This window comes from Ischnura elegans, chromosome 3, assembly GCF_921293095.1.
Source record: "Ischnura elegans chromosome 3, ioIscEleg1.1, whole genome shotgun sequence".
Classification (NCBI taxonomy): Eukaryota; Metazoa; Arthropoda; class Insecta; order Odonata; family Coenagrionidae; genus Ischnura; species Ischnura elegans.
Genome location: NC_060248.1, coordinates 97,408,401 through 97,480,489, shown reverse-complemented (window position 1 = coordinate 97,480,489; position 72,089 = coordinate 97,408,401). Strand labels below are relative to the sequence as shown.

At 43.5% G+C, this 72,089-nt stretch overlaps 2 protein-coding genes across 5 annotated transcripts in view; both read left to right on the top strand.

The window, feature by feature from the left end:
• The first annotated feature begins 18,660 nt into the window (after nucleotides 1-18,660).
• Nucleotides 18,661-58,760, top strand: LOC124156222 (oocyte zinc finger protein XlCOF8.4-like). 4 transcript variants are annotated; one of them, XM_046530621.1, is made up of 2 exons: nucleotides 18,661-19,786; nucleotides 52,904-58,760. In XM_046530621.1, the coding sequence occupies exon 2, from the start codon at nucleotides 52,930-52,932 to the stop codon at nucleotides 55,786-55,788; it is 2,859 nt and encodes a 952-aa protein (XP_046386577.1). In that variant the 5' UTR covers nucleotides 18,661-19,786; nucleotides 52,904-52,929; the 3' UTR covers nucleotides 55,789-58,760. The 4 variants fall into 4 exon arrangements, with proteins under 4 accessions (XP_046386577.1, XP_046386578.1, XP_046386575.1 ...); XM_046530622.1 differs by lacking the exon at nucleotides 18,661-19,786 and adding an exon at nucleotides 28,521-28,681; XM_046530619.1 differs by lacking the exon at nucleotides 18,661-19,786 and adding an exon at nucleotides 37,925-38,716.
• An 11,654-nt stretch (nucleotides 58,761-70,414) lies between these two features.
• LOC124156220 (small nuclear ribonucleoprotein-associated protein B) overlaps nucleotides 70,415-72,089 on the top strand; it is a 9,358-nt gene continuing 7,683 nt past the window's right edge. The window contains exons 1-3 of the mRNA XM_046530618.1: nucleotides 70,415-70,502; nucleotides 70,672-70,765; nucleotides 71,315-71,587. Of these exons, the coding sequence (XP_046386574.1) occupies nucleotides 70,500-70,502; nucleotides 70,672-70,765; nucleotides 71,315-71,587 (370 nt within the window). The 5' untranslated portion in view covers nucleotides 70,415-70,499. The remainder of the gene's footprint in view (nucleotides 70,503-70,671; nucleotides 70,766-71,314; nucleotides 71,588-72,089) is intronic.

Genomic DNA, 72,089 nt, shown 5'->3' with positions numbered 1-72,089 from the left:
ATAAAATTTAAATATGTAATATATAACTTAAATATGTGGTTCTAAAATTTTATTTGGCCTTGAAATTAGAATACCTACATTCATTTGGGAACCAAATTTCTATTTTTTTACATAGGCGATACTATGGCGATAAATTAAAACTGGCAGATGCGATTATTTCTGATTTGGAGGATGCCAAGATTACATCAGTTAATCGGAGAATAAGCTCATTGAAGCCGAATGATTCGCCGGTTTACTATAGCAGAATGTTTCTCCCTGCAAGAGTCGTGGGGAGAATTAGATCGAACGTAGTAAACATGAAAAAATTACCAAGATTACTCCTGCAATCTCTTAGCATGTATTTTTATCTCCGTAAATTGGTGGAATATTTTATACCATTGCTTTACGATATTTTTCTTCCCCTAATAAATAAATCACGCAACACAATAACGCAACGCAACGCAATAATTACCCAACGTGTATTCCTACGACGGAACTGATTTGAAACCTCGTCATTGACTGCGCTGACTTAACCTTCAAAAATACCCATTCCTATCCCCTCAAAGGAAATGACTCACAGTCGGTTTTTGATTCTTTGGTTAATTGCTAATTTAATTAAACCATCTGAGTGTAAAATGGCACTAGTTGGCTTCATTTCATTGTAGTGTTTCTTTAATTAATCATCACTGTAATTAGTGGCGTAACTAGGAATATGCTTTTGGGGGGATGGATAACCCCCCCCCCCCCAGGTAACGGGAGATCCAACAAAATTTTTGAAAAAATGACATGCCTGGAAATACATTTTACATAATTTTGGCACTAAAAATTTAACTTTAAGCAGATGCAGATATAATATGTCAAAACTAGTCTATAGTTTTAAATATTTTTTTATTTCTCTGAGGCTTTGCCCCTAATCCCCCCCATAGTTACGCCTCTGACTGTAATTACACTCTTATACAGACTTCACCATTTTTTTATTTCAATTGTGATAGTTTCATGTCCTGACCGAAACTGCGACTGTGAAAGACGAAGGTCTCTGGAAGAAAATATCTGATGCGGTTTTGTTGTAAAAATCATGTTTGAACTTTTTTTATCGCATGCCGACGAGACTATCCCTTTGTGAAAGAAGTTAAATTTTTACTTTTACGCTACATTTTTTCCTCTTATCTTTTTTAACATTGTATAAACCTCATTTCATCAAGGAGAACCACTTTTTTATTCTAACCTTTCATGGATAAACGTAGTTTTATTCCTAAACCGTGAAGAAATTTTACATTTCTATTTCAAGTGTCTGGAATATAGCGCTTTACGGTCCGGAAACATGGACATGAAAAGAGGAGGAGAGAAACTTGGAGGCGTTCGAGATATGGCTTCAGCGATAGTTCGAGATGAAGGTGAAGTTGACAGAGAGAAGGAGTAAGGACGAAGTGCTGGACATGGTGGGTGGGGAGAGGCACCTTTTAGGTGAGGTATGGAGGAGACAGAAGGCATGGATGGAGCGAGTGCTTATGGGGAATACGAAGTTGAAAACAGTGTTGGAGGGAAGAATGTTGGGCAGGAAGAGAAGAGGGAAGGAGAGGAAGGAAAAGAATAGGATTATTAGATAGAATGAATGGGAGTAGGTGTTGTTGCGAATTTAAGAGGGAAGTCCATGAAGAGACTGGATAGGAGACTGCCAGATTTCTTCTTACTTTCACGACAAAAACCAACCTAATTGGTAGAATGCATTAATAACACGTATTAATACTTCTTCACTGCCAGATTACTTCCTAAGTTCTCCATGAAAACCTACCTAATCGGTAAGATGCTATAATAACGCGTAAGTGTCTATACTCTTGTGTTGCTTAGGACATTGCATGCTTTTTGGGAGCAATCATTACCTGCATAAGTATGTAATCGTATTTTTTGGCATTACTTTTTAACAACCAGGAAGTTCGCATAGAGCGTGCAGAATAGGGTAGTTTCCTTCATCAAAGAAAACGAAAGGCATTGATTGCGATTCGTTACCCAACATTAGTGTATTCATAATATACACATTATTTGGTTTTTAGAAATACCAGTTTCGACGAATGGCAATGGTCAATTTTATACTCATTTGAAAAGGGCCAGATTGGCGCCCATGCGATGTCACTCCACGTGACGTCACAGGGACCTAGTTTCTATATGAGTAGATAGGAGTTTTACATTGTCTGAGATTACCAATGCATGCATGAGGCACAGAGCTCAGGGAAACGTGTCTTAATAATCACCTATTAAAACTGGCTAAGGTCGGAAAGTTTCCTTCGTTTGATAGGGGAATAATAATCCTTATTTAAGCCAAGCGCTACCAGCCAGCAGGGTACTCAGCTACCCGCTAGCAGCCTGCGTCGTATCAGCGCTAAGCCTCGCGTCAAGGTCACCTCACGGGGCGGCAGCGGAAACCAGAAATACGTCACACGGAGATATTTCCCGGCATTCATACTTACGCGTCGCGTTTTCGTGCGCTTGATAATTTTCACTTTTCATTTAATCGCGAAAAATAGATATCGTCATTTAAAAATCTAAAAGCGTGAAATACGTACTCCAGGAGTAACAATCTTTCGATTTAGGCAATAAAAAAATAATAGGAAACCACCCTATTACAAGCTACATGCTGGTGAATAGTCACCACCCGGCGAATACCCTAAAGGTGGCTCGCAGGGAATTACACTTATTTGTAGATTTCAAAACTTCGTGGATCGTTTTTATTTGGAATGGAATAGAAAATATATGTTTATTTATGCTCTTGGCATCACTATTGGAGAAACAAACAATTTACAATATTGGCTTATCCAAAAGCTCATTAAGTACATACATGAAAAATCAAAAGGAAGTAATAGCAGTATAGCAGTATGTTACCGAAAAAATAACGAGATAGCATAGAAACATGGATTTAAATTTAACAATATACGTAAAATGTAGACTTTATTTTATTAACCAAATTTTCATTTCACTCTGCATTCAGTGGAGGCACGTATAATTTATATTTGAATGCATGAATGGAAACCTTCTGTTTTGAACCCTCGGGGAGAGAATTCTAAAATTTAGATGCCGTAACAAGAAATGATTTCTGACAGGCAGTTGTACGTGGGATTGGATATCGCAAAGAATATTACTTTGTGCGAAATGTCATCTGAGTGGTTTCTGACCCATTCTTAAACATTTTCCGGTCATGATTAGGAATTCTCTCCCTGAAAATCTTAATAGAAGGAGAGCTCCAAGTAGAATCGCAACGTCTTTCGTTTTCGGAAGCTGTGATCTAAATGCTCCGTGAATCGACGTTAGATTCGGTCGTCGAAGTCCCCAGCCGCGTCCCTCAGTGAGTAAAGTGAGCGCGCGTCACACGGAACAGGGCTTGCGCATTGAGATCAATCGGAGCGGTCACCACGACGAGAGAATGAAATTATCGATCCGTATGTGCGCACGCCCACTTGGAGCCGAGTTTCCTTGCCATTGTCAGGTATCACGTGCAACACGATAGCAACCCCAGCGACCCACTAAACAACCCTCGGCAGAAGCTGCAGCATAAAAAAATCATACTCTTTCTCGCGGTACTCCACTTTTGAAATATTGTCCTTTTTCTTCAAGAGGGAGTGATAGCGAATCATTTTTTTCTAGTTTCTGAACAGCATGAATCTAAGGTTTTAATTTAGAGGCAGTAATCACTCTGTAGTGGGGATTGGCCACAATGGTTTCTATTTGACTTTATTCCCTTCGCTAACTCTGTGGATCGCATATTAAAAATAGATTCTGACTGAAACCTCGCGTTATCTCAAATCATCAAGTCGCGGTGAAATTCACGATAAAAAACTGAAGTTTGTTTGGTCTAGTTTTCGGTTAATTTCCTGCCGATATGTGTCATATAATGTGTCACATAATAGGGCTTGTGTAAATTTCCGATTAGTAGGTAAAGTTTGCAATACGTTAATCCTGCCGATGAAGAAAAAATTCTACTAAACCGGGAGTCGAACCTCTGACCAAGGCACGATTGCTATGGGAAATTGGGAACCTAAATAGCATAGTTGTCTGCGCAGTGGCCAGAAAAACCAAAGGTCTAACTTTTTTCTTATGTGTAGTAGCTATAGGTTCTAGAACAGGGCCTTAATGACCGTCAAGTATCCCTCGGAAATGATTGGAGAAAACTGAAATTTTTGAGTGAAATTACAACTTATGATTGGCATATTAATTCCCAGTCCACGTCTAATGCGAACCCATTATTTTATTCTCTCTTGTCTAGAGAGAAAGGTAAATATCGGTAAAATTTATAGATTCCATAATTCTAGAATAGATTGATGGCAGGGGCACGGGGGACTTCGGGCCCCCCTGCCTGCGGAAATGAGGAAAATTGTTAGCATTGAAGCTGCCCATCGCCAGTCGCTGAGAACTTTCGTAGAATTTCCTATCCATGTTTTATAACCAACAGCGGATCCAGGATAAGGGGAGTGAGCTAGTGGACTCTCCTCTCTTGTATATCTGTACCTATGTATATGAGACAACTGAACAAAATTACCATTTTATCTAGAACAAATTGGATACCCCTCTCTGGATCTGCATCTGACTAGAACTATCGTAATTCCTTACTTTTTTAGTGTCAAATTCATTATTATTATACATCAAATGTCTTTTACTCACCCTGTCCTTGCGTTGATCTTTCCGCTACTCTACGGATATAATCTATGCAGACTATATAGGGATATTCAAATATTAATATCCGTCAATTCGTCATTAAATAAAAATATCATACTGATAATAGAATGGGATCATATATATCTGTACATTCGAGCCGATTGTGGGAGAAGGAAGTGCATTCTCATCGAGGAAGGCGGGGCAATTTCGTCAGCCCAGCTCACGAATTTAGGATCGTCGAGTTTTTTTGGAGGGAGGGGATGGGTGGGTAGGTATGTGTGAGACTCAGCACGCGCGCAGCAGCTATCTCTCTCTCTCTTCCTCTCACTCGCTGTCTCCCCCCGTCCCCTCCCCCTCTCTATTTAAAGGTTGTTTACGATTGTTGAAATAAATTTGAAGTAAAAAAAAAACCGAAGTAAAAAAAAGCGCGTTAGCCGAAAATGAAGCTGTCGCGTGATAGAGGTAAAAGCAAGGTCGTGAGGTCCTTGGCCCCTAGGAGAGAGGAAGAGAGGGAGGGTGAGAACAGGGGGTACGAAAACTGCAGCTCTCGAAAAGGAGAGGGGGAAAGGGAGGGGAAATTTTCGGGGGTCCTAATGGAGGGGGAGTTTGGCATGAGGGGAGGGTATTCGAGGGAGTAGTATTATAGTGAAGTGGGAGTGAGAGAGGCATGGGTACGGGGAATTATAAGGGCGATGGGCACGAATATTGCAATAGAGGATCTTCAAGTCGGCCACTAAATGCGTTGTCACCCACCGCGCATTTAAATGTATTTACATAGGTCGCCACTCGTATCGCTGTCTGGTATAATGATCCTAGTTTCACGGGGAAATAAATGTATAATTATGGGGTGTCAATGCTATCCCTCGCAATTACAAACACAATACTGCAAAATATTGGAAAAAAAAGTGTACCGCTTAGAACTCATCACCGCGCCGCGGACATTTTTGAAAACCGATTAAAATACGATCGAAGTGGCAACAGAAATCAGCCTTCTGTGAGATGGGATTGGGCCTCCCATATGCAGTTCCCATGGTGATATTGGACCTCCCTTTGCTCTATTGCGACCCATCTTTTCTCCATCCTTTCCGCCAGCACCCCTTTCCACTTCCTCTCCGACCACCCACTACAACGGAGGGGACGAGGAGGTATGTATGTCTGCGTCTCCTTCCTCGCCCAGTTCCCGAAAAAAAAATATGCATCGCCCATCGCCTCTTCCGACGGTCGCGTCCTCATCACCACTGGCGCCCTCTTCTGAGACGCAGAGTCAGCCCTACTCCTACACCATATCGCAGTTCCTTCCCAGCCTACCCACGAAATGTTTACCCATTGGACAAAGCGAGAGAGGAACCCGCGCGGTTCTCTCTATCTAATGTGGAGCCAAACGTTTGTTTATACTTTCCCACGGTGCGAGGAGAAAGAGAGGGCTTCTTAGCTAGATCAAAAACGGCCAACGGTCATCATGCCTCCGCCTATCTACCCCAACCCACTCCGTTTGAGAACTTAAGCGAACGCCTTTTGTTTTTTTTTATTCGGCTTGGTCGTCTTCTCCATGGCCCCCTTCCCTTTCCAGCCGTCTTCGCAACCTTGAAGATTGGCAAGGGCGGGCTTGTGCGATTGTCCCCGAGTGCCTAAAAGGGGTTGGCTCTCGTTACCAACTGCAACCACGGTAAGGAGGAGGGAGGGGCAGGTAGATGGTGCGATTCTTACGAGACGCCTTTTTAAAGGAATAAAAGTAAAACGAATGTATCCTTGAACCCTCTTCAGAAATTCAAGGGTACGGGTTCAGGGAGGTTCGTTTTGGGAAATTGTTCCTGTCTGGATAGCCTGTCTCTCCCCCACCTGGCTCGTCATATTGTTTCCTTTTCTTAAGGCCGTTTTACACGGGGCACGTACTTGCACAATCTGACGTGTGTACGAAGTCGCAGTCAAAATTGCATCGTGTAAAGCGGTGAATTACTAGAACACATGCGAGAATGCGTGGACGTGAGATGACAAAATAGCCCCTGTTCTAATTTCGTTCATGCATTCGAGCAATTCCACGCCATTTTAGAAATCAATGCAGTTCTAATCTGCGTGATTCCGTGCCCCGTGTAAAACGGCCTTTAGAGAGCTGCTTACTGGTTGGAAGGGTTCATGCCGATCATGTTATCATGCAGCCTGTGCCTAGAATGGTTTTTGTATCCAAGGAGAGTGCCTAATGCAATGTGTTCCAATGGTATTGATTTTTTTTCTCCTTTCCATAATTTCGTCGTGGTCGTCTCCTATAAGGCGAAAATATTGAAATATCTAGACAAAAAATCGGAAAATCGTTACTGCCAGATCGTCTCGGTTTTTGAGCCGGCTAAAGCACTCGACCGGAAATCGGAAGATCCGGGTTCGAATCCTGTCCAAGACGAATGATTTTTTTCTCTGAGGAATTTTCGTGCATTGCAGGCGACACCGTAAAGTTATCACCGTGGCTACACCCGGTATGCTTAAAAAATTAGTCTTAAATGTCATTGACCCCCATAATACAAAGCTCGATTACCATTGAATCGCTCGCGATTACTGTCGCCGATCCACAATGGCTGAATCCTGCGTATCGCGTGCGAGAATTCGTTGCAAAGTTGAGACGCACTTCGTTACGTGGAATCGGATCGATGTGTGGGTGGAATCAGGATTGCCATCGGTGGCAGTGTGAGTTGAGAGACGTAGAGATATAAGCGAAAGAGGGGAGGGAGGCAAGCTGGAAGGTGATAAACTGTATTTCCTCCCGCTGCAAGGTCAGCTCAAAGAAAGAAGGGGCGAGAATTTCGTGGAGGTGGAGAGATTATAATGGCTTGTTGTTTTGTCTGGGTACAATGCGACAGCAGCAGGGAAGAAAATTATTTCAGCTCCGGGGGTGTACCGGAGATTCGCTTTGAAAGTATTTCTGGTTCCATCGCGAGAAAGTATAGAGAGAAGAGAATTTGGAAAAAAGGCATCGTTTAAAAGAGACAGCCGAGCGCGAACCGGCTTCTGTTATGTCTGGGCCCGTCTCCACGGCTCAGCAACCACGATCCGGCACAAATCGATGTACTATACCAATCTGGTATTTCTGGTACGCACAGAAACGGAGACGTGGCTCGGGAATGTAATCGTAAACATCCCAAACAGTCCTCCTCGTAAGCAAAATAGTCTCCACAACACGGAGATAGAGGGCACAAATAAACAAAGAGGAGCGAGAGAAAATAGACGGAAATAGACGTGATGGGATTATAAGAGGAAAGAGGAGGGAGGATAAAGGAAGGCAGACGAAGAGAGAGAGAGAGAAGACGCGAAGAGAGTGAAAGGGCTCGTCGGGTTCGAAGGCGGTGGAGAGAAAAAAAGACGCAAGTCGCACTGCGCTACCCGCCAGCGGCCCTCTCCGCTACCTAGCGACGCGGCCTCCGAGTGAAAAACCACTGTCCTTCGCCTCCACGTGCCGCTTCTCTTTCGAGAGTCGGTGCCCTCGAGTACCTCCCCTACTTTCCCCATCCCACGCACCCACTTCCCCTCACTTTCCACTATGTAGGCCCACCATCCACGCGCGGCACTTCCCCTCCGCACACACTCATTCCCCCTCCCCCTCTCCCTTCCCCGTGTATATATGTATTCACTCCCTCTCTCTATCTCTCGCACCCCCTCTTTCCGCTGCCGAAATTGTAGGTCGGTGCCTGCCGTTCATGTGGCGGCAGAGAGGGAGGGGAAACGGAATATAACATCTATACGCCGCGTTCTCCACGGGAGGGGAAGATTGATCTTGGTGGAGGGGAAAAATAAAACTTTTATCCGTCAGGAGATCGTGGAGAGGAGGTAGGGAGGGAAAATGAATATAACAGCCAAGCTGTTAGACTCTTCCCCTCTCTTTTATATATACATACATATGCCCATATACATGTATATAAAACCTCATCCCCTCTTCCTCCTTTTCGGAGAGACTCCTCCGGACCCGACCTTGCCGAAAACCTCGGACCGTGAGCTGATAGAGGGGGGGGAGCGAGGCAAAAGACTTCCTCTCCTCTTTTCTTGTCCTCGTCTCCCCACCCAAAAACCGAAAGCCTTTCTTGTCTTTCCGTTCCCAGCCAGCCCGCCTACCCCAACCTATCACCCAAAACCCCCTCCCACAAACGCACAAGCTCGCAAAGTGGGAGTCCCTCCTCCTCCCCCCCGCCCAATGGTCTATGAGGCGGCGGTGGCCATGGCGATAGCAACAGCACCGGGCGACCTTTCCTGACTGGGAGATACGTGACACTAACCTATCATAATGACAATGCGAATAGTGATGGACGTGGCTGTGTGGCCGAGGGGAAGGAGGAGGGCTTTTGTGTATTTGTTACGAAGGCCTAAACACCAACGAGACGGCTGAGGGAGGGGGAAGAATAGCTGATATTTATTTGTGCGCTGAGTGGGGTCGGGGAGACGGTTAGATGGGTAGTTTAGGTTCTGCGTTCGCATAATTTATTGTTTTACAAGGTGCTATCGTAAAATAAAATGAGAGAGATAGGCCGTAGAACCGATGCATTTAGAATGCCGCTTTTTTCCGCGATCGATAAGGGATTGTGACCGCAGTGTTATGACATAGAAATAGGTTAGTTGATTGGTAGTGTAGCTTACTGACTTAAATATTGCTTAATGAAAATTTATGAATTTTCCCAGTGATTCAAACAACATGCATGGCATGTTCTTATAAGTGGAAGTAAATTTTAATGCTCTGATGCATGTTGCACCCCCTGCTAAACTCCTCTGTAGGTGGCCATCACGGTAATATGCAGGTAAACTACATGCAGTTTCCACGATGACAGTGTTCGCGTAAGAGTTTTATGGATCTATGTACCGTTTATAATGAAAGTTAACTCATATTTTTCTGGTCATTCCTAATAATGGAGTCACAAGCAGTTTTATTTCGTGGATATGATGGATAATGCAAAACTTAACTCACCACCAACTATGGCACCTAAGTCGGATTTGATTCTACTTATGCTCATTTACCAACTGATAGCGAGTTCTGTAGACGCGAAATATTTGTAGTGAGGAGTCTGCGATATTGAAGAGATCACTCAAACCATTCCCTAGGTTTCCCTATATTATACTGATAAATATTATTAGCTTGTAGTTCATTCCAGCAATTCCCCGAAAAAATATTCATAACGCTTAATTACTTACATGAATAACCTCAGCTAGCGGGCTAATTTAATTGTCTTTCATCTTCCTACCATCCTAAAATGGTCGTTGTGAAAGCAAGGCTTTGTTTGCTAGTTTACCTTCCTCTCCTCCTAGACTCACCATGTTGTCTTTGGGCTAGGCTAGCGAGTGGTGCTCGGTTTGTGGAAAGGGAAGGGACCTTGCGGGCTGGTTGGAGCGCTATCCGCTTTTCGCAACTCTAGCGCCGCCCACTTTTTCGCCTTTGCGGAAACGTTTGTGCTCGTCACGTCACGTTCTATTTCAAGATGGTGGAGGCTTTCCCTTCGTTTCGGCTATTGAGGACGCTGTATGCGGTGAACGTTTTTACACAAATGACGAAGACGGAGTTTTAGACGTGCTTTCCTGAATTGCATAGGAAAAAGTTCTGTTGCATCTACTCATTACCCTGCAATCCACATACCGAGGTGTTCGGCGGGGGGTGAATCAACGCCAACATGCTCAAGGGGATTAAAGTATACTTCTTCGATCATGCACTACGAAACATGTACGCTAATCATAACATTTTAGCGATGGGATTAACTTATGTCCTACTAATGAAAGCAATCTGACTATGAAGCTAGAACATGCTAAACATACTGTTAGAAATATTAGGAAAATTTAGAAACATGCATGCGTAAACAAAGTAAAGAAGAAAAGCAAATGTGCCTACTGAGTCTTCATGTACATAATATCCTTCGAGCAGTGGGGTAGCCAGGAATTTCGTTCGGGGGCAGGTAGCCGGGTCTGAAATCAGGGGGGGGGGAATTATTTTTTTTAAAACAGGGTACTAAGTAGAGGTTTTAAAACTAATTTTAACACTTTTCATAATCGAAAAACTTCATTGGTCAAAGTAATCTTTTGTAAATTCATTATTTTTTCAATATTTTGTTTTCCTGCCAAATAATTTTGTTTTAATATTTCGGGGGTGAGGGGTCCGGACCTCCCCCTGGCTACGCCACTGCCTGCGAGCCACCTTTAGAGAGTTTGGCAGGGGGTGACCAATCACTAGCATGTGGCATGAAAGAAAATCCTCACACGCACACCACACGGTAATAAAATTATTACGCCCTATTACAACAAAATACGTGTAAATTCATTCAAAGGCAAAACTAACCCAAAGATAGTTATACCAATAGCAAATCCATGCAAGATTAGAAAAATGGGAAAAGAATAGCATGCAATGAGCCGTCCTTGCAAGTGACGATAATAATTTTATTAATGGAGAGGGTGTCATCCTCGTGTTATCCCTGATAGTACGAGGAAAGAATGACATTTTAACTCTCCATGTTTTGCAACCTTTGTACTTTATTGTCCTATACTTTTATTGTGATTACGTCTACCATAGCACGACACTAAACGAAGGATATTTTTCACGTCGTCTGAGAAAAACATTTAAACGAATTATTTGGTAAATTTAGCCTATATTTTTCCCTACGTTCCTGTAAAGGCTTCCATCCTAACTAGCCTAACGTATTGGAAAGGCGGCACTTTTTATCGTAACCACTCATCACGAATCTGGCCGCCCTGCGCTGAACTCCATCTCATATTTCATTCATCAGCCCCACTTCATAAGCCTCCCACAAGCAAACATCATACACAAAGTGAGGCCTTATGATGCTCATGTCATGCTGAATATGTTTGTGCCATTCTATAATTCGCGCAAAAAATTATTTCAATTTACTGTTTAATATTGTTTAATTGTATAATTTTTCCCGTGCGAGCGCGCAAATAAGATATTGTGCAAGAAAAAGTGTTCTTTGAATTACGAAGTTTTCTCAATCCCTCCTCCGTGACAGGACCGTTCCGTTGCTATAGGAACCGTGGGTCCCCTTTTTTTCCGTCACGGTGAAGTGACTGGCACATTGCGGTAGGCTGCGCCGTTCTGATTGTTGGCACTCGAATGGCGAAATCAGGCGTTTTCGAGGAAATTTTCGTCTTGTCTAAAGACCTAACGGCTGCGAGGTTATCTGCTTTCTCGACAACGAAAATGCGCGAATGAGATAACGAGACGTGTGTGGCGAGGAGTCATTGCGAAATTAGGAAACTGCATGATTTTCGTATTGTCATTTATAAGTAGTTTTTTTGCCCTTATTTATTCACGGTAAGCCATTTCACTTAAGTTTCACGAGTATCTACGTAACCGAGTTCATCTACATCTACCTACTATGCCGCATGTCGCGTCAATTGGCGTTTGGCGGGGGCTGTTAGGACACCAGCCGTTTACACATAAAAAGGAAATGCTCCAATGAAATTGAGCCTAGCATTTATTACAGTCCTTCATCGAAAATACATAGAGGAAAATGATTTCCCATAGCTAATTATCTGTTCGGCAAAATATATCTCTTAATTTATCGTTTCTGTCAGACCTGGAAATGTGGTGGGGTTCTATATAATATTATGTTCTCCGTGTCGCTCTTAGACTTGCAGTTCATCATGTCTGAATTTATTCTCGCCCTGAAGGCATTTCTGCCTCCTTTGGCCTCGCTAACCATCCGTAGGAATATCTATGACCTTTTTTTTAATTTGATCTGCCTTTAACGATTTCCATCTCGCGGCTTCTTCATTTGAAATTTGACGTTTCCGTAGACGATCGTATTTTTGAAACATTCGACAATCGCTGACGAATTGTCTGTTTCCATTGGGGTTTGACGCTTGTCAGGGTTGTCTCTTGGAGGAAGCACCTTCTGGAATACGACAGGATAAAGCTAGTGAGTAGGCGGAGAGCTATCGCCGAGTTGGGCGGTCACTTTTTCCCTCAGGTAATTTTCGCGGAGCGCAGCGATTGGCTGTGCAAGTGCATGCTGCACTGCCTTGGGAACCTCTCGTAAGAAAGCAATGGAGGAATCGTCTTCTCTCTATATGTCCACTACCATACCTTTTTAAGAACCAATCTTAGCAGTGGGTGAATGTTACAGTTCTACACCGTGATTGGTAGTTCTGATTTGGGAGTATCTGTAAAGACTGAAACATAAATTAATTAACTCACTTTTTCCCCATTGAAGTATTAATCGCGTTATTTGAGGTGATATGTGGTGTTGTTTGCTCGAGTTTTTCGTAAGTAAAGACAATAATCTCCTTATAAATAAAATTATGGCATAAAGTGAGGTTGTTCCAAGAGATTATCAGTTGAAAGTTGACATGAGGTAGATTTTACTGTAACGTACTACTTCTGTTAAAGGACTTTTATCTTGCTTAATTACTGTGGTGTTAGAGAATGAATATCTGGTGAATGAACTGAAGCACTTCGACAGAGGGCAATATATATATATATTATATATTGCCCTCTGTCGAAGTTGGAAGTGGTAACCAGCGATATTTACACTCGTGAGTTTCAAGCTGCTATGTTATCGTTGTTGGATAACACTTGAAATCCGTCGTTAGATTTCTATTACTACATCACTAAACCGTTGAGTCCGGCAACAGAAACTTTCTCTCCGAAAATTCTGAGTCCGATTTCATACCTTGCGAGTGTTGCCGCACCCATTTATTCCCGTACTGTTTTTTGGAGCCGAATGCATTTCGTATGCACGTATTGAAGTCACCACTTTTAACCCTTACGTCACCACTGCCTCGCAATTGCCTCGCATTTTCTCGTCCTCCTTTACTGGATTTCGTTGAATACATAGCTGAAAATTGAAATAAGATACTTATTTTATTTTACCGACAGTTGGAAACGATGATAATTAAAATGCTCCTCCTCTTAATTAAATTAATATTCAGGTTTTTACACTATGCGTCACTGCTTACTACACATCATCAATATCATTTTTTTTTAACTCTGTGATAATTTCTATGAAGCATTGGATTGTAAGAACGATTGCCTTTATATATGGACTATGGTAGAGTAAAATATATGCTAATTATAATCGTGGAACCAATTACAAAAATGTCTATGAGTATCTGTTAATTTCTAATGAATATTTCTGTGCGTGTTTGATGGATTAAAACTGCCTTCTTCGTAGTAATTCGTTTAGCAACTTTAGCTACAATCATTAATGTACAATATTTATTTTCCAAGAATTCTCATGCCTCAAGTTGCCATGGTAAGTCATCATCAATGAAATAAGTACTCGGCAAAATTACGACTGATATTACGAAGGTTTATCAGAAGCTAAGGAGGGTTCAGTCTTGGATTCTCTCCCGTGAGAATGAGGGAAAGTCGGACAAAAAACCCCAGGGAATTCCTCCCTTTCCTTTGACACCCGTTATAGTTATTTCTGTCCCTAGAGACGAGCCACCGAACAATTTTAGATCGAGAAATAAATAACAGAGACAAAAGCGTCTTTCCTATACTCACGGGGCGGAATATATGCGCGCGTTTCTAAACAGGTCAGTTCCTTTTCACAGAGGAAGGGAGGAAAGTGATATCAATCGGTTGTAAACCCAAAGTGAGCTGACATTTGTGCTCTTGGAATGGGTTGCTAATGCCATGAGAGGTGGAATGAATAGAGATGGTGGATAGATGTAGGGAGGTCTCTTGTTGATTGATGGGTCTTTTGGACGGACTTAAATTACCTCGGTTATCCCCGTTAATTGTGGTAATTCGTGACTCTGAGGACCGGTGGATTCGTTAGAAAGGTAAGAATAGACAGTGAAATAGGATCATGGAGTAGATAACAACTTTATTTTTACAAAATCTACTGAATTTACGAGAGTATAAAATCATGATCGTCGCGAGCTTTCTTGAGTGATTGTAATCATTTACTTCATGGCTCTAGGATGTTTATATCTCACTCTTCAAATAAGTGTGCGCATTATACGTGGTAACTGCCCATACGAAGCAAAGATGAATTAAGTATTACTTTTGCTGGTAAAATTTTTGTCAACCAATTCGTTGCCGATTTCCATTAACGTAAGAGTTCCATTTCCAGGAAAAAATCGGTGCCGGATTTAGCAAACTTCTATCAAAAGTCGGATCTCTGCTTGTGCATATATTTGCTTGTAATATGCTTAAAATGTCCACCAGCAAAGCACACAAGGAGAGGTCAGGGAGTCTCCGTAAAATCTCCTCCAAGGCTAGGTACGACCTGAACCTGATGCAAGAAAAATCTCCTTAACAGTAGGGAACCGAATCCGGCTACTCCACGTAAGAAGCAAACCCTTTAACCTCCACACCAACTGGTTCCCTGAGTGAGATGAACTCAGTCCTAACATTGGTGATGCTCGAACCCCGACCATTCGGACGGGAAGCCGGAAAACCTTGTTTGCACCACACTCGATCCTAGAGGAATTTCTCCGGAGTCCATTGCATACGTGAAAGGGAAAGTGGATCCGTTGCGGGAGCATAGCCCCTGCTTAGCTCTGGGGGCTAGTCACAGCGATCACGCGGATATACCCTCCCCTCCTCTCTTTCCCCTCCACCCCCGTCCATCCCCCGTGTCTCAGGCCGCGAGAGACTCACCCCTCTGGCATCCCCGAAAACTTCGCTTGTGTCCGCTTCGCTCGGGAGGGGGTGTCGTTCCTGTGCTTTAGCATACAGGGACGGTGGAGGGTAGAGTAGGGGTGGAGCTGGTACATAGGTGGGTGCGCGTTACATATGTGATCGGGTAAGGTTTTTTTTTTCTCGCGGCGTTAGAGGAGAGGGTGTTCGGGCAGCGCGTTGGGGTAGGAGCTTGGTTTCGTTTGATGCGCGCTGGGGTGTTTCTCTCAGGGTAAGGAAAGAAAACGGGAAGGAGTCGATAGAAACAAATTTCCAGCTCTCGCAGTGACTACTTCGCCTCATTTTTTCGCTCCAACGCTATTTCTGCGTTTGGTTTTCACCCCGTAAAAACTTGATGGAATTCAAACCCTTTTCTCATCCGTGTAGAATACAGGAAAAATAACTCAATCAAGCAATTTCTTTTTTCAAAAAAACTTATTCAAAATTTTGCATCAAATGTCGAATGAAATTATTTTTAAGTAGGCGACTGCAATTATCTATAACCGCAATGAGTTATAGATAATTGCAATAATATATCTTTTCGTGAATCGTAGTGTTAAAAATGAATTTTCTCTCTGTTTCAGCGCCTTCTCCTTATGCTGATGTCCATTGATGCAGGACAAGTTTGCTCCGAGGACCTCAATTTTATAAATTTAATACATGCTGGCGTTGTCCACTGATTCTGCCTTGAAGAGTGAAATGAATTTTGCAGACAAGATGCCAGCTGCGGTAAGTTGTGCTACTACGGGTACAGGCAAATCTGAAGACTAATTTTCGTACCTCCCCCTGGACGTATGCAAGGGGTTATCAGGGAACGAGGTATGCAACTGAGGTAAGATGAGTACAATAGTTTTGTACTGAAGATAGACTTAGATAAAGTAGTTCAGTTATCATTAAAAAGAAGAACTTTGTTCTTTCACCAAGTTTCAATGTGCTTTGTGTTCTTCTTTTTAATGTAAATTATGAATCGCTTTCACCAAGTTACGCCTCAAACAATCAATTCAATCAAGTAGTTCAGTTTCATTGTGGTCATTCATTATCTAAAAAATGATGATTGTTGCTCCTAATTTTGCGATTATGTATCCCCCCCTTTATGCTATTCTACCTGTTGTCGCAAAAATATGGTTTAATTTCAAAATTTTATTGTATTAATCATCGAAAGAAGTCCGACGAATCAAGTGGCTAAGCAATCATAAGAGTTTTAGCGTGGGTTGGGTCGTGGTTATTCTCGTTCGCGGTTCGTCCGTCAGTTGTCGCCGCTAATGTTATACGCCTCTCGCGCAGCTTTTGTGCTCGGGGTAGACCCGGGAGCGTGTTGTCCCAGGTTGAGGATTCCAGGCCTCCTCCGATTGGGGCAGGTAGGCGCCGCCGCTGGTGATGAAGGAGGGGAGGGAGTAGGCCTCTCCACCTCCCTCTCACCACTGTGGGCGCCGAACCATTTGTGTTTGATAACCCATCCCCTCCATCCATCCACTTCCCCTCCCCCCCCCCACTCCTCTTTTGTGCCTCCACTTCCTCATCCCACTCCACCACCAACTCGAAGAAGGATACCGCTTTTCCCCGATCTATCCTAATACGCTTTCTCCCCACCATTCTTCCCCGCCTCGTCCTTCCACAGCGGAGGAAGTGTGGGGGGAGGGGACGAGGGGGGTTTAGCGAGAAATGAGGCGAGGGGAAATCTGGGGAGGGCATTGGGTGCGAATATTTCGTGGCTTATAGAAATCCGTTTCGGCCGCGTCGTTCACTTGTTACGGTACGATTTTTAGAGACCGAATGCCGAGGTCGTCTTTGTCATGAGGGTATGTTAGTATGCATGAGGTCATCTGGAATAAAATTCAACAATATTCCCGGTATTATACGATTCTATTTCCGAGGGTGATCCCTCCAAAAGGCAAATAGCCTATGGAGTCACCTAAACCGTGGTTTTTTATCTATGATATTTAAGTGTTTAAATAGTGTACGGAGCAATAAAAATATATTATTCTAAAATGGGAAATAAATGTAAATTCCCCTCTGCACTCGAAAATTATAGCGAAGAGAGTAAGGAAAATTTAATCCTGTATCATGCGTTCGAAGGCCATCTTGTAATATCCAAAACCATATTGAATGCATTACGCTGTTTTATTTCGATGCAGCTCCCTTTCATTTCCAATGAATAAAGGGGTTATTGGGTACACCGTGCAATCAAGTCGTGTTCTCAAGAGGCAACGATCCCAAACTTCTGGTTGGCTGAAGTGAAAAACCAATGAGGCTACTTCGAAATGGGTAAAGGTGCACTGCAGTATTATATTAATTTATAATAATTTGTTCTGATGAGCCTCATTTCTTACAGTTTCCTGTACCGCAACTCGCCCATCTCACGTGCTTTTATAGACTAAAATCTGAAGGAATCGTGAAACGCGATATGTAATCTCACATGAATGTGCAATACCTGACCAAAATTCCTAACATTCGAGTACATTTAATCCGAGAGAGGGAGAGAGAACGAGGCGGAAATTCTAACGCGTGGCAAAGGACTTCACCGAGAGATCGCAATGAGATCATCGTTACGGTCAAGCGTTCGACATCTGTAATCAGATCTAAGGAAGGAGGAAACGAGTTTGCGAGCTTATTCTTTGATAATAGTGTGGTAAACTCACGATCTTACATATCCTCTAAATGCTTGAGGGAGGTGGTGTCATCATTACGGGTACGTAGATAACGAATAATAATAATTTACCCCCTTGGGCGGTGAATCGAATGCACTAATAATGTTCACCTCCTTCCCCCCTTCGAAGATGAGTGCGTGTGGGAGTTGGAGTGGGGAAGGAATCGCGAGAAAAAATAATATTAATAGCTTTTTTATCATATCCCCACCCCGCCCACCTCGATTCAAGGACGCCGAAGAAAAAAAAACAACACTAACACAGACAAGTGAAGACTTTTGGGGTAGGCAGGAAGGAACCGGGGACGGTGGTGTGAGGGAAACATAAGTGGAGAGGGGAGGTAGGGGAAGTGATGGAAGGGGTGGGGGAGATAGAAGTGGAGTGGGGGAAGGAGGAGAGGAAATGGGGTGTGGGGAATTCCAAGAACATTGGGGTGAGAGTAGAAGCAAGGGTTTTACGTGATCCGGGTGTGAGAGGGAGGGGGGGGGGGTCAACGAGAAGAGGATGAGGATTTTGGGGTGGGGGGGAAGAGAAGCTTCCTGAGACGTAGGGATATGTGTGTGGGGCGAGGGGGTGGTGGTGTTGTAGGATTGTGGAGAGGGGCGTTGTGCGTTTGATGGTGGTGGGAGGGGAACGCCGTGTGTGTGTGTGTGTGTGGGGATGGGGTAGGTAGGGGAAGTTCTGGGAGGCGCGAGGGGCGGGGGGAGGGAGGAATGAGGGGGGGAAAGGAGAGGGCAGAAGGCGGGCCATAGCCCAAACCTGCTCGGAACGTACACATAGCTGTCACGCAGTGTCGGGTTGAGGCGGCACAGGGTTTTTCGTACCAGAAGAATAGGGGTAGATCCCAACAGCATTTACCAAGGGATAATACCGGACAATTTTTTTCCACGCGTCGATGCGGTAAAATAGTTTTTTTATCGCATTTTCCGCGAAGTTTCATCGTAATCTGGTCGTGGAGGTCTTTTTTTAAATCACCGTTTTTATCTAGTTCGTTTTTTTTATTTCGCTGCGTTTACTGGTGCCTTTTGTGTTGTTGTTGCTGCTGATATCGTTTGTGCCTGGGATATTGTGAGAGAAAAGTTGATCCCGCGCCGTCCGATTCCAAAATTTCGCTCGCCGGCTAGAGGAGTGGGTGAATGGACCGGAGAATCGCCAGCCACCGCCGCGTCGCCCTCGCAGATTCCGCATCGCGAATTTCTGCCCTCGCCAATACCGAAGGAAGACCGCGTCGGACTTTGCGCCTTCGGTGCTTTTACTATTGAAACGGTGGGAAGCGGATTTCTGCAGGACTCGAATGAGTTTTCACATCGAGTGCCACCGCAACCTGTGCAATCTTGAACGGATTAAAATTTAAGCGTGAAATTCAACGTGTGAAAAGGGAAACTGTGAGGTATTGGTGAAAGATCTTGTAAAAAATCTCCATTGTTGTCCCCGAATCCCTCGGAGCCGACTCACCTCAGTGTCTCTCTCTGGAGAGAAAAAAGTTTTATTTTCGCAAATCTGCCCATCCTGATGACCGGAGGAAGGATTTTCGGGCGGACCTTCTTGAGTTGACAGGAACCTTGTCTCATGAAAGGGGGCGTGAAGTGTGTTGGTGCCTCAGAGTTCGTTGCGATGTTCCGTTTCGCGACTCGGTGAAATATTTCGCGCAGGCGGCCCGCCGGCCCCCCTTCTACTGTCTTACCGTCTTCCCCCCCATACGGACTGAAAGTACCTCCTCCTCCCCTCTACTGTATGCCCCTGTATTGTCTCTCGACGTCGCCATGGTGTTGAGGGCTCGGCTCCACGAAGAGGAGAAACGGTGGAGACCAGAGGAGTCGACGTGAGGAGTTACGCAAATTCACGAGAGAGGAAACAAATTTTCGCACGGCTTGGTTTCGCACCCCGTGTGAGCAGTTCCAGCATCGTTATCTCCACGGTGAGTAGTGTATATTGCAAGGAATATTCTGGCGGAGCTAGCGAGCTCCAAAAGTGATCTATTTCTTTTGTTGAGAGGTGTCCGGAAAAATGTTTGTTTTTGTGTATCCTCGCGGATATTGCGTGAAAAATATTGTGCCACCATTAGGAATTTACCAACTTTTTATATATTATATTGTTGCCAAAGTTGCCCTGAAATAGTGCTATGCCTATTTATTTTTTTATGAAAATAATTTAATTTATTTCTTGAGCAAGTCTCGGTGTCCTTGCTGAACGAAATATTCCCGTTTTCTCCAGTGATCTCTCAAATTTTGTGAATCTGTAAAAGAAACCTTTCGCCATCACCTCCGTCATCGCTTCCGAAAGAGGCAAATCGTTTCCGAGTTCTTTCCGAGTGCGAGGTCATTCTGCTGTGCTCCGGTCACATCATTAGGCCTCTCCACGACATAAACGTATTCAACCTTGCCAACATTGTCCGGCTGACCTCCCCTCCGTGGAAAAATCATGGACACATATAACACACGCGCCTACCCCAATCTTTTACCCGTTTTCCCTCACCCTTTTCACCCGAACCCTAACCCCTTTCTCCCCCTCCGTTCACCCCCCCCACCTCCTTCCTGCTCCTCGCGCCCTGACCGACGCACCCTCTCCCGGGGGTACGCAAGGCAGGGATCATCGCCAGGGCCCTCCTCTGCGTCCGCGCACTCGACGGATCTTCCCCGCTCTGCCGGACTCCACACTAAAGGGTTGAACCAGGGGGGTGACTGGACTGACTGACCGACCGCAACCCGCACTACTTGGTCAGTCAAGCCGCCACCCCCCTTGGTCGAAACCTAGAGCTTTGTGGTACCATGTATCAAGGCCTCCTTCTCGGTGGAGTGACCCCCTGCCAAACACCCTAGATGTGGCTCGCCGGGTATTATGTAGAAGTAGGTGTGACCTAGGCGAGGAAGGCGGGTGCAGCGAGATGTGTTAAGATATACCAAATGGATTGGAGCCGAAAATTAATGTTAAGGAGGTAGATGATGGAGAAACAGTGCAGACAGCAATGTATACGACGATGAAAAGGGAACTTTGTAATAAAGCATCCCCAATGTGTGTGGAAAGAAACTAAAACTACTTCTTCCTCCCTAGCAGCTGATGCTAGCTTAAGCAAGTGACCCTGCACGGCGAGCTTCATTCCTTTCCTCTATCCCATGCACGGAGTGAGATAGACAGATGTGTGACCGCCGCGGTCTTCGCAGGCGTCGTCGTCATCAACAGCTCAACACCCCTCCCGCATGCCTTACTAGTGCAAAAATGAAGCTACACGCTTCCCGCTCGCTGTGCCATTGTCAGCAACAAAAATCCTGCGCGCATTGCATAAAGCGAAGGGGGAAAAGGCGCGACGCAGTGGCTTAGGTCAGTTGAAAGCGCCGCTGCCGCCGCCGACGGCAACACCATAGCGCCATCCGCCGCTTTCCTTGCCTCGGGTGTGGGGAATCATCCTTCGTGATATCTCTGCCCTCCCTCTCATTCCATGCGAGTGACAGCGAAGCACGGCTCGTGACCTCCGCCTCTTCTCATCCCCTCCTCGTGTCTATCTCATTTTCCTAGCCTTGTGTCCGCACTACACTACTCCTTTTCCCCGTCTCGGCTCGTGCGATTCGCGGCCTGGCTGTTGTGATGCATTCATTCGTTTGTCCAAGGTCTTATAAAAAAAAAGAACGAGTCATTTTTCGGGCTCGAAGGTTGTTGGTCGCATTAGGCTTGTGTGTGTCTATTTCGTGTTCACGAGGCGTGGAGGAAAAGTTAGCGTCAGTTTTACCACAGCGCCGCGCCGCTATTATGCTATTGTGTGAAACTGAGAACGTTCCCTTCTTTTGTTGAATGTGGTTGGTTATTATTCCGACAGGCCATATAATTATTTGCTCGTATCAGTGAATATTATGAGTGAAAAATTCAGAGATTTCTTCTTGTCCGTACTGTACGATTTATAAATTTTTGGGTTTTCGACTACCCCGCTGTTATTAGTAAGGGCGTGGAGAGTTGACTGTGAAGTACTGTTCCGAATCAGTTGAAAACAAACGGAGCTCTCCGGACCATTATCTAAATAATGTTCCCATTTTGACAGGTGTGTGTTAACACTTCAGCGTCCCGAATATTGTGTCAATTTCCATCCAGATCCGTCACGGTTCGACCTCCCAAGTCGTTGCTCCGACCGCAATTCGAAGTGCGAGAACGACGACCCTAAAAATGCTCGTTTTCTCCATCCGTTCCGGATTGAGGGAGTTCAAGTAGTCTTAACTCGGGGAAAACTTTTCCTTGTTTTGAACCAGCCCAGAAGTGAAATGGTTCCTAGGAGAAAAGAAAGAAAATTCAGCTCGAATTCTTTGCGCAAAGCTTTCTTTCACTCGAGTACGTTGCGAAAGTAAAGGGGTTGATTGTGTGTGTCGCTGTGCGCTCGGAGAAAGGGCGTTTCCGTCTTGCAGCGCTCGAAAACGCATTTTCGTTCGTCGTCTCGTCTGCGATGATCAGCTTTAAAATTGATTCGTGGTTATAATTCGCGATTTTAATGGATTGTTTTTTTTTCTGGTATCCTCAAAGTGTTCATTATTTCGACCTTCCCGGAATCATGTCCGTCTCAGCGTTCAACCCCCGACGCTCGCCCATTGGGTACGCAAATTCGGTTTCGGCGAATCGGGGGTCCGTCCGCCATTTTTCGCGGAGAGGAAGGGTTCCGACGCCTGAGGACGAGTCCCGAAGGGGCGAAGAGTGTGGCCCTGTCGGAGAGCGCGAGTTATGTCCCTGCTTGGTCATGCCTCCCTCCCCGTCATGCATTTACGTACATTTTTCATCGAGTCGCGATTCCATTTACCGCTCATTGTTCATCCTGTGCACCCTTGAACGCTATTTTTTTCGATTTTTTTCTTATCTCTCTCGTAACGTGAGTCGGTGCTGTAGTTCGAAAGATTTCTCTCCACTCGAGTTAAGGGTGCAGTGAATTTGGTTTTAACACGCAAATTATTTTCACTTTTATACTAAATTTTCTCATTTTTAAGTACATTTTTGAATGGAATATTTTATTTTTCGTAGTTTGGGCGAAGTATCGAGGCTGACGTGAGAGTAAAATTTTATGGCCACAGTTAATTTATCGCACGGATTAAAACATTCTTGTGTGCATTTTCCGAATAATGGTTACTTTGTAAATTGGAATTATGTTCGTTTTTTGTATGTCGGCTAAAACCTTGATCGGGAATCGCGAACGTAGAATCGGCAGGAGAAAAATGGCGGTCGGTTTCGTGGCAAACGCTTCTCCTTTCCATCTGGATATTCCCTTTTTCCTTTTGCAATCGACTGTCTCCATCAGATCCTATTACGACCTCTCCGTCTCCAACTAAAAAAAGTTTTACCTATCAACTTTCGCTCACTCACGGGCAGTTAGTTAGTTAGACACCACAATTTGACCGATCGAAGATCAAAAGGAAGAATTAAAAAAAAAAACTTTATTATTATGACACTTCACGTGTTTAGAGAAATAAAAAAAACGAATTTAGCGAAAAACGAAATATATGGTATTTGAGTGAAAATTGGCAATTTCTCCATCGGATTGAGGAGTTATTTTTTCATGTAAAAGTGTCATACGATTAAAAAAAACATGACGATGTTGGCCCACTCAGCGCCGTTCATAAAGTGTGCCGACTCGGTGAAAAATGTGTATCTTGAGAAGACGTATTGGCCTGCTTGTCCTTGTCGCTCTTCGCCTGAGAGGAGGACACCTTGGAGTCGGAATTATGCGCTCTTCATTTGCATGCGTCTTTGCGGAAAGTGTGCCTCGACATTCGATTATTCCTGCCCTCTGGCGACGGCGGTCCTCGGGTCTGCTGTTTGGGTGCGCACTTGAGGCAGCTCAGTTCGCTTTGGCGTGCGTGGATATGCGTGCGCGCGGACGATATCGACGCGAAACGTTTTGAGGGTCGCTCTCTTCCCTTGCCCTACAATCCTTGGGTTGGGGGTGGCCAGAAACCAGCGCCGGACGCCCCTTAGTGCGTCTGTGTGAGTGAGATTTCCCCCCTCCGAAATTGCGAAGGTGATCTTTCGTCTCCTTGCCATTTACAGTCCGTTAAAAGTATAAAAAAATATTTATTCCTCCATTTTTCCCTCAAATTCCTGCCCTCCTGCTTAGCTTTTTAATTTATTCTTTTCTTTAGATATATATACGTGAATTGTTAAAGTTTTGTTGAAGATGTGGTCTCCGAATGGTCAAACTGCGTTGTCTATGGAGGAATAGTTCTCTCATGGGAGTGGAGTATTTGAATTCCTTCACATAGGTAGATATGATTTTTAGTCATGCACTATGCTGTAGCTATTATTCGCCAGATAAAATATACTTTTTAATCCCCGATTCGTGTTTGCCTGTATGGACGTTGAGATATACATTATGCCCCGGCGTTACGCACTGCTCATACCACTCGCATACTACGCGGAGTGAACTTTTCTCCTCTCCAGTACAGAAGATGCGCGGTACAGGGTGTGATTCTCATTGCGCGTGAAGTTCCGATCGAAAAAAATGGAGCATGTCGAGCTAGTGAAGGTAATGATGCGAAATGTGAATCCAGCCTTTTTTCTTAGTTGGAGGCGAAAATAATTTCGGCATCCAAGCTTTTTTTATTTACCATATGGACGTCATTATCGGAGATAATAATGTGATGAAGTTCACGAAGAATAAAAAAAATGGCTCAGAGATAGTTAGATTTAGTGCGGTATGTTGTGGTCGGCAAAAATTTCTGCAGCGTCCGTATCTTGAATGTATATCTGCGCTCAGTCCCCGCATGCGCGTAGAATCCGACCTTTGTTACCTCAACATCCCACCATGGCAACGGCGCGACAACAGTCTTTATGTTGCGCGAGCGCCCGTCTTCCGCCGCTTGCGAAACTGATATTGTCGAAATTTTATCAACGATGCGCGTTTCGGGAAGGAAAAAAACAAACATGGAGAGTTTCTTTTCGAAAAAAAAACATTTTATCGCGCTATTTCGTTAGGACTGCCGAGTTTTCGCAGTCGTGCGTGAAGTTTCGTTTGCTTTCATTCATTTCAATCACGCTTTTCAGATGTAAGTTTGATCGATTGGTCAGTAATCCTTTATTTTCCCGAAAATTACAATACTTAAAAAATTATCATTTACCTCGGTACCCCCTTCGTTTTCCCACGAAAAAGTCTGAAATACCATATTGATGTGTTAAGTTAAGTGCGAGTTTAATCATTATAATAAATCAACTTTCATTAGATATCTTTTCTTTATGGCTTACGTCTTCTTATACGATGTTTCGCGTGGAAAAAGTATTCTGCATGGGAGGCCGTTAAGTATTTGCCGGCTCAGTCTCCGAGAAGAGGGTCAATTGCGTCAAACCGTTCCCTCGCGATCGCAAAACCAGCGTGAAGGTTTGAGTCGGCGAACATATTATTTTTTATTTAGCGGCACGAGGCGAGAAAAACGGATGATTCGCGTTTTCGAGAGGAGATTCCGTCGCTGATTTTTCGCCATGGCGGCGGCCGTGAAGGTGATGAGGAGGCGGGAGCCAAGCCCCGGCGGAGGGTAGACCATGGAAAAGTATTTCTTCCTTGTCCCAGGACCCGAAATTTTCGCCATTCGCCTCCTCTCCTTCTCTCGTTCTCCTACCACGTCCCTATTGCCTCTTCGCTTCAACCTCATACCATGCCTCTCCGGCGCAGCCGCCGACGCCGACCGCCTCGCGGCGCCACCGTCGCTATCTCCCTCCCTACCTTTCTCTCTCTCCCTCCTCTTCCCCCGCGTATATATCCCCACTCCACCATCTCCGCCCCCACACACGCACTTTATATGTATTATATATATGATATATATGTACATGTATTCCTCACTCCACTTCTGGCAAACAGAGAACGTCTTCCCCCTCCCACCACACATTTTCCCCAAAGCTCCGTGATGTAATTGCCATCCCCACCGCGGGGCCGGTTGCACGAGGTCGGGCGATTGTCGGGCGGAGGGGAAGGGGAGGGAACCGAAGCTTTTCAGGAGCGGAGAGGAAAACGGGGAGAGGGGGGGAAACGAGCGAGAGAGAGAGATACGGATAGAGAGAGGCTCACTGGCTCCACGTGGAGGCGAAGGACTGTGGTTTTTCACTACGCCTCCCTCCTCGCCCCTCGCTCCCCTCACCGTAAAGTGCGAGCGAGAAACCATTGTCCCGGGCCTCCGAGCGGGGCGGAAGCCCATACCGAGGTCGTGGACTCTGGGGGATGGAGGGGCGGGCGGAAGGGAAGGGGGACGAGGGGGGATGAGACTACGGGGTCATTGAACCTCAGCTCGTTGGGGTGCCGCATCGGCTTTGAATGGTAGCAGGCGTCTGTGTTGGTGCGCGTGTAAGCCATAAGGGGGAGAGGGAAACAGATGAAGGGAAGAGGACAGGGAACGGCTAGGAGTATCATAATATAGCATAGCATGGATCTATGTTTCTTCTCTTCTAAGCGTGGCTTTCTTTTAGCATCGCGTGAGGCGATTTCGAGGAGCGGCCTGTCGAAAAAAATCTGTTTTTCCTCTTGCGTTTTGGAGGAAAAATGGCGGCGATATTTCTTTTGCAGTCGTCCTTCGAAGGTTTATGAACCTGGTTCGCATTCTCGAGTAACTCGCCCGTGCGTCATGCGTGCATGTCTAGACTCTTCGAATGACTTCTTGACGATCGTGATGTTAATCGTTCGGTTACAATTACACGCGCACATTTTAAAGCTATAACCATAAAAAGATCATGGCAGCGAAAAAATATCATTCCATTGATACTCGATACCGACACTTAATTACATCTGTTAATTTGGTGGTTATATTATTTTTCTGATGATAGGGGCCGACTGCCCTTTGGAAATCGTCGCGATGGGCATGTGGCAGTCTGTGTCATGGCGTCCTGTGACGCATACCTCGATGTCTCCTTCAGATATCCTTTGCTGTCCCCTGTTGTTTCTCGCCAAACCTTCCGAGAATATCATCGGGTTCATTGACTGATAAAGGCGCCAAGTTTCGTCTTTGTATTTAGAGTGGGCGATCAGCGGGTTCAACTTCTCAGCTGTGTGGAAAAGTTTGATAACATTCGGCTATTGACGGGGGCAGCTTATTACATTTCGGTGTAATTTATGCCGTTTAGAATTGTCTGAGTTAAATTAACATTTTTGACCGGAGTGCGCTTGATAATGAAGTTATCGTGTGTAAATTATGTCCTTTAAGTAACTCATATCGGCCATTTTTCGTATAGGCGTGAAGTTGAGTAGGGTGGCGCCATTACACTGAGTTGATATTATTTTTTGTGAGTGCGTGTTTATGACAACCTTTCTATTGTTTTTGGCTAGATAAAGAAGGTAGCGTCCATTAGAGCGTGGTTGACTATGGATAAAAATAATAGGAAATGGCGAAAAAATAATAGTTAACGATTACAATAATAAAAATCAAATTATATTCAGTGACATTTGAAACAGACGTTTAATGTTAATTACCTGTTTCCTCAACGTTTCCCTGCGTAAAAAGTGTTCAAAATGCGATATTTATCATGTATTCCAAGCAAATCTTAACCTTAAATGGGTGGTTCTTTTCTAAACGTCGTGGGATTTCCGTTCCAGAAATATTATATTTCATTTCTTAAAAATTACGTTCCTACTTGCCTGGATATGTCGCTCTCTAATGAGTTTATTCCTTCGCCACGCAAGGCATCATATGCGTCGGCTTATTGATTTCCACCGTGGTACGTACAGCTGTATCATGATCTGAAGGGGTTTTACGTGCGTTTTTACATCATTTCGTTTATAGATCACTTCACAGCCTCTAATTTGTAGATACACGCCTATTATTTATCCCCTTTACCTCATGGATGAAATTCATCCTGTTAATTTATACCATTTCAATAGGTTTTCATGCATTCATCTGCAGAGTACGACATTTTGCACGTTTCGGACATTTTGAGAGAGTTGGGGACGATTTGGTTGGACGAAGTGACTAGGAATAACTGAAAACGTAGGTGGTGACGATGTGTGTGCTCTCGAGAGAAGAGCAATGGCAGACGTGGAAGGGAAAATCACCACTATTTGCAATGGTGGATCGGAGTGCATTTGGATCGACCTTTTGAAACACTTTGAAACACTTAAGATTTTTCCCAGTAATGGTACCACTTTTGCCACCAATGTTAATTCCACGCCCGAAAATCTAAGTAATCCCTTGATAAGTAGAGACACATAGGAAGATATCCAGAGATTTTGGTCTCAACTACTTCGACTATTATGTTCCTGTTGCGATTCGCTATTGCCACCATTTTCGTGTCGACTAATGCGAATTTAAGTCGGTACCTGTTGGGAATATGCGAATAATAATTGCGGGCTTGCACCCAAATGTATGTGCGTACTGAATGCATTCCGCCATCGCCTTAGACATGAGATGAGGGGGAGTTGAGGATGACGTTGAGGGGAGTTGAAACGAAGGGGGTACAGAGAGTGTATATGTGCTGGGTATGTACTCCGCACCACCCCCTCCGCTGGCGCCCCCCTTCTCGCCGTGGGCGGAGCGACAAATGCACTGCGAGCCACTCGCGTCGCTCCAGCCCTGCCCCTCCTCGCCGACTCTTCGCGACCGCGCCGGCCCCGTTCCTTGCCCCTCCCGGCTTCGAGCCCCCGCTGGCCCCCTCCCCCATCTCCCTCAGCAGCCAGCTTTCCCCTCCCCTCGCGCCTTCACTCCTTTTTTTCTCGATGTTTTCCGCGGAAAATGGACGTCGTCGGCGGACCGATCTTCGCTCTTCCACGCTCGTACTTCGTTGACGACGGATTGTTGTTTATGTTGTTATATGGATCGTTCTTAACCTCGTGTTCCCGTTCGGAGTGGTAATACCAATCCTCGGGCATAGTTGCGTGAGTAGTGGTTTTTTTCTTAAATTCATTTTTTCTATACCTACTCTTTGCTCCAGTCGTTATCTTTTTAGTGAAAAAATCGTTTCTTACTGTAAATTTAGTTTTTTTCTAGTGTGATAAGTGGTTGCAGATATGTGTATATATTTTTATTTTTATCCTTCTCTTTTGGGGGAATTTCCTCGAAGCATATCGTATTTGTGTACGTAGTCACGGCTCAGAGTGGCGCGAGCGTAGTGGCAGCTTCGCAACGCTACGCTATGCGGTAGCAGACTAAAAGAATGTTCTTTCTTACGGTATTTTTATTTACTTATATTTTTTTAAGCAATTCGTTTCGCTAATATTCATTTACTGACTATATCAAATGATTGAGCGTTTCTCTACACGAAATTTGTCTTTATTCCGTTCGTATTTGAGTTATTTTTCATTTAGTGTTGCAATGGTTTTTAATGTGCGAATGTTGGGTGCCTGTAGTGTTCTGTTTTATAATAGGTGTGTGATCACCTTTCTGATATTATTTCAAGTTTTAAATGAGATTAATGGTGTTTGATTGTACATTAAGTCTACTCCTTTTCACGATGAAACATGAGGGACTCACGAAGTGATTATTTAAGCATCTCTTGACGCTTTGCAAATGCGTTTGTTGTGACCTCATTTTAATTCGTCCTACTTGACCCACCGCTTCTATATCAGTTGAATCGGCCAACAAATGCTATGCAGCGTGAATAAACTTGCCTCATCGTTCGAATGAAATTCACTGTGACGCCACATCCCTCATCATAAAGTGAAATTTAGGTAAAGGTAATGAAGCTTTCTCTTCGAGGGGCACCATTTCAGCCGCTAGCCGAGCCATCCTAATTCCCAGCTTGCCTTTCATTAAATTCTTGATGGCTCAACATCCGACATGTTGTGCCGTCGTCGTGTTGCATTGGACGTTAGCCGTCGTACATACCGTAGCCGTCCACTAACTGCCTGGACCTGCCATTGTGACTTCGCTTATGATTAATTCATTTTATTACGTAAATAGAGTTTATAATTGAAGCTAAATGATGAAGGACGCTAATAAAAATTGCCGAAATTATATTAACATCTTAATTTTGTTTTCATTTCTACTGTAATTTTCCATTTTTTCCCAATTACCTATATATAACTAGCGTGAATCGATATATTTTGGCATTTTCCAAATTGTGTGATTTTTCACGACATTTTCGTTTGATTCGGGTATTTTATGATGTGCTCATTTCGTTTTATGCTTTCAGTTTATTTTTTAATACTTCTCATCATCAATCTTACGTTTATAGGTCTTCTCTTTCCTTCGCCTTTTTGAGTTCTCATCTCTCACATTTCCGTCAGTATCTATTTGATTCTGTAGTGTGCTATGATATCTCGGAACAACTATATCGATCCATTTAAAATATTTACCTTAAGTGTATACAAACATTATTTGTGTCTTCGGCACTTCATTGTGTATGATATGTAATTGATCCGCCAGAATAAGGATTTTGTCAGGGGTTTTCTCGCTTTACTCTCACCTAAGGTAACACTATCCAATATTTTGTTCGTACAACAGTGTTTATCTATTCTAACGAGGGACCTGTACTTTTTAAATCAGACCTCGCACAATTTTCCCTTCATTAGCACACGACGTGTTTTATTGTATACTAACAACGCTTTGAAGTGAATTTTGTGCACAAAGAAACTCTCCGTGCGGCAGTCAATGAATCGACACATTGTAATGTGTTGTATTTTTAAAATGCGAAGAATTAACTCCATATCGTGCCTCGGGCCACAAGCGATAGGTTCTTGTGTTTATTGCGTATCGTCAATACTTGATACAGCTAGAAGGAAGTATCAACCATCGTAGTGTTTCGGAATAAACTATAAACTTCAGCATCTCAGGGTCGTAGTGTCAGCGTGTTACATATTCGCCCTGATAATTACATATATATTCGCGGAGTGTTTCGCGAAGTAAACTTTCCATTCGAATGGTGAGCAACGAGTTTACTCGTTCGGTGTTCACGCGTCTCTCTCTCGCTCTAATCACGCTTACTTAGTAGGAGGGTGGGATTCGTATAGGTCTCGATAATTATCGCTCATTCGATTATCGCGAACCGCACCGTTTCCGTAGACCCCTTCCCCCCTTTTTTCCCCTCTATTTGATGACGCGACGACTGCCGAACTCGGCCACATCCTCATTCGTTGACCATCTAACTCTCTCTCTCGCACGCGCAGCTGCGGATGTCGTTATTCTTTTATTTCGCCGTCCTCTCGTCCCCACCATTGCAACCCTTTTATGTGCGTCAGAGCGAGTAGGAACTTTTCGGGTGTCGCTGACGGGTCGTTTTAACTGGGGGGGTCGTCACCGCGCCTTTCCCTTGTCGGGCTGTTTATTCGCCACGCTTTGTTTTTCGGTCGTGTTTCCAAATCGCTCCACCTATTGGGTGGTGGCGTAAGGTGGTGGCGCGGTCGGTGGTCATCCTTCGGGTGCGGGAGGGGTAGGGGCAGGTGCGGCAGGGTTCTCATTCAGGCCACGGGGTCAGCCAGGAAAGCCGTTCGTTCGCGAGAACGGTGCGCGGAGTTTTCGTGTTACCGTATTTGTGTTAATTAGGCCTTCGATTGCGGTATACTTGGTTTCAGGGTTTTCACTGATGACACCCAGGGTTGGTTTATATTAATCATGGTTAATTTAAGGGGGATCTGGTTTGTGTTGCGTTTCCACCCCGTGGACTCAGGTTCAAATCCCGGCGGTGGCGGATAATTTTCTGAAACTGCCCTATCCTTACTTAAATACTAATCAAGGGGCATTTCAAGTGCAGCACTCTGTCCGTCGGATGGGACGTTAAGCCATGGTTCCCTTGGCACCTTTCCTAAAGAGCAGGGTTATCCCGACGCTGGATTTCTTTCCATCCTTTCTTCCACACCCTTATTGGATAAGTTGTCAGTCGTCTCCTCCAAATACCGTTGTGGTACGCTTAGACCATAAGATGATATAGCCTAAGCTTTTACTTGGAGGTTGCTGGCGCTAGTGGTTCTAAATTCAATATTTGACCTAGACGGGTTTTGTTATGAGAAAAAATTAAGTACAAAAAGGATTTGCGGGGATATGGATTTTAACTGAAAGGCATGATCCAACGAGTAAATGAATGGTATATCTAAATATTTTTTGCATTGAAATTGTTCGCTTTGTTAAGACGATCAAGCTGCTCAAAATTGGGTGTTAAGCTTTTTTTTACTGATATGAGTTGGGTTATTGAAAAAAAAAGTGTCGGAAAAGTGGTTAAGCAGGTTCAGTTTGACTTCTCTGTGGATGCGTCAACCTCGAAAGTGGACAGTTATCCACCGATTGGGTTGGGCGTGACCCATAGAGAGCATTGGAAACGTGAGGCACGTGTAGCTTTGTTCTCAAGGCGAGTGACCAGCTGAAAGCGGAAAAGTCACGGGTATCAAAAGATAACGATGATTTCATTATTAGAGTTTACCCTGTCCAGATTTCATCGATGCTGACTGGAGGATATCAGAAGAGCTATAAGCCGGTTCGAAGCTTGACGCTCTCCTGTTTCTCTCGGAGTTAATAGCCGTTTGCCTATCATTAATAATTCCAAGGTTGGCCTTTGGCACCCTCTTACTTTGATCGAAGGGAGATATATGTGCGGAGACCTTGTGGTGGACCCTATATGTTCATGTCGAGACACTTTAATAACCTCATCGATTGATGGCTTCAACCACTCCATGTATTTCGCTATAGTGTGACTCCAACCATTTCTTGTTCGAGGAGAATACACTCGACCAGCATTTTCTTCGCGACGAAGTTTTCATTTTAAACTTTTTGCCATAACTCGAAATTTCAATGCTATATGAAGTGGAAACTAGTCAACCTGTGTCGTGAATGTGGACTGTTTACTAAAGTATCTTCTCATATGTAAAACGTTTGCATTTGATACACGTAAAAATGTTGAAAAAGGTCTACTATCTGCGCCCTAAATATAAATATATCAAAGTGATTATTTGTGTTTTATGAAAGTATTTCCAGGCGGAAAAATACAAAATACAACCGGTTGAGTGGGAGTATTGCGTCCTCTTAAAACGCGAGTAATTGACTTTTTTCCCTTTTGCATCACATGTCTTGAAAGCATGATCTGATCCAACGTGTAAGTCACCTATGAAACCAATACATGCCAAATTCATCCTGAGCGGTAGAGATATTATGGGATTTGAAATCATCAGAAAAAAAAGAAGTAACCTTCTGGGTTAGACCGCCACGAACGATCCCATTCTTTGTCCCACTACCCTACCTCAACGTCATTTAGGTGAAAGCGAAATCTCGATTGCCCAATGGGGTTGGCATTTTCACTCTATGCTGGACGGCTTTTAGAAGGGCGGGTAGATTTTACCAATATCCTCGGTTATTGATGAGCATAAACAGCTTTCTTGAATAAATTATTTTTTGTCCATTAACTACACTTCGAAATATGACATGCGCGTGTGTAGCCCTTGCACTTACACGTGTGGTGTCTTCTGAACGCAGGAACGTGTTAAACCTCAATCGAGTTACTCCTGAGTGTCTACTTTGCTCTACTGTTCTTGTTAATATTGTGCCTATGAAATGCATTAGGCGCCGTTCGCTTAGAAATTGTCCTTATCTAAATGGAAACTAAACCAGCTAACGAGATATCCTTTGCCTGATTCATTATTTACTCTTTCCACTTGTCTTTCAAGTGCTGTGCCCCATACTACATATACGTAGTAATTTATCAGTGAACACCAGTAGATAGAACATAAATGGATTCTACCATACAGTAAGCTGGCTTTTTATTTTAACTTAGACTGTAAAGTAACGATCGGTAACTTTTTGATGATGACATTACCCCATGGCCTCGGGAATGGGATGTGTGAGTAAATGATCTTGAGATATCCTCTCACGTACGAGCGATGCTGCGCGAGAAATTAAGTGTCCGACAAGGTAAAAAAGTCCCTTCGTTTGAATCAGCCTCCCACTGATCTTCGACACGTGAACATAATGCCGTTGCTTGTGATATGAAAGATGCCGAAGTTTTTCCCTAACCTCCTTGCGGCCTTGCGAGTGAGAGCAATAAAAATCGAATTTTCTCAATGCTGCCCGGATGGGCCGTGGAATGGGGGAGGCTGTGTACCCACACGCACGTGCCGCTGCGATTTTGTTTTTTTCTTAAACATCTTTCACCCCTACTTTTCATTGGACGCCTTCGGCTGGTTCGCAAGTCCTCACTCCGGTTATTTTATTTTATTTTAAATACATATGTATACGTTTTCAGGTTTTTTAGCTCGGGGCGACCGCGCGCAGCGTTTTTCGTTCTCGATGATGATCGTCGTGGGACGTTTTTGAGTCGATGCGTGTATATATCTCGAGCGTGGTGTGAGGGAAATTTGGGAAGGACCGGGTGAGGAGGTGGAAGGAGGCGGGCGGGGGAGAGGGGTGGAGAACTGACCTTTCGCAAGTCGGCGGGGGGGGAGTTGGGTCCGGGCGATGTCGGGTGGGGGAGGGGGTTCTCAGGAATAGTAGACGGGGAAGGGGGTGGGGAAAGAGGGAGAGGAGGAAACTAATTTTTTATTTCCCTCGTTTTTTTTTTAATTTAATGGGCACGGGAGAGGGGAAATTGTGAGTTGGGGTTGGGGACTTGTTAGTGGCTTATACCCAAGCGGTGAAGATTGGGAGAAGAAGTCGACGACCTTGTTTAGTGCGTAACTATGTAAACACACACATGCATTCTTTTTTTAAATTTTTTTTCTTGATTGGGTAAGATTTCCGACCGAACGAGCGATGACGTTTAATGGAACATTCACGAGTCGACCACCAGCATAATCACCTGGGTGAAACTTATTCCGAGAGCCTTCGCATATTGAGAGTACGATGTCCACTTGACATTTTTGTATCTCAGTATGTGCGTCTTGTTAGCTGTTTCCAGTCATGATATTCCGGGCAGCTTCAGCATACGGCGTTTTTTAATTAAATCGTGCATCCAGCTGTTTGAGAGAGGTCTTTATTAAGTATTTTTCTTCCACTGGAGTATTAGCCGCATTTCATTTATCTGGAGATAATTAATATTCGGCGGCTAAACCACGCGGGATTACGTGTGTGCATGGAAATTCTTATTGTTCTCCTCGACAGATTTTCAGGTTCATTTATACTTCAGATTCATAGTTTTTCAAAGCAAAATATTTTTTTGAAATTGTCCTACAAAGAGCTGTTATACTAATGACCAGGACGTAACTTCATAGTATCCTTTCGGTTGGGAAAGATGGGTTGACCGTTGAACTGGAATTCACCCCTCATATCTTAGTTTGTTTAGGAGTTATGTATGTAAACTACAGTTAATGAATATTTTTGATATGTTGACGTACGTTTATGGATTCTTATTGATAGAAAAGTTATTAAAAATATTACGATTGCACAAGGCGAATCTCTTCCGGTGAAACTCTAAATATACGTACATGGGTAATATTTTTTCAGGCCTTGCTGTGTGGAATCTCTCCATAGGAGAAATATAAATAGAATTATTTGACGGCCTCCATAATTCTTTAATCGTAGACGGTCACGTATCTTGTATATTTATTTCGTTGTGAAGTAATTGGGTAGCCAGAGAGCCTAGTGGGTGGAGCGCTTAGCTTCGGAATGAAATTTACGATTCCGTCGTGTTCCGGGGAAAGTTTTCGTATGCGCACAAATAATCATTCCCAGGTGGGCCTTGGTAAAGAAAGAGCTGACTCCTTATCCTGAATGTGTGAAAGATTCTGTCGCCTGTGACATAGTCAGAGGTGAGCTCTATTCTCTGCTATCCCTTCCAACCTTCTGGTTGAAACTCAGTGAATCCATGAATCCCATTCAATTCGTAATTTATTTAAGGGTTACCACCATTCACTTTTTATCACAGCAGTAACCGTTGTCCTAGATTCTAGGAAAACAATCCTATGTTTTTTTTTCTAAAATTAAATTCGGGGGATGCTGATTGGGCGCGACTGATTCTTTTTTCGTTTGGGCATGCGGCCATATTATCCGAACGTTTAGCTTGTTTGATATGGAGCATCTCCCTCGGTGGTGTAGCGGGGGAGGGATGGAGAGAGAGGCCTGCGGACGAAAATATTATGTAGGGCGAGGCTTAGAAGGGGTGTGGGGTAGGCGGGGCTAGGCGGAAGTGACGTGATTCTTTCTGGGCCTCCCGGACGGATCTGGGGCCAGCAATAGTGGGGGAGCTTCCTCCCAATCCGTCCCCCTTCCCCCCGCCAAGCGGCGAAAAAAATGCGTGGGACACATTCTTACGCGTTCTTATCTTTTGGCATCCGCGCCGCGTCGTGTTGATGCTTCACCGTGGAGACCCCACCGTATCCGTTACCATTCATTCATCGCCACTCAATCGCCAATCGTTTCGGCGCCTGTTATTCTCATTAAATTTAAATTATGCTTGTTGTGTCTCCATCAAACCCTTCCTCTTCGTATTTGGTTGTCTTCATTGAAAATCTTCCATTTTTTTAAATTTAAATACCTAATTTTTTTAAGTGACTTATTTTTCATGCGAGTATTTTTGTCGTTTCATTTTTTATCTCTTTGGGAAAGTTCAATTATAACGTAAGCACTCCTTGGCGACGGTGGTTATGAGTTGGCTTATTGTTGGAGTTCGAAAAATGCTAATTTTTTTCTTACTTGAGGGGATCAAAGCGTCAAAAATGGCCAATAGCGTTTTTGCGTAATACGGGAACGCTCCCTTTAAATCATTACCGACTGTAGGCATGGAAACCGTAGTATTTGCTTCTATGTGCTGCGTCATTCAATAGTCTTAATCGTTATCGGTATTTAAACCCCTTAGTTAACTTTAAGATGGTAAAAGTTTAATTTGAAATTTGGCTTTGGAAATCCAATTTTCCCATTTTCTTTAACTGTTGGCGAGCATAAGGCTGCCGGCTGGAATGTTCGGAGTATATCGAATGAAAGTTTATTGTAAATATACTAATCTTCCAATAGTGAAAATGTCCTCTAATCTGCGAATAAGAAATAGCTTATGAAAGAGATCACTGGAAATAGGAATTCCCTCATCGAAATTGCGTCGGTTTTAAAATCGCTTCTGGAAAATAGGTCTGATAATTCATTCTCATTGGCAGCGCACTTGATTGCATTTGCATCGCTCAGAAAATGAAAAGCACTTGGGATTTAACATTAATAAAAATGTATGCTTTAAGATGTGAGAATGGAATCCTGCGATATTTTGATATTAGTTTTTGGGAATGCTGCCTACGAAAGTTACTCATTATGGTCTATCCCGGTTTTCGTCCGCTCATAAAATCGAATCATTCTTTTTCATCCAGGTTTTTTTAACTGTGGAAATTTCTTCCTTTTATAATAAACTTACGGTATCTATTTTGGTGGGAAATTTAAACTCTTTTGTTGTGTAAAATGCATAATTAAATATTTATGACATAAGAATTGCAATTTCAATGTCAGCTCTTACGACTAAAAGACTGGTATTTGAAGTGTGGTTACCCTGAGCAGGGATCGAATCTGCATCCTTCAGCGAGAGGGGAAAGGAGAGAGAGAAGCGATCGACCAGTTTCTTCACTCGTACCCTGTCCGTGGAGCAGATGCTGTTTTGCTTTCGAGTTCCATCCCTTTAGAGGGAAGACACGTTTGCATAGTTTTCATCGTTAAGTCAAGGAGGTTTGGCTTGAAATAGCCAATAGTGCATATGCGTGCGTGCTTAAGAATCGCTAGGGTATGCGTGAGATTTATTATACGTGTTGAGCGGAATAATCTAGGAAGGCGGGGCTTGCTGAGGTTTTCCTCTTCCTTCGCCTCCTTTCGGTCGCGTTCGTGCAAATTCGCGGGGTGCAGTCCGAAGTGTCGCGCGTTCGCTGCGCCTCTCGCGAGGTGAGGGGGAAACTGCAGTCGCTCGGGAGTGGGGAAAAGGGTCCGAGGGTGTGCGGACGAGGGTGCGGGAAAATAGGGGCGATGAGGAAGCGGAGGGATGGAAGGTTGTGCAACGCACTTCGGAAGCGCGCCAAACGTTGAAATTCGAACTCTTGGGTTCCCGGCGGCTTGAGTTGTCGCCTGCACGTAGTTCCGCGATCCTCCGCTCTCCCCCGTTGGCGTCGCCGCAGTCACTCTCACTTTCTCTGTTTCCCTACGCGCATGTAAACAAACGTCCTCCCCTCCCCTCCTCCACCTTCTCCCCCCCTCCTCTCTCTGTACGTTTCGGTCAGGTCTTGCGTGCGAGTGGGGCTAGTCAGTTGGGACCCCTGCGTTGCACCCCTTACTTCGCGTTGCACCGAGGTCTCGTTCGTTCCCTTGGAAGTGAAGGCTCGGAGGATGCGTTCGTTCGGTGCCGGAGTGCGCTCGCCTCGTAGGAGTTCCCCCCAGCACCCGCGCCGCGCCCTGCCGAGATAGAGGACACCCCCGCTCCCATTCCTAGGGAAAGTGGGCTGGCGGCAGCCATGTTTGTTGTCATACGTCACGGTCGTTAAGGAGGAGTGGACGTGAGTGAAAAAATAAACATAAACATCGGAAGACGTGGAAGTGGAGTTTTTTTTGACTGTGTTGAGAACATTTTGAGGCGAACAAAAAACTTGTGCTGATCTAAGGGTATCGTCCCTTATTTCGTCTCCAGGGTGGACTTTGCGAATATTTTCTCGGATTCTCTCAAAATCTAATTTTATCGCCGACATAGTTTTTTTCGGCGATTGTTGTGTGTTTTGCCCGTGGAATATCAAACTCTGTAGTGGCGAAGCCCTGCAAATACTCGCATTGGTGTTTCCGCCCTTCAAACTCTGTTTCTCATCTCCTTGGGCACCCTACCACCTATTCGTAACTCGCGGTTTCTCACCCATTCCTGATGGACCTCGACCTCCTCCCTCGCTTCTCGCCGCCCCTCGGCCAGAGGGAGCGGCAACAACCCCGCTCCGCCTCCCCGTCCCGGAGGCGGCAGCAGACGGAGGGGTCGCGGGGGAGCGTATCCCGGAGTCGACGGAAAGGGACATCGTCCAGCACCTCCAACAATAGCAGCTCTGCACTAGAAGGTTGGTCGAGGTCTTCCTCTACAAAGCCATCGATTTCTTTTATATCTGCTCATGATACGGTTGACTTAATGGGAAAAAAAACTAAATTTTTACAGAGGTATTATCATCTTGACGTCATCTGAACTCATATGGGTATTGTCCCCTCTTGATTTGACTTTCTCTCCAATATGCCACCTTCAAGACGTCTCTTGTGTCTCAAAAACATTTGTTCCCCTCTCCTGTTTTGAGATTACCCCAGATTCGTGATGTAAACAAACCGAGCGAAGCGCTTCCGCGTAACAAGTCTCCACGCTTCGTCCGGCAGTGATTTAAACGTCCTAGCATTCATCTTCTGTCTTCTCACTTGGCGTACCTAAACGTCATTCGTACTCGTTTTAACACTTCAGAATTCAGCGTATGTTCATCTTATGGTGGTGGTGGGAGACTATCCCCAATCCTGAATCGGACTAATATTTTAAGTCATCGTGAATGGCCTTCTTTATTCCACCTGTCAAGGTTATTTTAACTTGCATGATTTCAATTCATCTTGGGTAGGAGTGGTTTTAAGTTAGAAAAATGTTGCACATTTTCTATCATATTATTCACCCTTTATTGCGAAAGGAGCTAAAGCCGTGTGTTAAAATCAGAAAAATGCCTTGCATGGAAATTTTCTCACCTCAACGGAGTATGATGCTAATAATCTTGACTCTGGCCCAAGCAATTAAATGTATTATGAAACATTGTAAATTACGGAAATAAATGAAAGAATAATATTCAGAGTCAAAATATGGCCTTACGTTAAACAGCCTCCATTGAAATAGTAAGACAAGATTATGCTTTAGTAAATGAAGCGATCAAGCTTATAAAAAGTTTTTTTTTACCCCGGATATGATGGATTGTTCCTCTCCTCTCTTTAGGGTGGGCCCTTTGAATTCGCTTTTGTTATGACGGACTGGGTTTACATTCACGGCCTCTTGCACCGCATTCACACGGACCACTCAACTCGTTGTCACTTTCCCCGATTCCCATTCCCCTCCGACATCTGTTCCCGTAAACTTCACTGCGGGGCATTTAACGCTTGCATCACATCTAATGGATCCGAAGGTTTGTTGTTCGCTTCTGGAGAGGTTCCAAAAAAAATTGTAGACAGGGTGGATTAAAGTCCCATGTTTTTAACCCTTCCCTCAACCATCTCACCCCTCCTGGTACCCTGGCCGACCCTGGGGACATTGGTCACCCCTTCGTCTCCATCTGGGGACGATGAGTCCAGCAGAGCAAGTATCCTCATGAGTATTGGTACAGATATGTATACGTTTTTGTGTGAGTGAGCAGTGGAGATATCGCCTTGACCCAGTCTCTTTCGGTGCATTCAAATCCGGAACATTTTTTCGCTCAACCTCCCCGTGGGTCGGTATGGAGTAAAACCAGTCTGCGGTATGGTCAACAGCGGGTTCTCTCACTCCTTTTTTTCCTTTTTCTTGTGGGTCCCGTCGCGTGTGAAAATGATATCGCTTCAAAAGCGGAGAGAGGAGTCTCACGTTTTCTGGGGAAAATTCCTTCCTCCTCCTCCTCAACTCTTTCCCTCCCTCTCTTCCAAATTCACCAAATTTCCTCTCTTCCTGTAATGGTTTCACACTTCGTAATCGTTGGCCTTTGTCACCGGGTGAAAAGGAGTCACCCCTCTACGCAGCGTCAGATTAAGATGGAGTGAGCGGAATGAATTTCTAAAACGAAATGGTAACACTCTCCATTTAGTACGGATTATCTATCGTAAATGTGAGATCATCTCAAATTACAAAACGAATTCGTTTTCTTTCGCGGATTTATTTTCTTGGTACTACAAGTTTCAATCTCAAGAAGTCATTTTCAAGTACAAGAAGTATGTGAGATCATCTTATCAATAGTTTACACCTTGCCTCTTCATCGCTTGATTGGAGAAGAAAGTAGTCGAAAATTGGTGAATTTCGTCTATATTTTTCACAAGTAGCGTCTTAGCTTTACCGAGTCAACCGCAAGCGTGCACGTTAGGAGTGCGGGAATTCCACCGGATAAAGAAAATCATTTTCCTTAAGCTGCGTTTAAACCCGGGTCTCCCGAACTCCGCAGAGGAGAGATACCTTGGTAATTCAAATAGTAGAGCGTGTGGTGCAAATTCATGATATCCAGGTTCGAATCCCGGTCTAGTCGTATGATGTTTTTCTTATTGGAAATTTTGCACATTTACCTAAGTACCTGTCATATTTTTGTGTGCATGTCGTATTCCTAAATTATTTACACCCTCCCTCGCTCCTCTTTATCTTCTCCACTGGTGCACTTGTCTTATCTCCTCACTTCTTACCGCATCCACTCATTTGTGAGTATAGCATAACGTCCGCGGCGGAGATGTTGCGTAGGCCGTGGTTTGGCGGAGCAAAAACCCTCTACGTAGTAGCGTAAGATTAACATGGTTTGCCAAGGGTGAATTTATAAAACGAAATGGTTGATACCCTGTCTAGATTGCCTGTGGTAAATGTAAGATTATCTTACCCATAGTTTACGCCGTGCCTCTTTATGAGAGTGTAATATCTTGTGGAAATGAAAGTAGCCGAAAACTCGTTTTTAAGGTGCAATCTCCCTCGCGTGACGCCTGCATAAAACGCGCATTTTCTTAAATCTAAAAGTGCATTATCTATTATTTTGCAGCAGAGATATATTTATTTGCACTAATATCAACCGTTTGGCTTTTTATACCCAGTTTTTCATAATTAAGTTAACCTAATATTACCTTTTTTCTTCGATATCAGTAGTTTAGTCAAAATTGAAATAAAAAGTGAATCCGTATAGTTTTCATTTACATCATACGGGAGACTCCTGTCATGTACCACTAATACTCTTCCAATTATTGTTCAGCCGGTAATACGTTCCTGATCTGTTAATTCACAAACAGTACTGTACGCTGTCGTGTTTTCTTCTCCTTAATCCTCTTATTCGTTCTTCTCCTTTCACCACTTCTTTCCCAGTATACTGGGTATATTCTTCCGCATTCCCAATCTGCCTTCCTCTGAGTTGGCGGAAGTAACTGCGAGCGCATTTCCGCCACCCTCCAAGTGGTGAAGCCGGGTCTTACGAGGAAAAATCCACCGCGTGTGACACGCGCCGTCGCGCTATTGGCTTCAGAGAACGTGCGACTCATCCTCTTTCCCGATAGGGAGAAAAAAGACCAAAACATAGACGGAGCATTCATGCAATGGTGACTCGTAATTGTCCGTTAGGGATTTGATGTTTTGTTTTCAACTTGGTGAATCCGCGGTTTGGAGCCTTTTGACGTCATCCTATGACGGAATTCACAGGAGCAGGGGTACTCCGGAAGTGCGTCACAGTTGAGTCAGGCATCTTTGCTCTTGAGAGGATTAAGTGCAAGGAATTGTTGTAAGGCGATGCGAATAAGAAATTTTGCAGCGCTTCACTTTGATGTTATATATTCTCGCGAAGATGAAAGCGTGTTAGTTATTCAACTTGTAATTCTCTTAATACAAATATATTTTATTTCGATCAATTTACGCCGCCTTACATTATGAGAGTAAGGAGTGAGGTGATCCTTTTAATGTTCACTGGTCCATGAATTTATTCTCTTTATCCAATTATGGTGTGTAATTTATATTTTGATTTTCTCTCGAAAATATCAGCTCAATTTCGAGTCGTAGAAGTACATTTTATCTGGGTTTTTTTATTGTGATCACAGTCCGCATGATTTTTTGTGCATCCAGCGAAGAGAGGTTAGTCATCAAACCCAATTACGACGGCTTATTTCGCCTAAATGGTGGTTCTAGTCTTTGATGTGATGGATTTCGGGAACATGCCCATACAGTGGAGATCCATGCATTCATGGTGGCCAGCCACCCGTAAATTTTACCCCGTGCTTTGTCAGATATTTAAATCCCTCTCGAACTTGTAAGCCCTCGGACATCCCTAACCCAAACTAACCCCATGCAACCGACCAGTGCCTTAATGTGGTTCTGCCAGCAACTTGATGTTCACAGGGGCAGGATCTCGGACTTTGTGCGCCCCTAGACTTGACCAGTAGAAAAACCCATGGGGTCTCTTTTCTAGTCCTGTTGCCATGGGGGGCATATCCGGGGGTTTCGTAGCTAGGGGTGACTAGCTTGTCACTTTAAAACTCCTCCCCCCTGGCTTTCAAATGAATTTTTTTTCCATGTAATCGCCCTCCCAGTTCGCGTCCGCCTAGCTTAATGTCCGTGGCCGAAGCCGCCTTCCCGGGCGCGGAAGTAATCCACAGGGAAGGAGTTGGGAGGTCTCAGATGATGAAAGGGAGAGAAATTTAGGGGTTGGAAGTGGCAATGGGTTGTTCAAACTTGGAAATTGGTGTGATTACCGGGCAGTAAATGCAGTCTAGGGTGGAGTTGAAGGAGTCAAAAACCGTCGTATACACCAGGTGCTTCTCTCTCTTCGAGTCATCCAACGCGTTTGAATTCAGTTGCGTTTCAATATGTGCATCACGGAGGGATTTTTTTTACGATTTTGAGACCGAACGCAATGCTTTATCATATATAAAAAGGCAAAGCACAAGCCGAGGCATCACAGTGATAAGTTGAGTGGTAGGTAATGCGTGGGAAAGTACGTAAAATATTCCAGTAATATCGGAAATTGATATTCATCCTATTAGTGGAGTTTGTTTTCACAGTTTTATTTTGTGTAAACTTTATTCGATGGATCATTTGTTATCCATTTTTCGATTTCGTTCTCCGAATAATTTTACGAGCGGGCGACGACGATTGCTTTTTATTCCATGACCTATTGTTATATTTATAATAAGCCTAAAATCTATTATCATTGAAATCAACATTCTGACTGAAAATAAATCGCTATTCCACAAAAAAGTTGAATCTTTTCGGTTATTGTGTTAACCTTTTATTTAAAGGAAATAGTTTCCATTCTCCATTATGATTTCATTGAGATTTGACGCTCTTGCACGGTTAATTCCGTATCAGTTTTTTTGTCATCCTTAACTGATGATTTCCGAGCTTACGCCCCCCTTGTAGCGTAATAATGGCTTCGCCGCTCTCTACGCTGTGTTGGTTGAGGTGGCACCTCCCGAGGGACAATGGTTGGAGGGGCGATGGTTTTCTTTTTTATTCGGGCGTTAGAGAGAGAGAAAGAGTGGACTTGGTGGTCTCCGTCATTTGGTGCGTCCACTGCCCCCTCTCCCGGCCCGAATTTCGGGGATGTGGGGGAGGGGGCGATGCACATGCCTGGGGGATGGGAAGTCGGCACGTGGAGAGAGAGGTCCGCCGACGCTATATCGGAGGGGCGGCGGAGCCCTGTAGTATTTGGGGAGGAGAGGCAACCTCCCTCTCCCGTTTACCTCCTCCTTGGAGGGAGGAGAATGAGTAGGAAACGAGAAGAAAGCTACCTTTGGAGTGGGAATGAAAGAAAGGGGGAGTTTTGGGTTTGGAGTGTGGGTATGTTGAGTGCGTGAATGGGTAAGGTTTGAGGGAAGGAGTGTGGGTTTGAATGCAAGTGGGTCGCCATGGGAACTGTCGGAAAAAAATCCGTGGCGAGGAGGAGGGGGGCTTATATAGTGTATGTTATGTACGCCGTGGATCGAGGGGCGTTGTCGGGCGAGGCATGTGTTTTTGAGTGTGAGCCTCGGCTATCAGCGTGGGAGATAGATAGGCGGAGGAATGATAGTGAGGAGACGGGCTCCGGCAGATGTGGTTTTTCGGGGAATATTTTTGAGGGAAGTATTCGAATATTGAAATGAAAGCTAGTTGCACTTGTCCACAATATTTTCCAAATTATTGCAGAAAAGTGCAAGTCCCTCTCATGTAAATATGTCGAACTTCCACTTTATCACGCCTATATGAGTTGAACTTATTCGGAATATTCGGAAACGATTTTGGAAAGTGCACCTACGAAACTTCGTTTCGAAAGAGTGCAACTCTGTTGCATCATGAGTGCATGGGAGGGGGAGTTTTAAGAATCTTTCGGTGCCGCTGCGGGTAAAATTTTAGCCTATTCGGGACGCGTAATTTTTTCTTCTGTTAAAAAAACACACGTTCCTTGTTCTTAGTAATTTAATATTAGCTACCATTTTTTTATGCGTGAAAGATATGATATCTCTATTTCTTAGGTCATCAACAGCGTTCCTGATTCTATTTTTGCATTTGTGACTTGTAATATTATCGTTTTCTGTCATCTTCTCTCGCAGTTTATACTTGGAGTATTTTCGTAATTACAATCTATCCGTCATTTATTATTTTTTCCCCTAATATATAAACGGATTGCGATGTACCGCATTAATGTGTCCGTCGCGTAACGGAATCGCCGTTTGATGTTGTCGAAAACGTCCGAAGCCTTGAGTGCATGTTTCGGAGAAATTTGGGCACAGCCGACTGCATATTTTGGGAGGATTTTTTCATTATTTTTAAACGTGATGGCAGTCTGGCGGAGATTCAGCTTCTTACCTACCTCCAACTAGAAAAAAATAATGCTGATAAAGAGAATAACGTTTATGGGGACTCTTGCGCGTGGCACCTGCGTGTTGAGTGCTGGGTGCGAATCCAGCTGAGGTCGCGTACGCTTTCTTGACAGCAGCCTTGCATGAGATGCAGTTACTTTCGAAACTTCCTCTTCGCCTTTGAGGAAAAAAAAATCCTTGCGAAAAAAGAGGCGAAGGCCATCGGAAGACCTCCCCCACATTGCGGTAGTCCCGGGTGCGAATCTCGGAGGAGGACAGTGGAAGGGGGCACTCGTTGCACCTCGAATACATATGTATGCACACGAGAGACCCGTTTACCGGGAGTCCTTGCGCTCGTCATGACCGGAGGACTTGTTTTTCCCCGCAAGGAGACATGAATGCAAGCAGTGTGTGTATGTGGGAGTAGCATAGGTTCGTTCATTCGGTCCTTTTTTTTATTTTCGGGAACACGAGGTTCGGGGTTGGGGAACGTGTGGAGTAATATACGGGAAGAGGGTGGGAAGTGTCGTAGGTGGGGGGTATTAGGGGGAGGATGGGGGAGGGGCGATAAGGGGTTGGGGAGCGTGCTTTTCGGTCGCGCGTGCAAGCGGTGGTGTGGGGGACTTCTGAGTGAGAGTAGGGGGAGGAGGGGAGTGTACGATGCATCCAAGTGCAGTGTGGAGGGGGAAGTTAAGAATGGGAAAGGAGGGGCAAAAACGTAAGACAAGGTGGAAAAGTATGTGCATATATTGATATCGGTTACATGCACATAGGAGGGGATTGGCTGAATATGAAACTGAAGCTGAAACTGAAGTATTGAAGGATGGGTACTTTTGATTTTCGTTTTTAAATATCATAATATCATTTTGATTTTTGGGTGTGGGACCTCTTCACCTTCTCATCTATTAGAGGAGAAAGTGGTGTGAAGACTATGTATCGAAGGCGGAGGGCCGATTAAAAAAATAGTAAAAAAGAGTACCTAGAACTTTATCTATCATGGTGAGCTGGTTGTGTGGGGAGTCTTTTATCTACTAGAGAGGAGAAAGCAGTGTGGGGTGGATAGAAAAAAGGAGGGGAACTCCCAAAAAATAAAAAAAAATAAAACTTTCCCCCTAGAAATTCTCCCCACTCTCATCGCCCACGCTGGTGTCTAATATTTGGGAGCGAAATAGGGAAGGGGTGGGGGGAGAGAGAAAGGTGGAATGGTGGGGGGACTTGATGGTTTTATTTTATTTTAATTTTTTTCGGGGGGTCCTTCACCCTTGTGTTTAGGCGGAGGTTTTGGTCGGGTTCATGGAGAATGAGAGGGGAATCAGAGGGGGGGGGGAGGAGGGTGTAGGATTTCCTTGAGTGGTGGTGGGGGGGGGGGGCGATTTCGGTCGCGGTGGAAGGGGGAAAAAGAGTACTACGGGGAGAGTAGGAGAGCGTGCATGCGCTTGTGTGTGCGTAAATGTGGAGGGAGGAGGAGGAGGTTTCGGATGTGCATTGGTGAGGGGAAGGGAGGAAGGGTGGTGATGGGGAGGGGTTGGAGGGGTGGTAGTGGTGTGGGGTGGAAGGGCATCCCTTTCTTGTCAGCGACTCGCCCCGCCGTGTGGTGGAATACACATTTCTTCAGTCGTCGTCTGTATGGCGACAAGGAGGTCCACGCCGCCGTTTCTAGCGTCCTCCATACTCAATGCTGAAAGGGAGTTTGTTTTTGAGTGCGCCTTCCGAAATTCTCCGACCACCATCTCCGCCCCTAGTTTGGGCATGCGCTGTGTACTGTGATCGCAATAGGCCCTCGTCGCCTTCCCTCCGGCGGTGCATTCGGTGGAAGGCGGTGAAGCCCATCGCCCGTGAACCTCTCTCGACGAGAAACTGGGTCAACCGCTCCGACCGCACTTTTCGGCGGCGCATCGCGCCCGGACTTGCCGGTGTTACCGCCTGTGACTCGCCCGGTCCGAACCAGACGTTTTGAGTTGGTGTAGAGAGAGACGAGTTGGTCGGGATATTTGTGTGTTTTGGTCCTTCCTACGATGAGGAACTCTCGGAGGCAGCAGAGGCCGCCGGCTGCGGTGGCGGCCGCCTCTGGCAATCCGTGGGGTCCGGCGGTGCAGTCCCCGGACTGGATGAAGAAGTTGTGGCTCAACTGTAAACCCGAGTCCGTTGACGGTAAGGATCACGCTCCGATGAGCGCTTTTAGGATACGGTGGATTCTTGTTATTTCGGCGTTGTCGTTTGAGTGATTTATGGAAGATCTCTACCTGCTCGGGTCGGCTAAATGTAGTAGTTTGTTTTCAATAGTGCAGAGACCTCCAGAGTTTTTCAGTGATACATTGTGACAGTAACACGTCTCGTCGTATTGAGCTACGACCAGTGTCACTTTGCGTTCCTGATTGGAGTATACATGAAATAACAAACAGTCTTCAAATTGTGAAGAGCCTTACGCGCATAGTCTACTAGAGATTATTACTGTACGCAGTAATAGTATTTTGGACTTTTTTCATCGTCGACTTGTTGAACTTGGGATATGTTTGACGCACCCGTTCCAACCTTAATGTGTACTCCGAAATATGCCTTGGCATCTAGACGATATTTGATATCTTTCACTTCATTAGGTGACGGAAATTATACGCTTTTCTTTCCCGTGGTGGCACAATGCCTAGTTGCTGATCTATATAGTGGTGTAATAACTTACCACTATAACGACACTTATATCACCACCGGTAGACGCTTTTTCTCAATGATCAGTGGGTAATTCGATTAACGTGACAGCTCGTTTAAGGTAATGGAAATTGCATGAAATATAACACTCTTTCAGCCATCATATCGCCGCTGATTGAAGGGATTTTGTGTCGGGAGGGCTATTTTTTTAACCTCGACCAAAAGATCTTTCGTCTTGTGCCACCCTCCGCTCTAAATTCGGAGACACCCTTACGATTTAATAATTCACGGCGCACGAGACCATAAATGGCTCTGATCCTCGCGCATATACATCAATAGTCATTACCCTGGAGGCGAATTTTCCCCTAACAATGCACCGCCGCGATGGGAGAGTTGCATTTAAGTGAGCCGACGGCGACGTCTGCGGGTTTATCGTCGGTGCACAGTCGCTGGTGGGCGGCGAAGGGCGGTTGGCCATGGGGGCCCTTGGCTGGAATTTCCGGTGCACAACTGGGAGATATTCCCGTTCTATCAAGACGCGCGCTCTTTCACATTTTACTCAGTAGGTACCCACCCTCTTGTGTTCAAGCCTTGGACCAATTCAGTGAGGATGGGAAGCCTTTCCTATTGTATCCGCTCTTTTATAAGTCTCCGTGAAGATTTCCCGTAGTTGGTTCTCCTTATTTCTCGGTTATTAAATGGAATCGACGGTTCATTTCCTTGGAAGTGTTTAGGGGAATGATTGATCGCTGTCGTTGTCATGAGGTATTTTTTAGACATCTGTGTGCGTTTCCTCTCAGCAGTCCTTTTAATCACCACTTTCGTCAGCCTTGAAGTTGTACGTGGAGCAAATTATGAAAGCAACCTGTTGTAGGATGGTATTGTAAGATAGTGATGTCCGAGTTTTATGGCTGTACCTGTTTATCGCGAATCAATCAGAATTTAACGTGAAAACTTGGCCGTAGTAAACGACGCGGATCCGATTTATGGATAATAATATTGCTATATTCATTTTTTCGATAGATTTTTTCATCCCATGTTAATTGTGCCTACCTCTTTCGTGAATCGCTACTAGAAAAAATCATTAGTCGTGGTAGGCCCATGGTGGGTGTAAGTGTATTAATGAATTTCCCTAGATGTACGATATTTCTATTCGACATCCACCGACTCATTTCCAACGAATATCATCCTTATGTGGAAGCTTTTTGAAATTTCTGATTCAATTTCCTTGCTTTTATGAAGCATACTAATTCATTATTTACCTCAAGCTCCTCCTTTCGAAAATGATGAATGTTCATTATTTAGACGTGGGGTTCGAGAATGAATTTTCATCCAAAAAATATTTTCGGTAGTGGAGATAATGTAAAAAAATTCATCTCGAGCTGTTTCATCTTTTTATTACGAAATTTCTCTCAAGGTTGAATTTTTGAACTGCATGGAAATAGTTCAGTAACCCAAATTTTACTTGTATATGTTGTCTCCGCTCATATATGATTGTGGTCCATTCTTCATTGTCTTTGCCCCGATACCTGGTTCCGATGGCCGGAAAAACAGTAAGTTAAGTCTCGGGAGAACACGCACCGTGACAAAGAATCTTTAGTGATTGGTCTTTTCTTCCTCACGTAGTGTGAGAGGAAAAAAGTATCTATGTTTTTAGCTGTAAATATGACTACTACGATACCAGGCGCCAGGGTTAGCTGTTGGCTGGTTTTTTAAGTGTCCGGTGGTATAAGTTCGTTTGCACGTTGGATCGATTAGTTCCCATTATGAAAAATTATCCTGTATCCGATATGCTTGTTATTATTTTAAATATTGCATCTTTTGAAATCGTCACAACTTGTGCCTCCAGCTCGTGCTATTTTCACCGAATTCGACGCCTTGGGAGAAATGTCATTGACCTCTTAAAAGTTAATTTTACGTAACTTAGGAATGTTTAGATACGTGTTACGCCATATAAGAGCCCAGTTCGACTTCGACATAGAAAATTACCTATGCCTTTTGGATATTATTTCTAAGCTGTGTTTAACTATGGGTGGTTGATGAACTTCGAACGATGAAACGTTTCTTCGAAGATTTTACGTAGGAATTTAAAAAAACTAAGTGTAATTTTTGTAATATTATTACACCTTCCCTGGGATATTTCTCTTTTGTATACCTCTTACCTCTTCTTTTGCTATTGATAAGTCTCTATCCTCTTCTTGCTTACGATTTCATCGATAAGGTGAAATTTGGTGATTACTAGGGCAACTAATAAAAAGATCTGCGGTAATTATTGACAATATGAGTTTTTGAAAAATCTCCTACCGATAATACCCTAATTCCTCAAAGCATGTTTTCTCTAGCTCGTAAGATTCATGTGATTATTATGGATGACAGAATGAATATTCGGGTTATATTGAACTAAAATATGTATTATTTTGCCTACCTACTCCTTTTACAGTACTTATATACACATACGTGATTATTTTTAGCCTTTGGATTCTTCGTGATGATTTTGACCAACTTTGCTGACCGAAAGCTCGCTACTTTAATGAAATTGTGTCACATTGTTCAAAAATGTGTGCATTGATAAAAAAATTTGAGCATTGCGCCAACATTTATCTTTGCTAATTTGTATTACACTCTGAGTTTACTGAAATTTCTTGCTCAAAGTCGCGTTCGTGTAACGCATGCATTTGGATGCAGTGCTTAAAATTGGATAAAAAGTATGCCTAATTAATATTAAATGTTTGTTTTGCTTATAATTATTGAATTATTGGAAATTGAGGGGTTATGAGATTTATTGTAAATTTATTATCAATTGCTAGAAATTTTTCGTAATTTTTTCACGAGGTTACGTGCTTTTTGATGTCGGTGCATCCCGCGTCGCTACGATCGCACCACCTCCCTCTCATGAGCGCCGCATCTCGCAGCAGCGAGTGTGCTACTCCGGTGCTGCCGAGACCCTTTTCTTGGCTCTAACCCCCTCTCCCATCCACCCTCCCTCGTCACTCACCCCTTCTTCCGTCAATATCAAAGTGTACTCCCGTACCCCCACTCGATGGCACCCAACTTTTCTCCCCCCAAACCCGCTCTTTCTCTCCCACTAACAGCACCGCTTATATACGTTACGTTGGCTTGCGAGTATGGGTGGGGCCGGGATTGTATACGCCCCCATACCCCTTTACACCCCCCCTTCCTCTCTTCGGTAGTCCCTCCACCCCATCCCCTCCCCCCCCGCGTCTAATATCCAACTGCAACAACCCGCCCACCCTCCTCCTCCCCGCCCCCTTCCGGACAAGTAGCGCACTGACTCGTTGCACTCTCGATGGGGCGGGCTAGAGAGCCTCACTGCTGCACTCGAAGCTGATTTTGCGACGGAGTACCCGATTGGATTGCGCTCCAAGGAGGAGGTGTAACCGCTAAAACCCGTCCGCCAATCGCGAAGTATGACATATTCTTGGTTTTCGCATCTTATGCATTTTTTCGCCCGCGACCTCCGTTGACGAATAATAATCTTCCGTTGCTCTCAGCCTCTCGCTAATTTGTCGGAGAACATGAGGACAGATGTAAGAGACTCGGGGAATGGCTAATTTGAAAATGCATATGTCGTAGTGGCGCCTCTGTTTCTATTTTAATTTACATGTTATTGAATCACTTTACTGTATTCATGGTAATGTTTACGCTAATAATATGGTAATGTTTATGTAGTGCGTCATTTTTATTTTTTAGGCGTGAAGTTTGGTCGTTGTTTTCGTATTTTTTGCCTAATAGAAATTTTATTTGCACCAAAATGGAACCTGATGTCAAGCATTATCATGATTTGAATATCCTTCGGAATATGGTGATTATCAGTATTCGTTGTACCTTTTTGGGAATTTGAAGAGCTCCAAGTTATTGCTTTTGTTGAAACCATTTGCTATCGTATTTTCCCATACTTAACATTGAGTAAAATCTTTACCTGTGAAATCACGGCTAATGTCGGTGAATTAAATATAATAACAAGTGGTCGAAAATATGATCGCATATTTTCGACCACTTGTTATTATAAAAAGCCTTGGTTTGAAAAAATCTATTTTAAAATATTGTACGTGAAAATTCACAAATTTTTATCGAAGTATTATTATTAAACCATTGCTTGCATAGTGATCATTTGATGAGAATTATAAATCAATAGATTTCTTATTCGTCTATTGTATGTGATCATAGGCGTAGGCAAGAGGAGTTTTGGGTGTTTAATTGCCTTACTTGAGCCAAAACGTGTTTTCGTGATATTTTCTATGCACATTGATGGGTGGAAACGTTATTGCCCGATGCTTATCACTATTTATTATTCTGAAAATGACAGTTTTTATGAGTATTTTCCTTCAGATTTCAGTATCATGATAGAGTAACTATTTCAAGCATTCCTCTTCCTTAACCCCATCAGATATGGACGGATTATGGGCGTTTTTTTGGGAGTTTCAACGGGTTTTCAAGGCACCAGGGCAGTGGCGTAGCCAGGAATTTCGTTCGGGGTGGTGGAGTCCACAGCGAGGGGTGAGAATTAAAAAAAAACGGAGAACTAAAAAATGGGATTTAAACTAATTTTAGCACTTTTCATAATCGAAAAAACTTCATTCGTTAAAGAAATATTTGGTAAATTCATTATTTTTCAGTATTTTTTTTCTTTTATGAAGGAAAATTATTGTGTTTTTATATTTCGGGAAGGCCGGATCCCCTGGACCACCCCTCTGGCTACGCCACTGCGGCAGGGGTACTTACAGGAAATATTTCATACCTAAACGGGATTCTGGAGATTGTCTCCCAAAAAACATTCCACTGGAATTTCTTCCTCACCTCCAGAGTCGCTTATCGCGATGCCATTGCCTTTTGTAATACAATGCTCAACGTCCCGATTACACGCAATTGCATCGAAACTTCGATTTCTTAAATTGTGGGGAATGATTGAAAATTAGTTTGTACCTTTAAACATGGCACTTCCGCATTTCGTGCGGAAAACTACAAAGTAATACTATGTCCCTTCCATGGAACTTTTTTTCAAAGTAAAACCGTCGACGATTAATTTTATTCTTGCTCTTGTTGCGTATTTTCTCCAACTAATTTGTTTCTCTCGCTTATCTTTATAGAGCGGCTGTGGGCCCGCGTGTCCGAGATGGTCGGCTACTTCAACAGCAGCGACATGTCACCTCTCAAGGAGGACGAAGAGGGCGCCCTGGGCGTCACCCTCCTTCCGGCCAGCACCACGCACCACTCCGCCACCACCCGCATCGACTGCACCCCAGTCGCCCACCTCCGGCCTGCATCCCCACGCCCCCCGCCGTCCCCCGCCAACCAGGTCTCCTCCAGCACGGGCGGCGACAAGCCCTTCGCCGTCAAGAGCGTCGTCTGCAGCCCTGACTTCTCCGTCTTCCAGTACTTCCCGGCTGCTGGGGCGGAAGGAGGTGGAGGGGCGGGGACCGTCCCCGGGGGTGCTGCCGCCGGCGGCGTCGGTGCTACGGGGCCTAAGGGGTCCGCTCCCGCGGTGGCGGCCGAAGTACCGGCCTCCAGCACCACGACGCCGACAGGCAAGGCGTCATTCCAGTGTCCCCTGTGCGGGAAAGTGTCCGCCTCCAAGACGGCGCACCAGAACCACCTCAGGGTCCACGCCAAGGAGGGCAAGGAACTCCCTCCTCCCCAGCCGCAGCAGCAGAGGTCATCCGGGGCGCCCCAGCAGAGCCCCCAGCCGGTCTCTGGCCAGCAGCAGGGGCAGCAAGCAGACCCTTACCCCTGCACCATGTGCGGGAAGACTTTCGCCGTGCCCGCGCGGCTGACCCGCCACTTCCGAACCCACACGGGGGAAAAACCGTACCAGTGCGAGTTCTGCTCGAAGGCGTTCTCGGTGAAGGAGAACCTGAGCGTGCACCGGAGGATCCACACCAAAGAGCGGCCCTACAAGTGCGACGTGTGCGCCAGGGCGTTCGAGCACAGCGGCAAGCTGCACCGGCACGCCCGCATCCACACGGGAGAGCGGCCGCACCGCTGCACCGTGTGCGACAAGACATTCATCCAGTCGGGGCAACTGGTCATCCACATGAGGACCCACACCGGGGAAAAGCCTTACGTCTGCAAGTCGTGCGGGAAGGGGTTCACATGCTCCAAGCAGCTTAAGGTCCACACCCGGACACACACGGGCGAGAAACCCTATTCTTGCGAGATCTGTGGCAAAGCCTTCGGGTACAACCACGTCCTCAAGCTCCACCAGGTGGCACACTTTGGTGAGAAGGTTTACAAGTGCACCATCTGCCATGAGACCTTCAACTCGAAAAAGACTATGGAGAGCCACATTAAGAGCCACTCAGGCGGAGCGACTTCTTCTACCTCCATTCCCTCTCCGCAAGGGGGTAACGCAATGCAAGGCAACCCTACTTCCACCCCTTCACCTCCCCCGCATTCGCCATCTCCGCAAACCCAAGCCTATTCCCCTCCGCCACAGATCCCCCAGCCTTCGAGGCTCAACCCTGATCAGTTCTCAGGGGGTTCAATTTCCCAGAGGCACGGTCAACAACAACAGAGCTCCCAGCAGCAGCACCAACAGCAAAACCAGCAGCTCTCCCAGCCCCACCAACCCCATCAGCAAACCCACCAACAACCCCTCCAGCAATTACATCATCAATCTCACCCCATTTCCTCAGGGGACTACGAGGCTACCTCTTCCTCTGTTTCTTCCATCAGTTCGGTCACCACCCCATCTTCATCTAGTGACAAGGAGAACAGAAACTGCCCATCAGTGAGTAGCGATGACTCAGAAATGTGCCGACGTCTTGGTATGATGGTGTCAGATGGTGTGAACGATGGACAGAACTTGCAGAGGATGCAATCTCCGTACTCGAATCATCAGCAAATGAGCAGTAATGGCTCAATATCAATTCATCAACTCCAAACACATCCATCTAGCCCTCACCAAATGTCTCAACCTCAGGGCCAGTCGTCTCCATCCTCACCCGTGCAATCTTTCCAGCATCAACAAGTCCAACAGCAGGAACGTGATTTCATTTATATTTCGTATAGGAGTGGCGAGGCCATTACTGATGGAACAACAATATTCCAGCCCTTGTCTTCTCCATCAAGTGGCTACCTACAGAGCCAAGGTCCACAGTCCCCTGTTGCCACTCAGGTTGGTCGTCCACAACACATAGGCTTGAGCCCAATGCTCCTGGCTGCCGTTGGCCTTTCAGTGGAAGATGAGGAGGAAGAGGACAGGAAAAATATGATGTGTGGGAATCAGGCGAGGGATGAACAGAGTCAGGGACAGGTGATGCCTTCATCTCCAATGGTTGGAGAGGAAGGAGTTCTCATTGTTGAGGACCCCGGAGTGGTCGTTGAAGATGAGGAAGAAGATGACGAAGAAGCTGAGAGTATTGTTGTGGCGTCAAATGCAGGACAGACTGTGTTAACTGTGACTGAACCCCCCATTTATGTTTACCCCGAGGCTATCATCCGATCTGACATGGGGAGTGGTGTGGAGCTGATGAGGGTAAGGACACCTACGGCTCCATCTATCTCACCAGAACCAAATCATAATCACCACTTGCATCAACCTCACCCCATCCTCAGACACTATTCCCCACCTTACGTTCTCCCCTCTCTCCCCAGCTCTGCGGAAGGATATTCCTCAGGTATCATGCCACCAGTGGCTCCGACCACGCCACCTGGCAATGGCAAGAGAAGGCGAGGAGAGGCGGCTCCCCTGTTAACTCCTCCCAGCAGCAATCCTGTCTCTCCTGCCACGTCGGCAGTGTCTTCGGCTTCATCTGAGCCTGACATTGCAGCTCCACATTCAGGGTACTCTGCCTCAATGAGGGAAGTTCTTATCCTACCTCCGAGAAAACGGTCTAAACTCATTCTACAGTCAATGGAAGAAACGAGTGTGGCTGGTGTTCATCTGACTGCAGGTCAGAACTCTGAGACAATGCAGCAGTCAAGAGTGAGCTCTGTTATTCAGTATGCAGAGAAATCACTTCCTACTGCATGAATGACTTAAGACTGATTGTGTGAGCAATTCTATATGTTGGCCCGTGTGCATTCACAGAAATCACTGTTGGTGGTTGATTCGTGGCCTAAAGCAAGAGAGAGATATGTCATCCTTTGGACTATGCATAGGATTTCATTCTCATTTGCGGAAGAAACTTTGACTTGAATTGGTATAATCTCAGGAACTGAATTTGTGTCTGTTGTTGTGCCGAGTTTCCAAAACTCTGTTTACAGAACTCATACCTCTTTTTACTGCCACTCAGGTGACCACATGTTTAAAGATAAGCATGCCATTTGAACTTCTAAAAGGAGTGGATCTGAGAACCTCAGAATTACCTCTTGTTGTGTGTGTGAGTGTGTGTGTGAAAATATGGGAATGATTATTGGTCTACGAACAATTTTGAGCAGTGTTTCTTGAAACATAATTTTAATTTTTGATTCCTAATATCTACACATTCGCCAGTGTGATTCTTTTAATAATGCCAATAGAAGGCATGTGGAGCCTCTAAATTCCACAACTCTCTCTTTCACTGCATTGTATATATATATACATCTTAAAAGAACATTCACCAGCCTGCTCGTTTCAAGTTAAAAGAATTTATTTACTATAATTTTATTTAGTGATTCATGTTTAGTCATTAAACTGGTAATTTTAGGGAAAGAAATCACATGCATTACCAGTATAATATCATACATGCATGTTGAAACCAGTGAAAATTATTTTTAATATTTAAATTTTATATATTTTTCAAGGTATATGAAACATGTGCCAATAGTTTTTTTTTTGGAGCCACTTTCTTTCCAGTCTGTAAGACTTAAAAATTCCTTTATTATAATTGTTTACCTTGAATTACATAAGCTAAAGTCCAACGTAAAGGCTTGTATGGTAATCTGATTAAGTATTTCAATCTCCTTTTGCTGTCAAATTAAGTTTGAATAATGGTGCTAATTTGAAGTTCAACTCTGGAAAATTGTTTTGAGTTTTTCAGTTTTTAAAAATTTTACTTTTCATTGAAATTCCTTTTGATCATCATTGTTTTAGCTCCAGTTATTTTGGAGTCAACTTAATTACTTCTATGCTATTCATTGAGGATTATATTGGTTTAATTGTAATGGAAATTCTCTTTAGTTAAAACATCTCATGCTACTTCCATCATATTTACAAGATATGTCTTAAATGCTAAGTTGAACCATAATATTAACAACTTATGTATTTTTCTGTTATTTATGTGTGTTAGCAATATGAAACTACATATATGAATTGAAATTTTAATGAATTTGTACAGGCCCGCAGTGATATCAGACCTACTAAGAGTAAAAACAGATCTGTACCTATTAAGATAGCTGAAAGCAAATACATAGATATGAAAAGTATCACAAATGAAAGTTTATCTTGCAATATTATGTACAACTAAGAGAGAGCAAGTGGGAATTGTAATTGGTAATGCAAATATTGATATATTTGTGTATTATGAGGTAAAGAAAAAGTTATACTGCCATCGTATTATTGTTTTCATGTAGTTCATATAGATGCTCATATTTTATATCATGTAGTGAGATTTTATGGCCATGTGTTTACTATGTACGTGTGTTTTGCAGTTTGTTACATGTCATATCTTCCCATGCCAATAGGTGGGAATTAGTTCCTTTTTCTAAGTACCTAACTGTTATCTATGCAGTTTATACTCAAAGTTAGGATAATTCAGGAAACAGTATGAGAATGAAGGAAGTTCATAAGACGTCTTAAATAAGACTGGCTCAGAATATTTTAATTGTTATTCATCCTGTTCCAAGAAGACGTAAATAACCGTGGAGATTCTAATAAGAGATGGCATATTTTCAGAGTAGAATGCTCCACCTGAATGTTGTGTATGCTGCTTCATTAAATGTCCTCTTATATTGCTAAATGAAGCCATCCATTGTCTTATTGGACCATTTGTCAAAAAAAAGCTGCACTCATGTTTCACAAGCGCCCTCGAAAGTCATTTTCTCCACGCTGAATTGCAAATATTTGGACCCCGTCATTCATGTTCGCCCAAAGTAGGGTGTGTTTCCTCCGTTTCCATGCACATGCTGCTTTTTTAAAGTAGATTCTCATTGATAATTGCTGTTGGTGAGATATGGCTAATGTGCTCATGAAAAAAGTATTGGAATCTAGTGTTCGAGGCGATATCATTTCATGCGAGGCCTAATGAATTTGGGCATCTAGGTTGGGAAATAAACTGTAAGTAAGAAAAATGAATGGCAGGATAAAAATGTGCTGGTGAGAATTCCCTCATTATTAAACATGTGCCTTTATTCTCTCCTCTCAAAGTCTCATTTGGTTGGATAAATAATTCCCTTTGATGCAAATTTTGAGTCAATGGTTTGGAGCAACAATCTTGCAAAGCTGACAGTATACAACTCAGCCCTAGGCAAGAGAAACTGATATGAAAAAGTCTGAATTTGTGAAGGAAAAGAGAGAGGATCAAGGCTAAGTGTTTCAGTGAGGGAATAATGAGTGCAAAGCAGCCCTAAGACTGATAATTGTGGACTGAAGTTTTACCCTAGATTCAATGTTGACCATGCACAGTAATGAGTCAAGCACACATTCATTAGTTGGGCATTGGTTACCCTTGCTTGGCAGCCCTTGCCTTTTGACTGATTAAATTCCTAGTATTGGGCATACTTGCCCTCAATCGCTCGAATAGATGAGTGATTGTGCATCACATAGAATAATTGGATACACTTTCTTATTTATGTTGTGTAATAAATATTGTACCTTGAAATTAAAACTATATATAGTTATAAAAAAAATCTGAAGCTCTTGTTTCAATATGAATCCTTTTTGTAAATCTTGGATTGAATATAAAAGTGTAAAAAACATCATACTCCATGGTATGAAACAATGTTCAGTCTCGATCTCTTCTTTGAAGCATTCAAGAAAAAAAATTTAGAGTCATCTTTTATGTAAATAAAATATACTGAAAGATATCTTGCCTTTTTTTCACTCAAAAAATATCCAGTCCTTATCATATCCTACAAATCGATTAATATTAGCCAGTTTACTTCCGAAGGAAGTCAAATGTGGGACCCATCATGAGTATGAAGCTCAGTTTAAATCACAATAATTATCAATGTGTAGTATGACATTGAAGCTAAATACTGGTAAACTCGCAGTGGTATAATTCATTGTTCAAACAAAAATTCATTTTAATGAATATCAACGCAAAGCTATCCTTAAAGCAACTGAGTGTGTTCAGTGGGTTAGCAGATGGTGGGTCTACCTCTAGATGTAGAGGTTAGCTGTGAGATATTTGCACAAATAAACAACCATGAACCTACTGCATTCAGAGGTGTTACTGGTCTACCCTGAGGTAAGATATGCCATTTCAATGATGAAGATGTTGACACAAGGTCACTGACAATAATACTTCTCATTGGCTGGAGAAGAGGGCAACTGCTCATCTTCATAAGGAGAGAAGCGGTGGTGGCAGGGTAAAGTCCTTACCTGACAAACAAGAGGTTGCAGGTTTGAGTCCCGCCTTGGTAGGTTTCTCCTATCCATGGCATGGTTGTTCGTGCGCATGTAATTGTTAAATTTGTTAAACATCCCGATTTAAAATGGCCAATACGAGCTGTATTCGGTGGTTTGAGAATAAAAAAAAAAAGCTTGGGATCACAGTGGTCAGTTCTGCAGCACTCTTATCATTACAGTCATGATCATTGGCATCGATTGCAGTAACACATTGTTGAGGACGGGCTTCTGGAGGTCTGGGGGGTATGGAATACCTCACAGTGGAAGGGGGGTCCGGGGGCCGTCCCCCAAAAATAAAAAAAAATCATGGAAATAGAGTTTTTTAAATGCATTTTTTACCTGATGCGTCCCCAGCAGGACCACTGCCAGTGGTAATGGTAACATTTACTTGGGTGATTGCAGTCATGTGACCTAGAATGCAAGGGGCTGTGGGGTGCACTGATGTGTTAAGTAAGAGAGCCTAAATTTTACTCCTATGATCATCCCCGCGCAACAAAGGACATGGGGATAGAAGGAAGGAGGTGGGGAAAGGAGGAAGGGGGTAAGTTGGGAATTTCTTTTGCAATGCATGGAAAGACTGGAAAATGTTGATAAATCCAAAAAATTAATATTTCAGATAATAGATAAATTTCTTTATTGGATATGATTGAACACTTTCCCAGCCAACAGAATAAATTAATTTTTCTTCGGTTTCTACATGGGTAAGAAACCTTAAGAGGCGCTCTTAAGATTTTTTTACCTGCATGGAAACCCGAGATAAGTTTATTTTTTTCTTTATTGGGTGTTTTCCCCACATTTTTCATGACTCTCAATGATATTACTCCTCTCGTGCTGGAGCCTTCCTCAGAGTGTAATGGTTACGTACAGCAGTTCAATAATAAATTCAGCTATAAGTCTAGTATTTCAGAGGGTTTATGTGAAGAAATAAAGAGTACCTACTCTCAGTTTTAGAGTCAGCTCTCTGATTATTTTCACATTCCAAGCAACAGCAAAGTAATAGCCAACATACGTGCGTGAGACATTAGGAAATGAAAATTCTCTCAAAATACCATTGCAACTGGTATTTGCAGTTATTGATAGCATGGATGTTTGACTGGGGGGGAGGACATGGGACCACCTCAGAACCACCCACCCTCCAAGGCTTATAGGGTCTTAATCCCTCAATATATTTTTTTTTTTATTTAAACCACTCAGAACTTAAATTAAGCCTAATTTCTGATGACACTTTTGGGTGCTAATGAAATTTTTTATTTAGCAATTTTTCAAACTTATCTGGGGGGGTGGGAAATTAGCCCAATGGTAGCCCAATTACACTGGGCCCCTATCGATTATCCATTAGCCACACCTATGATTGATGTAGGAAAAACTTAGTGCGGTTTTAGCATGAGAACGAAACTTTCATGGTACATATTCGTGTACAGCTACCAGGCCTCAGCTTAGTTTTGAAAGAGATAATGTTTACAAACTGAGACAAGGATAGAGTCAATCACAGCCAAAAGGGAGTGGAAGGTGGTGCATGCAGACTACCCAGTGATCCTTGGTCGTACATGGCTGAAAGTTTCTGTAACAGGATTTTCCTGTAGGGGGCACAGGGATTAAATGGGAAAAGGTGTTCTTATATTTGATATTAGCAAGTAAATTACAAAATAAAACTAAATAATTACTATTTCATTTTGTACGATGGCTATATATAAGAAAATATTAACTTACTTATACATATTTTACATGTCAAAAATTAAAACTAAAGAAGGAAGGATACTAACCAAGGGAGACAAGGTCCAGAGTGGATAAAAGGAGTACGTGAAGGATCTGTATGACAGCAGAAATAGGTAGGAGAGATTGAATTTGGAGGATGAAAGTGCAGTGGGGGAGGATAATCTCGGGCCAGGGATCTTAGATGCGGAACTCGAGAGAGCCCTTTGTGATATGAAGGCTAGGAAAGCAGTAGGTGGGGACATGATACCGTGAGAGCTTCTGAAGAATCTAGGGAGGGGTAGTAAGAAAAGCCTTTTCAACTAGTATGCAAGATCTATGAGAAGGGATGTTGGCTGGAGGATTTCATGAGGACGGTTTTATTTCCGCTGCCAAAAAAGAAGAAAGCTGTGGAATGCGGAGATTATAAGACTATTTACCTATTATCACACACAACAAAAGTGGCTCTGAGAATATTAAATAGACAAATGAAGTTGAGGGCAAATATCACTTTGGTATAAAAAAGGAAAGATTGAGATGCAATAGTACCTAGTGATGACGCAGTAGCAGTTCCTTCTTGAGAGGAACCTAGAATATAACCAGGAGGTGTATGCCTGCTTTATGGATCTTGAAAAAGCATTTTATTGAGTGGACTGGGTAAATTTATTGGTTAGTCTTAGGGAAAAAGGTGCAAATTGAAGCCATATCCCACTCATTCATAATCCTCATATGGCCCAGACTTGTCAAGTGAGGGTGGCAGACAGAGAACCTGGGTGGGGAAACATTGGCCAGGGAGTGAGGCTTGGCTGTACACTATCCCTGTTGCTTTTAAACCTTTGTGCTGATGAGGTGATAAGAGAGGTGTGGGATGAATTGGAAGCTGGAGTAAAAGTGGGAGGAATCATGATTAAATCATTGAGGTTTGTGGTGATCAAGTGTTCATTAGCCAATCAAGGAGAGAGCTGCAGCCACTAGTGCATGTGTGAGAAAAATGTTGCGACGAGTATGGCATGAGAATTAATCACAAGACCAAGGTTATGCAATTTTGTAAAGCATCGCGGGCTTGGAACATCTCAAGAAACTTTGAGGACTCAAGATGAAAGTGGTCGAGCAAAAGCTTGAGCATGTAGAGCAATTTAACTAACTTTTTAGGAAGCACATCAGAGGAAGACAAATACAGCAGTAAGGACATCAGGACATGGGCGAGGGGCAGGAGCCCCCCCCCCCCAGAAGCAAAAATTGCAAATTTCTTTAAGGAAAATAATATTTTTTAAAGCAAATAATTTTAAAAACTAATAAAGAGCTGTTACAATTTCCTTAAAATGTTAATTTTATTCACCTTTTCCATGCTTAAATCTTACCTACAACTTGAACAACCATGGTTTGCCCCATCCCTCCCCCCCTAGTTTTGATCCTGGGTATGCCCTAGTATCAGGAAGAAAAATGTTTTAGAAAAGGAGGCATTCATGAACAGGAATTAGCTTATGAGAGGATCACAAAGTCAGATTTTCACTCTTAGAGAGAAGGGACGTTTTTATGCTTTGCATGCTGACTGCGTCATTTACCCAAAAACTTATTACTACCTGAATATCTTGCACTTGGGCACCTTTCACTCACCATAAGGATCGCTAGGGGCTTAACTTTACCAGACCAGCCCTTGTGGCAGGGGGTGCCTCCTGCACAGGGGGTCTCTCCTGCACTGGCTGGTACCTAAAATTGTGAACTACCGCAGCGGAAGGGTTAAAGAAAAGGTTAACGAAGATTGTGGTCTGGAGTGTAGCGCTTAACAGTGTGGAAACATGGAACGTTAGGAAGGAGGACGAAAGAAGACTGGAGGTATTCGAGATAAGGGTCGGAAGAAGAATGGAGAAGGTGAAGTTGACAGAGAGGAGGAGGAACGACAAAGTGCTGGACATGGTGGGTGAGGAGAGGCAGCTTTAAGATGAGATACTGAGGAGACAGAAGGTATGAATGGAACAAGTACTTAGTGGGGAGGGGATTTTGAAAACGGTTTTAGAGGGTAGAATGTTAGGTAAGCAAGGGAGAAGAAGGAAAAGAATAGGATATTTAGATAGAGTGAATGGGAGTAGGCCTTATTGTGAGTTGAAGAGGGAAACCCATGGAGGGAGGGGAGTTTGCCAGAATACTCCATGGAAACCTACCTTAATTGGTAGAATATTTATAGATAATGCATATCATAATAAGAAAAATATTTTTGAAGCATTTGAAGGAGGCAAATTCATCAATGTATGAGGAATTTATATTGTATGGTTTAATGGTGAAATTTATTTTTAATACTTTCTGTTTTGTCATATCCTGTATGACTGATCTTCTGACTAATATAATGATCCTCTTTTCTCTGACAGATCTTGCAGCCAAAGCCGATTGATCAAATCCCAAATGGTGTACAAAGGCACATTTCTCTAACAACTGACATGAGATTTCTGGTTGATCGGTGAAAGTGAATGGTTTGTTTAAGTCTTTTTCTTCTATTCACATTCTTGCATATTTTAGCTTGCACCCAAGCTTACCTTCATTTTAAGTTGGAGTATCAGTAAAATTTTGCCAATCAGCAAAGTATTATTTCACACATGGGTAAACTTCATTACAGTGGTAACCATGGTTACAATTGCAATTAAACTTTTCTTCCTGTGGAAAGTGTACTTCACTCAATCATGCTACCTCCAATTGGCTGTCTTTCTGGGAGATTTTTCCCTTACGGTGAGAAAGTAACATTGCTTGGTCTTAGTCTGTCTCTGAGTGAACCTCTTTCTGAAAGTTTTTTTCATCTTGGTAAGAAGGCAAACACTATTTGGTTTCTGTCACGCTACTTCATGGGCGTACCCAGGGAGGGGCAGGGAGGGGGGCAGCTGCCCCCTCCCCCCCCCATAAGAAAAATCACAAGTCTTTAAGCAAAATCAGTGCTGAATTGAAACAAAAGTATTCAACAAATTTTCTCTAAAATCATGAAATATGATATGAGTATAAGATATGTGACTAAAATAAAACTATTTTCTCAAGGAAATAATCTCATAAACTAATAAAGCACTGTTATAATTATCTCACAATTAATATTGGTTTCATTCACCTTTTCTATGCTAAAATGGCATGGAAAAGGCGAATGGCTTTGGCTTGCCCCCCCTAGTGGTTATGATCCTGGGTACGCCCTTGCACAGGGCCGGATTTACCCAAAGTTACGCTGTAGGCACCTCTCCATTGAGCGCCCCTCCTCACTTGAGCCCCCCTCCCCGATTTTTATGATAAGGCATAGCCACTCTCATGATGTAAGGTTCCGAAAAAACGAATAAACAGATATATGCCTGACGGAATAAGTTTATGCTTGAATTTTTATGCAGGAAAACATAGACAATTCAATTTTAAAAAACGGCTTGCAGTAAAGCTATATGAAACAGATACATTTGTATGCTGCTAAAATACTTCATTAATACCCTTTCCAAAAATAATGTTTACCCTTTATTCATACAACAAAAAAGAAGAGTTCCCTCAAAAATAAAAACATTACCTACTCCTGTAACTGAATGAACTGCGGTAGCACGAAATATAGTATAAATTAACTAATTTTTAAAATGCATGAAGAGCAGTGGTACGGACCACATTTCCAATTGAACAAAGCCTCTAAAATACAAATATGGCCAACTGCATATCTTCCTGCAATATCTTCTAGAGAAATTAAAGTGCAGATTAAAAACATGAATGAAGACATAGCGGGGTCTGCCTCAAGCACAACGAGAACTTCTTTAAAAGTTTCCTTCTTGTCTTCTTTTCGGCAAATTCATTAACTATGGCATCGCAGTTCAAGTTCTGCTATAATCCTAACTTAGCACATTTAAAGCCCTAGCAAAGAGGGCACCTGCTGGCAGATGGAACCCACATAATAAGCCTGCTGATGGCGGTGCACTTTGAGGCACCTCCCCAGCAGCAGAGAAGGTTGTCTCAACGTTGTAGCAACGTTACAATGAGGAAACATACAAGTTGTCACAACATTTCTTAAAATTGTCACAACGTTGCACAACGTTGTGTCAACGTTGTCTCAACGTTAAAGTTCCCAGGAAACAACGTTGTGACAACATTGTCTCAACGTTGTCACAACGTTCTGACAATGTTGTCTTACCGTTGTCTCAACGTTGTCACAACGTTCTGACAATGTTGTCACAACGTTGTTTCCTGGGAACTTCAACGTTGAGACAACGTTGAAACAACGTTGTGCAACGTTGTGACAATTTTAAGAAACGTTGTGACAACTTGTATGTTTCCTCATTGTAACGTTGCTACAACGTTGAGACAACCTTCTCTGCTGCTGGGGCTCCAGTACAGATCATTGCTGGTTGCCTAAGAGAAGGCGCCCCTTGGACTGCGATGCCCCCAGGTACGTGCCTATTTTGCCTTACGGTAAATCCGCCCCTGTCCTTGCGCTACTTCGTAGTGGCTGACATCCTGAGATATCTCTCGCCAGCAAAACCTTGGTATCCAAGAATCACGCTTTCATGGCTAGGTGAGGCATGGTGGTGTGATTTCAAATGCTGGAAAATGGTTTGCAAGGATGCATCAAAGTAGTATGTGTTGATGCAATGTCAGGTACCATATGCCACTCAGTCACATCATACACAAGTTGCCCAAGAAGCAACTGCTGTGGGACATGGTTCCTGATCACTTAGCTCAATTATGCCCCCTCACCTTGGATACCAGTAGCATGGAGATGCCATATAGGTAGCTGGCATGCAAATGCAACAGTGTGCATGATGCAGCAATAGGGTGGTTTCCTATTATTTTTTTATTGCCTAAATGGGAAGATTATTACTCCTGGAGTACATATTTCACGCTTTTAGATTTTTAAATGACGATATCTATTTTTTGCGATTAAATGAAAAGTGAAAATTTTCAAGCGCGCGAAAACGCGACGCGTAAGTATGAATGCCGGGAAATCTCTCCGTACGACGTATTTCTGGTTCCCGCTGCCGCCCTGTGAGGTGACCTTGAGGCGAGGCTTAGCGCTGATACGACGCAGGCTGCTAGCGGGTAGCTGAGTGCCCTGCTGGCTGGTAGCGCTTGGCTTAAATGAGGATTATTAATATGCTATCAAACGAAGAAAACTTTCCAACCTTAGCCAGTTTTAATAAGTGATTATTGAGACATGTTTCCCTGAGCTCTGCACCTCATGCATGCATTGATAACCTCAGACGATGTATAACTCCTATCTTCTCATATAGAAACTAGGTCCCTGTGACGTCACGTGGAGTGGCATTGCATGGGCGCCAATCTGGCCCTTTTCAAATGAGGATAAAAATGGACCATTGCCATTCGTCTAAACCGGTATTTCTAAAACAAAATAATTTGTATATTATGAATACACTAATGGTGGGTAACGAATCGCAATCAATGCCTTTCGTTTTCTTTGATGAAGGAAACTACCCTATTCTTGGAAAGAAAGGCTTAACACTTCAGTTTCGGTAGTTAGATTGCAAGCCTTCCTTTCAGTGTGAGAAAATTTGCCAAAGACGCCATAGCCTATTTTTATACAGGGCGGGACAGAACAAATGAAAGACCCATGCAATTCCATCCTGATCCTTTTCCAAGGGTCTGGAGGGAGGATCACAGCCATTAAGAGATGGTTTAGTGGAATATCAGATAATTTGAATTTACTTCATCAGTAATAAATCTAATAATCTAAAAGAGAAATGTTGCATGAAATTTTTTTGTAATTTTCTGTTGAATTTTATTTCCAACACGAAGGGATATCAGTTGATTTTTACCCACGTTGGTAAAAACTCTTCTATGCATCCAATTTCTTGCATACAGTCTTCAGAATGCATGGAGAGGATGATGTAAGGACAGACTAGTGCCTCAAGGGAATGGAATGCGACCTCTAGCAAGAGAGGGAGGGACTAGTTTTAGTGAGAAGGAAGGGTTGCAAATTGTCCTATTCATGGGAGAAAGAACTTGGGCCATAAAGATAAGAAGAGTAGTAAGTATAGGCAAGAAGAGATAGTCCAACTAGTGGCAGATGCATATGGGGGGGCAGGGGGCGTGCACCCCCCCTTTGCCTAACATTGCAAAACCACAGTTGTAACTTTTTAATATCATAAGATGGCATTGTCTTGTGTATATATATTATCAGTTTAAATGAAACCTTAAAATTTGCATGTGACTTAACTATTTGTCATTGCTACAAAAGTAAAGACAGCTCAAGATATATCTTTTGCACCCCCCCTTGAGTTTTTTCTGCATCCGCTACTGAGGCCAACATTCTTGTAGTACATCTTCCCTGCAGTCACTGGTACACTAGTACATATTGTAATGGTTAGCCACCAACCATTTTTATTTTATGTTGTATGCTTTGTTTTGAACTCGCGGGCTATCAAATCGGATGATTCGATAGCATGGCTGGTTTTCGCACGCCGCCATCCCTTGGGACGGAATAAAAAGGCGCGGCGGGTGAGGACTGAGGACAGAAAAAGGAGTGCAACGATGTTGTAGTGAGTGGTGAGTGAAATAATTGAAACCAAGGAAAGGAAGTTCGACACCGCGGAGCCATATGAACGCAGTAACGTCAAGGACAGAACGTAAAGTACGTATCTGCACTCCATTCCCCCCCCCCCTCCAGTGAAGACCCCCCTCCTCGTATACGGTGAACACTGTTCGTGTGTGGGAAAAGGGATTTTTTTTATTTCTCTTTGGTTGTTATAACTTGGTCCTTTCATTGTTCAACGATTTTTTTAAAATTTCTCTTTGGTTGTTATAACTTGGTCCTTTCATTGTTCAACAATTCTTTTTTGATGTTATAATAAATTGTTATTTCTGTATTGTAAGGTGGCTAACCGTCATTTCCATCCGAATCATCAGCGTATTTTACTCGTGGGCGAACCCCAACACCCATCTGGGATTTCAAAATTTTCCAATTTTTTTTTATTTCTTGCAATTAACCACTTCCTTGGGACGTAGGCATCAGGGGAAGGGAGGACCCATTGAACGGGCTGGTTACAATATATGTTTCCAGCAGCTGAAGGGCTAAGCTCTTTCACTCCACCTTCTGGTGGCTCTCGTTTCCTCTTGATAAGAAGACAGCACTAATAAATACAAGGTCTCTTAGACGGAATGTTCTTAGCTTATCACTCAAGGAGTGCAGGACTCCTGGCAATGGGTACAAATACAAAATAATACAAAAAATTTGCTGCATGTCAAACTATGAAATATGGGGGTGTAAGAGGCGGTTGTTGTATTTCTCACCTCATTTTCCATTCCCATCCAAAGTCAGCGCTTCCTCCTTCCTTTTCGTTCCGACGTTTTCAACTGCCCAACCCCCTGCAATGTATGGTAAGACATGCTGTGAACAGGATCTTGCCATGCACCCGATCCAATAACGGAAGCTCTGACAAGAGAAGGTTGACGGCTCCTGGGTGCAATCACAGCAGGTACGCAATTGAAGTAACAATAAAAGTGTTATTGCTTCGACACGTGAGTTCTTCCTTTTTCTGTGTGACTTTTCATATATTCCTTCGGACGATGAGAACGAGAGAGCCATAGTGACTTACAAAGGAAACTTTAAAGAAAAAATGCATGTACATATATGCATATTTTAGTTTCAGTGTGAGCCTCTTCAGTATACTGAAGAATATTGCTTTTGCTTCATCCAAAAAATTTTAGTAAGGTAAAGTTGATAGGCAGCAAAAGAGGACAAGGCATGTCAAGTCTATAGGCTAAGAATGAAAGTTTTTTTTTTTACAGAATGGGAAGTGGCTTAGAATTAGTGGTAGGAATTTTTATCACAGCAGGAACAGGCCAGATAGGTTAAATTTAGAGGACAAAAGTGCAGTTGTTGAGATAAAAAATGGACCAGGGATTATATAAACGTTTCAATTCAAATGACAAAAATATTTGGCAAGATGTTTCTTGACCCTGGTGATGAAAGCGGAAAATTTTTGTCGGAGATTTTCCTATGCGGGAGAATGGATGCCGAAAATATTTGTTTCCTTGTTCTCCCCCTTTTATGATTGTCATGGGTACGCAGAGTCTTAGTTTCGGGACCCAACGCAGCAGGACTTAGGCTTTACCCTCCTAATTCAGGAGTAAGTACCCAGACCCTCGTCATATATGGCCCCTCTTTTTGGTAAGGATTGTACATAAGGCCATTCAGTCATTTTGCAAGATAAATATTTGTTTCTTTCTCAAAAAATATAGGTAAACTAAGATTGAATTTTTTGTCTTTCGAGTAGAGTTTATTATTTTTAATAAACTTCTATCATAAATATGAACTTATATCTTGATTTCAGTACAGGCGTCAACATGGAAATTGTTGATGCATTAAATCTGTTAATATTGATGCTAGAACCCTGTTCAAAATTTGACAATTCTCAGAGAAAAATGAGGAATTTAATTCAAAGTTTTCAATGTACGTGCAGTCACAAGATGACGACGAACCAATGCCGCTGGTAGGTTCATAAAGCTGGAAAGGAGGAAGCCCAATTACCCTCAGCGTTCAATATAATGCAGAATCCCTAGGAAGGGTCGAAAAAGGTTGGTACTGAGAGTGATGTGATTATCTGCGAGTCCCTTCTTAACGAATGCCCTGCAAAAATACTCTGTAAGGAGGGGATCGAAGAATCTCTTTGGGCTCTATCCAGCAGTCATGTTAAGGAGAGAACTTCTCTGTCTTGAAAGGGTTAAATTAGGAAATAGAGAAGGCTCAAAGAGACATGAAGGTAAGGAAAGTGGTAGGCATGAGCAATATCCCATCAGAGCCACTTAAGAATTTTGTATGGGTTGGGATGAAAGGTTTTTCAAATTAGTTCATTGGATATACTATGGGTCTAGCCAGAGGATTTTGCAAAGATATTTCTAATTTCACCACAAAAAAGAATCAAGGTGCAGGATGCAGCTATGAGAACGAGACAAAAAATGTTAAAAAATAATTGGTGAATATCTCAAATCCACTGGTCTACACCACTTGTCTAAGCCAATTTTGAGTTCTTGTAACCTACTGTGTGAACACTGAACAGAATATAGTGTCCCTAACGGTTGAAGGCTCTTCTCCTCCTAAAGGAGGTCTTTCCAGAGATTGGGGCCTCCCCTGCGCATGGAATGGGTAGAGGTGCTAATAGATGAATTCTAGCTGGTGTCTTAGGATTTCTTGCTAGTACCACTCCAAGTAGAGAGAAGTTTAACATATAGGTACACTGGGTGTGGACAAGGAACGAATATTTTTTACAGCTCGTCCATCCAGACAATACGAAGGGATAGTTAATAAAGAAATAAACCAAGTATCGTATCATATCTGCCTGGCTATCTACTTCTATAACTATTTATAATACTGGCTACTGAATACCTAACATTTTCTTTTTACCGCCTTCACCAGGGACTTTTCGGCACTCAACTGTTTCTGAAACGATCCTAATTTCGTTATTCATATGTTTGCCGCTAGCTTGTGCGTCGCGGTGCCAAAAACGTATTTTTCATATATAGAAGCATCCGTGTGAATCGGCTTCAAAATGGTAATTATATTGTAGTATAGTGTTAAATTTATATGTTTGCACTATAATATAGTGGTTTTTGTGCATATTGGGTGATATTAATGTCTGGAGAGGATATCCCAATGGTTGATATTTTGCTCAAAGTTTGTCACAGAAGTCTGTAATTAATACCATATTTTGTTTTATCTAGACGATCGGAAAGAATAATAAAATGTTACAGCACATAAACTACCGTGTGCGAGTCATACTTCAAGATTCACGGACGTTTATCGGAACATTCAAAGGTACTTAAAGTATTTTGTCAACATTGTTTGCTTCTTATTTATAGCTGTCATATCGTTGAAATTAATGCCTAGAACGTGTTTAGTCTATTTGATTTTTATCTAGCAAACTGCTCACTTCGAATAAATCGAATATTAGCTGTATTTTGTTTTGTATGGTGTATATTTCTTGTGTCTGTTTGGTTGTCATTCATTTGACCCATAGAAATTTGTCTTAGTTTATGACCAAATGAAGATGGGTACGACGACCGATTCATTTTATATTTCATTGTTCTCCCTCAATTATTCTCTTTGTAATGAAATCTTATTTGAATACTGATTGAATTCACTGTATGCATTACTATTTTGGCTTTGAACCCCAATGGTTTGTTTTGTATCATTGATAAGAGTGAGTCATTGTTGTATCGGTTTATAAACGTGTTCATGCTTAGTGGACCATCGAAAAGTTATTGTAGAGTTTTCTTCGAATGACATTTTGAGGGGATGCCTTAGTATAACATACGCTCACTTACCATGAAAGGGCTGTTGTAAATTGTCTTGTTTCCCTTGCAGCATTTGACAAGCATATGAATTTGATCCTTGGCGATTGTGAAGAGTTTCGTAAAATAAAGGCTAAGACTTCAAAACAACCGGATCGTGATGAGAAGAGAACTCTGGGATTCCTGTTGATGCGGGGCGAGAATATTGTGTCCCTAACTGTTGAGGGCCCTCCTCCACCTGAGGAAGGCCTTCCCAGGGTTCCCATCCCTGGAGCCGCCCCTGGGCCTGGTATGGGCCGAGCTGCTGGTAGAGGAGTGCCGGCTGGTGCAACTGGAGTTCCTGCAGGTATGCATGGTTTTTAATTTATATTTTATCCATGACTTCTTGGGTACAGAGACTTAAAACCTCACAGTAGCGGTCATGCACCTATGGGGGAATTTGCAATCATATCAAAAAGTATGGTTGCAACAGAAAATTTAGCTCCGTTATATATCCACCAGATTTTATTAACATTTCATCCCTTTTTCACCATTTGACCTACTCTGAGTGGTAGTGCGTTAGATGTTATTATTCATTCTGCCATAGTGGGCTGAAGAGAAACAGTGGCTAAGTGTCTTTGAGAAGCACATGTAATTTCTTCTTTGTATTCTGTATTTTGTGTGAATTTTTATTTTTACTTATAGTGAATGTGGTCATATTCAGTATGGCTGAATCTACAGGGTATAGCTTCTCTGTTAACATTCTTCCACTAATTCAGCACCGGGTCCTTCTACTCACAAGCCGTGTGATTTGTCTTCGCGGAAAATTTTGCTTTCCCATTTCTGATAACAACACTGGACACTTTTTT

Coding starts and splice junctions, on each gene's coding strand:
- LOC124156222 (XM_046530619.1), top strand. CDS start 38,533: ATGGACCTCGACCTCCTCCCTCGCTTCTCGCCGCCCCTCGGCCAGAGG. Junction 38,717..52,903: donor TAGCAGCTCTGCACTAGAAG/GTTGGTCGAGGT, acceptor TTATCTTTATAG/AGCGGCTGTGGGCCCGCGTG.